This window comes from Cornus florida, unplaced genomic scaffold (assembly GCF_030987335.1).
Source record: "Cornus florida cultivar Cherokee Brave unplaced genomic scaffold, ASM3098733v1 CherokeeBrave_3.0.0_Hap2_Chr11, whole genome shotgun sequence".
NCBI classification, from domain to species: Eukaryota; Viridiplantae; Streptophyta; class Magnoliopsida; order Cornales; family Cornaceae; genus Cornus; species Cornus florida.
This window is the reverse complement of record NW_026775581.1, coordinates 74,525,378-74,597,466: the sequence shown is the minus strand read 5'-3', so window position 1 is coordinate 74,597,466 and position 72,089 is coordinate 74,525,378. Positions and strand designations below refer to the sequence as shown.

The following is a 72,089-nucleotide window of genomic DNA, read 5'->3' as shown; positions in this document are numbered from 1 at the left end:
ACCCATTCAACTTTTAATGGTCCATATTGAGCCAAAAAAGAAAAAAAGATGGGATTTAAACTAAACTGTCGAGTTGAATCTCGACATTAATTTTAAATGTTTTTCAGAGTTTAAAGTTAGTTTTATCTAGTACGTGAAAGCTAAAATAGAGTGAGGTTTTTACATAATTTGATACTATATTAGCCTTGTGCCAAGATTTGAATACAATAAAACAGGTTATTGAATTGAAATTTGTGATCACGAATTTTTTAGATCCTAAATACAATCAAGCCAATAATAGATTGAAAGTACCATGAAAGCGTACATGCAGGACAAAGCTAGCTAGCAAGCTAGCAAACACAAGGTATGTTGAATCGAAGCAATGCATGACCACTACTAGATCCCAAATACAATAAAGCAAATTTAGTTCAATTCCCCCACCCTAAATTTTTTTGGCTCCACCCCTGGTTCCGGTGGTGATACTATCAGACGGGAACTCGAACTTGAGCTAGATGAATCTGAGGCCTTTGGGAAAGGAAATGGAGGCAAGGCTGAAGAAGATTTCGAGCGACAAGCAATGGCGGATCAAGGAAGTTGTGTGAGCGGGGGAAAGTGATTTTTTTGTTTACTTTTAATTTTAGGTGTCAGTGGGGTAATTGTCCCACCGAGTATAGGGCTACAAGTTGGACAAGCCCAACCCCGTCAGGTCCCAACCCAACATTAATCCGAAATCGGGTTGGGCTGGACAAGTCTATCAAAAAATGAGTTATGTCCATAAGAGCATCTCTAATGCTAAAACCTATTTTTGCATGCCAAATTTATATTTTGACAGGTACTAGAATACCAAAATGCTACATTTTAGCAATTCTGCTCCAATGGTACATTTCACGCAAAATGCTATTTTTTAACACAACCACTATTATTTTTCAGCTACCATTCCCATCATTTATATTAATATTAGGCACATTCCAAGTCAAATTGTAGACATTAGAAGGAAACTAAAATTAAACCTAATTAAAAAGAAGTACAAATCTAAAATATCTGGTCAAAAAAGGACCAAAAAAGCAAATTTTTTATAATTTTTTTTACCACTATTTGTGAATTAATTTTTTTATATAACTTTTTTTTTCCCGAAAATTTATATATATTATACATAATATATATGTATATTATACATAATATATATGTATATTATACCTAATATACATATAGAGATACGAGTGAGTTATCAATTGGTGAGAAACGGCACCATTTTGGGAAATGAGGGACTTGTCAAAAATATTTGGCAGCTGCCATATATGAGAAGAAATTTGTGAATCTCAAATTTTGAGAGCTCAAATAAGAGCCCATTGGAGAGGCTCTTTTTTACCCAACTATCATATTTTGAATTTGAGAGACCCAAATGAGAGAGCATTGGAGTTGCTCTAACTCATACCTAAATATTTGGATGGGTCTAACGGGTTTCACGGGTCAATTTATTTTTATTTTTATTTTTTTTCATAATTGGTTTTGTATAAAAAAGAAAAAGAAATATATACAGGTGCACAGAGGGCATACCCTCAGTAAACATTACTGGAAAGAATAAAAAATAGACATGGAAGCAGTTCCCGTAAAATAAAGAAAAAAAGGAGTGGAAAATTATATAATGTCTCTAAGTGAGACATTATAAACATCAAGGACTTCTAGCAAAATTTTCGTAGCCACCTCTGAAGTAGTACTAGAGCTGTGTCCGTGTAGTCTTCGATTTCTTTCTTACCAAATGCTCCAAAAGCCTGCTACAAGTATAGTGTGTAACATTTTGCTGGTCCATGATGAGAACCAGAGCAACAAATCATCTACTGAAATAATAGAATTTAAGTCCATATTCCAACGAAGAGTATCCTTCAACCAGTTCCAGAACTTTTTAGCAAAAGGGCATTTCACAAAAACATGATCTCTGGTATCTATCTGCTGTTGACAATTAGAGCATCTAGGAGCCAACTGCACACTCCTTTTTTGCAGATTAAACATTGTAGGTAACCTATCTTGGAACAAACATACTCCAAGGAATGACCATCTAGGCCGAGCTTTCCCCCAACAAATCTTGGACCATATAGCCTCTGGGTTAGTTGTTCTACATCTCTTCCAAGCATTTTTAAAATTAAACTCACCTCCATTCCATAAAAGTCGGTCTGGTCTAGCATGAATAGAAAGTGTGTGTAAATAATCTTTAATAGGCCTGAAGATTTCATCCTGTAAAAGATTAAAATTCCATCTTCCTTCTATGATGAGACTTGACAAAGGAGTAGACCAAGAAAACCCCAGCCTTCTTACCTTTCTGTGCCCAAATTCCTGCAACAAAGTTTCCCCTTCACACCAAGGATCTGTCAATACTTTGAATATTTGCCCAGTTCCAAGAGAAAATTGAATATTTGTCAACATTATGTCCCTAACATTGACCAAGGTTTTCCACAAAATTGAATGAGAGGTCTTCGGATTTGCGTTCCAGTATGTTGAGTTAGAAGCATATTTGTTTTGGAACCAAGAAACCCAAAGTCTATCCTTACTCAATAAGAAATCCCAGGCAAGAACACAGTGAGCAGCAACCTGAACTTCCCTCAGCTTTCGAATTCCCAAACCTCCCTCAGCTTTTGTATAACACATCATATCCCAGCTCAGGAGATGTAGTTTCTTCAAATTATCCCTACTAACCCACACAAAATCTCTACACAACTTCTGAATTTGATTGATAATTGCAATAGGAAGAGGGAAAACACTACACCAATACAAACAATTTGGAGTAATTACTGTTTTTATCAATTCAACCTTTCCTGCAGTTGACAGCATCAGTGTGCTCCAATCAGTGAGCTTTTTTGAAATCTTGTCAATAAGAGCAGAGCAGTGAATCCTTTTCAAACCAGTGGAACACAGTGGAATCCCCAAGTATTTTAAAGGAAGAAATTCCTCTTTACATTGAAGTAGAGATAGAATAGCATTTTTCCTTCGGACACCTTTGGAGAATATCACACTAATCTTTTGATAACTGATATGAAGACCTGAAGCATCTCCAAAATCTTTAAAAATTTCCTGAAGAATTCTAGCATTTGAAATTAAAGCTTTACAAGAAATCAATAGATCATCTGCCAAAAACGTGTGACAGCAAGTGGAATTTGCTTTCTGGGCAGTTTTTGACAGCATTAGGTGACCTGATAAAACTTTGGAATTAAGGAGATGAGTGAATTGATCAGTAACCAATGTAAAAAGGAGTGGAGAAAGGGGACACCCTTGTCGTAAACCCTTTGAGGGCTGAATAAATCCTGTTGGGGAACCATTAATGAGAATGGAATACCTTGTGGAACTCAAAAGAGTTGAAATCCATATCACCCAATTAGAACTAAAACCAGAGACTGTAAGAATCTTCAGAAGAAAACTCCATGAAACAGAATCAAATGCCTTTGTCACATCAGCTTTCAAATATGCAAATTACATTTTCCGTTTTGTAAACATCAAAATTTTTAAGAAAATTTCATGAAGTATACCTTAGGCAATTTATAAATATATTTTTCTTTTGTTCTTTAGGCTGTCTATACTATATAGTATTACTCTTTTGTCCTTATTGCATTATAAAATTTGATTACACCATATAGAAAAGCTATTCTCATTTCACACTACTATCTTCAAATTCTTATCAACCATATGATATGATGACACAGTATTGTAGGGTCTAATCACTTACATGACTTCAAATTTAATTAGTCCAGTGATGGGATGCACATGTATAAGATTTCATTCATACACTGTGTTGTGTGTTTGGTCGAAATGAACTATTGTTTGTAGGATTGTGTTATTGTTAATTATGTGTCATTTGAATATGAAGTTAAATAAATAAATATCCTGTTAGAACATTTAAGCTACCGTAATATTTGGAAGAAATGTGAATACCAACAAAAGAAAAAAAATAATAATAACATTAAGGCTATATTTATTTCAACCTAAAAATATTTTCCTTAAATTTTTTTTTTTCAAGTAAAATATATATATATTTATTTTATTTTTTCAGTTTGGCAAATGTTTTATCAAAACCATGCTATATGGTGTGTGTGTGCGCGTGCGTGGGTGCGCGCGCATACAATTGATACTTTTTTTTAGTATATTAATATAAATAATATTAATTAAGTCTAAGCAATAAAATATATAATAACAATAAAAATGAATTACAAAATAAAATATATAATAACAAGTTAAGAAGAATTTTATAAAATCAAAATAGGATCTTAGCGTCTATTGATTTGGGCTTAGATTATTTAATTTGGAGTTTTGGGTTGGGTTCGGATTGAACCTAGCCCAATCCGAACAAGCTTGGTTTTGATAAAACCCAACCCAATTCGAGATTGATTTGTGAATTTAAAAGCCCAAGTTCTAAAATTTTTGGGCTTGGTTCGGTTTCGGATGGGCTAGCCCGCCCAAGTTGCACCCCACAACTGAGTATACACTACATCCGTCCTTGACGACGGGGGTATGCTGGCGTCGGTGAGTGGCCGATGAGTTAGACATGATTGTGTTCATAGAGGAAAATGAGCCTAAGGAGTGGGCATCATTATTTTTGGAGGCAAATGGACACGGCGTCCCATAGGGCGCCATGTCATTTTTGATCATTTTGATTACAAGATTTTATTTTATTTTATTTTCATTTTTCTTTTGTTTTTGTTTCATAACAAGGTTGTTTTAATACAACATGAATGGTATAATACGCACAATATCAATATCATCGGGGGTGTTTTATGCATTTTATCTTCTTATGATAGTAAAGTTCGTGAAAACGTATTCTAATAAGCTCCCATACATTGGGAAAAAATTTATTTTAAAGAAAGTTGGATATGCTTGTTATTGCGAAAAAAATAGCCTAATTTTGGGTTAAAAGCGATGGTAGATAAGAACAATTTCTTGTTTGGAGTTGATAGAGCCTTTTTCTTATTTATCCAGATATTTATAGCCCAAGATCATCCAGATATTTTATCCACTGGCCTATGGATAAGGTCGAGTCAGGGCCCATGTCCTTTCTACGGCTCATGATGTCCTAATCCCGCCTTTTCCGGATTTGCTGCCAGGTATAGGTACTTTCCCTTTGGATGCCTTGGGTAAAAGGTGGCTGTAAGAGTCTCTGTACTTACTCTTCTCGCTTTTTTCCAAATTGGGTCTATTGTTTACAGGACTTGAAGCTGATCCTCCATCCTCTAGTCCAAAAATCCCTTCAATATTCCCAAATGGCCTTAAAAAGTCCTACCATCACTCTTTGTTGTTTGTTGCCTTGACTGGATATGGCCTGGTCGTATCGAGGTTCAGAGCCCATCGATTAATAGTGGCTCGGTCGGATCGAGGTTCAAGGCCCATCGATCGACAATTTGTGGCTTGGTTGGATCGAGGTTCAAAGCCCATCGATTAATAGTGTCCTGGTTAGATCGAGGTTCAAAGCTCATCAATCGATAATTTGTGGCTTGGTCGGATCGAGATTCAAGGCCTATCGATCGATAATTTGTGGCTTGGTCGAATCGAGGTTCAGGGCTCATTGATTGACAATTTATGGCTTCGTCGAATTGAGATTCAAAGCTATCGATCAACAGTTTGTGACTTGGTCGGATTGAGGCTCAAGGCCCATCGATCAATTAATGTGGGCTTTTGGTCCCATGCTTTGTGGGCTCGTCGACTGGTTGCTTCCGCTGAGCTAGATGGAGCTCTAATATCGACCAAGTGTTTGCCATTCTTTTTGAAGTTGGTACTGAGGTGATGTTAGCTTGATTTGACTTTTGATGACGTGGCATAACCTACTGTTGTGGAAATTACACATAATAATAAAAATATATAAAGTACAATATTCATACACAATGATTCAATGAAATGAACAACACTACCAATGTGAAAAACTAATAACGATTCTTTCATTAAATTGAATAGTACTTCATTTGAACAATATGGATCTGAAGATGAAAAAGGATTTAACAATATAATAATTCTGCAATAGAAAATTAATATAATAATAATATAAATTTTGAAATGAAAACAATATTAAAATAGGTAAGAAAGTGTTGGCCTGATTGTTGAGACATGTGTAAATACATTGACTTAAAGCTGATAGTCTTCCCCTTCGTGCGGGTATTGGTGAAACTAGTTAGCTTCAAAATACAATTCAATCAGCTTGCAGCGGCGTCTCCTCCATGTGCATAACCACAGGAAGACTAGGTCCAAATCTATCTAAGTTTAGTTGCTCATAAACTCAATATGTAAAAGTACTCTTAAGGAAATAGGCTCACAGCCTTTTACACGAAAGTATACAATATCTTCCTCTATAGCATAGCACTGTACTCAATTACAATACACATAAGAGATATATATAGAGAATAAATATGTAACGTCTAGGTAATATAATGGTAGAAATAATGATTGAAATAATATACTCCATAAATATAATTTAACTCATGTAATAATGATTAATATATATTATGTAACTCATATAATAATATTTATTATTTATGTTTTTTTATTAAAATATCTATAATAGTCCCCACCTATTTTAATAAAAATAAGTAAAATATAAATAGTTGAGCAACTTTATACTATGCAATCGGTGTAGGTGCTTTCTGGGCTTGAACCTACACTTAGTGTAATAGTCTCCATTTAAGGAACCTGAATGAACTAAGTTTTGAATTCGGTTCCTTGAGCCAAACTTCAACATACCACACACATAGTATTGACGATAGACTTGGTTTGGCGAGTTAGCGCGATTAATGGCCATGTGCTAGTATCTTGATTCTCATGAAAGCTCTAGGGAACAGCCTAACTCCCACAGTCGCGGTCTCACGACGACTTTCACTTAGGTGAATTCTTCAAGGGTGTATGTGACTTATACCTTGCGAGAGTATGCTCGCCTTGAATTCATTTAGGGCAAAGCCCTTCCTTAACGTCACATCACTACACTGATGCCACAGGAATGAACAGGAAAGAATCTCCTCGAGAAACCTCCTAATAAAGTAGTGTTGTCAATGAGTCACGCAGTGCAGATTGTTTCTATCCATTGAACCTTTCATCATGTGATTAAATCGTCAATCAGAAGGTTGGGTTACCTCCGTAGGTGACTTCCTTGGGGCTTAGGCCAATCACTGTATCCTAATAAGACACTTGGTCTTTTTTTTTTTTTTTTCTTCTTCATAACCCAAGAGTATCATCATCTTTTTTCCTCCACAAAATAATTAATCGCTGAATAAAATACCTCATTGAAAATATTTGGAGAGAAATTGTTTTGTTTGTTGTTTCATCTGGATGAAATTGATTGTATAAGCTTTCAAATTGTTGCAATATCATTTAGGAAAAAAATTGTTGCAATATCGGAAGTGGCTTGAGAGAAGTGCAAGGTGAAAAATATCACAAACACGTGTGCACACACAAACACAAACACACACACACACCCATTGGATGAAAGAACCCGGGACAACTCCCGTGCGATCTCCCTCCACCACACAAACCTTAAATTTTATTAAATATGACTGACCATGCAAGCACACCTGCTATGGCAAAGGTCCTATACAAGATTACACAATTTTTTTTTTAAATATATATATATACATTTATATATACATATTAATTATAAATAAATATATGTCTCCCCAATTGCTCCCAAGTCCTGCCTTTCTTGAATTCTTACAAAGTGGAAGTACGACTCGTGCTTTCTGTTCGACTTTCCCTCTCTTTTGGTGAAGATTAAATTGCCAACCTTTCTATTGTTGAGGTAGCTTAATTTTCATGTTAACTTTAAACAGTTGATCATTGTTACTCGTATTTACATTTGGCAATTCCCGTTTTCGTTTACTGCACTAACTCTGCATGTTTCGCCATCCATTATATGCGCCCAAAGACAACTTCTGTGTGGATGGAAAATATCCATGAATCTAAACTCCTTGAAATATATATAGCTCTGCACCTTCCTTGATTGGAATTTCTAGCTCTATGACGTTCCCTCGTCTACATGTGCCGAAACTTTTTGCTATCTCTAGTTTCACAGATTCCAATATTCATATTATTTTTTCCCTTCAAAGTTCATTACAGAAGTAAAACTGAATTAGAAACATAATTGAGTATAATTTCCATGACGTGTGTGTGTGTATATATATATATAAATTAAATCATACTCATGAATAAATATAATAATTGATGTAATGACTCTCATTTGCATTCTACAACAGGCCCATACCATTAGTGCACTGTTATAAAATTAATATAATTGCTATTATCATTTACTCACCGTTATTATAATATATATATATACTGATGGCTTATAAATCCACTCAAAAGCTCTAAAGGCTACGTGCACATGTAAATAACAGCTTAGTATTAAAAACAGAGCATAAATGTAATTATGATTAGATAAAATATAAGCAGGTAATAGAATCAAAGAAACCGCTAGCTACAAAACAGGTTTTGTATATAGACAAATACTCCATATATAAATAAGAGAATTTGTGAAACATTAATTTATTTCAATTGTTACATACAAAGGCTCACTTCAGTTTAATATTTACATGCAAATATAGATACACTGAAGACCGTATATGCATATATATATTTATTCAGTCAATTATAGAGAACACTAATATTGAAACAGTAACCACACACTTTAATAGGATCATTCTCTCATAATTATACACATTCACTCCTATATATATATCAATGTTATATAAAGAATACCAAATTACCAAATTCTTTCATGCTAGAACTCAACACAGGAGAAGGAGAAATGCAGTCTCAGAGCTGGAAGATGAACAAGGAGGATGGAGAGATGATGAGAATGATATTCTTGCTATTGTGGAGGATCATTTTTCCAATATTTTTAGCTCTTCTAATCCTAGTGCTGCAGAGTTGAATGCTGTGGTAAATTTTTATACCCCTAAAATTTCTACAGAGGATAATAATATCCTGATGAGGCAAGGTACAGAAGAAGAGCTAAAAAGCGCACTTTTTGAAATGGGGTCGTGTAAGGCTCCTGGGCCGGATGGTTTCACTCCCATATTTTTTCAAAAGAATTGGGATATAGTGAAACATATTATTGTTGCTGCTTTTAATGATTTTCTTTCATCTGGTCATCTTTTGAAAAGTTTAAATCATACTAACCTTGTTTTGATTCCCAAGGTTAAGAATGCTACCAAAATTACTCAATTTTGGCCCATTGCCCTCAGTAATGTTGTTTATAATTTTTTTTTTCTAAAACCTTAGCAAATAGGATGAAGCCTTTGTTGGATAGTATTATTAGTACTCAACAAAGTGCTTTTATCCCGGGGAGGTTGATTCATGATAGCATTCTAGTTGAGCATGAGCTTATGCATCATTTGAAAACTAGATCATCGGGTGAGAACTATTCTATGGCTATTAAATTGGATATGTCAAAAGCGTACGACAGGGTTGAGTAGAGTTTTGTGGGGGCTGTAATGAATCGTTTGGGTTTTGATCCTAGATGGGTTGCTTTGATTCTTATTTGTATCAGCTCCGTTAGCTATTCTTTTATCCATAATGGTTCACCCTCATGATTGTTCAAACCAAGGTTGTTAAAATCGGGATTCTACGTAGAATCGTTTTGGGCTCCGTAGAATTGGAATCGTAGGATCGGATCGTGAATCGTAAGATTCTACCAAATTGTGAAAAAATAATTGAAACTAACTTCCTAAACAATAAGATATGTAAAATATAACCAAAATAAGGCCAAAACATACCATATTACATATCCATGACTTCAAATCTCAAATCCTAACAATATTCTAAAGTCCGAATATAAATAAAAGTAAAAGAAAATATTCCAAAGTCTGAATATAAATAAAAGAGGATGTAACACAAAATAAAATAGTCCATAAATCTCAAATCCTAACTCATCCCTCTCCAAAGTTAGAAACTAAAATTACATATCCATAAAGTCATCATTGAACCCTGCACCATCTTCCTCATTAGCTTCATCAATAGGATTTAATGGCTGCAAATCTTCATTATCATCAATTGCATAAATTTCCTCAACTACAAAGCATAAAGAAAGAACAAAAATTAATATAATGTAATAATTTATACAATATTATAATAAAAGTTTAAAATTTAAGTTCTTACGTGTCCTAGTCATCCTTTCTACTTCATCTTCTTCATCGGAATCATCTTCTTGAACTTTGTCATCAAGAACCCTCAACCATTTAGTTTTTGTTGGAAGAACCGGATCCTCTTTTTCGGTAATCCATTCATCATCGGAAGAGACATCTTCAAAAATAATTGGTTCTATGACAGCTTGTCTTTTCAAGTTCCTCTCCTTCAATTTTATGTTATACATAACAAATACCAAATCATTCATTTTCTTTTGTTGCAACCGGTTTTTCCTTTTTGAATGCACCTAAATATATTACCAATGAGGTTAAAACTTAAAATTAAACAACAACATTATTACAATTTTAGAACTATGCATTATTCAGTAATTTACCATCTCAAAGGCACTCCAATTCCTTTCACATCCCGAAGAGCTACATGTTAAACTCAATATTCTAATTGCAAACCGCTTCAACTCGGGGCACTCATCACCATATGAATCCCACCATTCAGCTATTATATTAAAAAAATTATAACATTAAAGTTAAAACTATTCAATTTTCAATTGACATTTGAATTACGAAATATAATAAATTATCAAATATCAATATTGCATTTTCTAACCTGGAGACTTCTTGTTCCTTGTCAATATTGCATTATCTAGGCTAAAGAGCCCTCTTGCAGCTTTGAATGTGTCCATTTGGCAATCAATTTTTACTCTCTCATTAGAATCAGGAACCATTCTTTGGAGACATTTATAAACTCCTATTTTCACATCTGCATCTAAATGGAAACTTGGACTATATTGGAATTGGGGATTCAGAAAATATGCTGCCGCATGCAAGGGTTGATGAAGTTGAGATGCCCATCTTGCATCAATGATCGTACAAATAGGTTCATACCTACAAAATCGTTAATTTAATGTAAATCTAATAATTTTCAGTTTAATTATTTACAAACAATACTATATTCTAAACAATAAAAAACTCTATTACTCTTTTAGTTTTTAAATAAATTAAAATTTTACCACTTTTTGATGCCAGTGAAGTTTTTCTTAATTTCCTCCTTGGCACGATCCATTGCTCCATAAATGAATCCCATAGCCGGTCTCTCATCAGAATCCACCAATCGGAGTACTTTAACAAGAGGTATTGCAGCTCTTAGACAATTGGCAACATTTGTCCAGAAGTTACGATTGTCTAAAGCCACGCCTTCAACTCTTTTCCCTTTACGTGTCCTTGCAAACTTACTAGACTTCCACTTAGAGGATGTAAAAAGATTCATCAATTCTCCTTTTAGTTCATTAAGACGCTGTAAAGTTAAGTAAGAAGTGGCAAATCGCGTCACTGCAGGTCTAATAAGCTCCTTGCCATTTGTGAATTCCTTCATCCAATGGTTAAGCATACACCTTGAATAAATGTATGAAACAATCATCCTTCCATCTTCAATTGTCTCACTATGCATCTCAATTTTTTTCTCAAAATCCTCCAACATCAAATCAATGCAATGAGTGGCACAAGGTGTCCAAAACAATTTTTTCCTCTTTTCCATCAACATCTCTCCAGCCAATTTGTAGTTAGAAGCATTATCAGTCACAACTTGTACAACATTTTCTTCTCCAACTTTTTCCACAATCTCATCTAACATTTCAAAAACCATTTGGCCAGTTTTTGAAATATCAGAAGTATCTCGGGATGACAAAAAGATAGTTCCCGATGGGTTATTGACAAGAAAATTACATATTGAACGTCTCCTCCTGTCAGACCACCCATCTGACATAATAGTACATCCAGTCTCCACCCATTCTCCTCTAAAATTCTCGAGTATATTCAATGCTACACTCACTTCCTTCTTCAAGAATGTCTCTCTAATTTCATGATAAGAAGGAGGATTGAGCCCCCTCCCATACTCTCCAATCCTTTTAATCATAAGAGGAAATATGGGATTGTTCACACAATTGAATGGTATAGCACTGGTATAAAAAAATCGGGCTATGATTTGACATACTGCATCTCTCTCTTCCTTTTTAAATTTCTCATTCAATGTTGTTTGCCGTGACGAATTCTTTGTTACAAATCCATCCATTGCACCACCTTGCTTCCGCTTCTTTGATTGTTCTAAGGCTATACATTCACTATCATCATCATCGATATCAACATCATATAAGTTTTGTTTCTTCTTCTTTTGACTTTCCTCTGAATGAGCTTGAAGAATTTTTTGAAATTGTGTTCTCACTTCTTCGGGCACTTGTGGACACGGCTCAACATTTAAATGAGTGCCAGCCAAGTGATGTTTATGCCGATAAATACCCCTAGAATGGGAAGTGTTGCAATACCGACACTTCACTTTTTTTGAAGTCCCATCCTCAACCCCATGTTCCCATCCCGGATCTAATCTTTGTCCCAGAGCATTTTTTCTTGTAGTTTTACCAGAACTTGCAGCTGATGACATCTATTTCAATATTCATATAATTCAAGTTATTCAACCAATCAAAAGTTTTACATTCATATAATTCATATAACTAGTTGGCAGGATTAGAAATACGGATAAGAAAGCAAATCAGGTGTATTAAGCCTTAGACCTGCTTTTCCTGCAACAAATTAATTAAATTCACTACACATATATACTTCTTAATTTGAAGCTAGAACCTACTGTTTGTGTGTGTGTGTGTGTGTATATATATATATATATTCTGTAAAATACTAAAATCATGGAGCCAACAGAAAGTTATGTATTAACTAAGATTAATCCTGAGGTACATATATATATATATTAAATATAAAAAAGGGTATATACGATTGTGTGTGTGACTATGTGCTTAGTTTAGTACCTTCTCCATAATTTCCTCTTCTGTGCACTTTTCTTCCCAACACCAAAAACAACACCTACTCAGTTCCTCACTTCGTTTTATGTTTCTACTGTAGAAAGAGCTGTATGAGCGGCTACATAGAGAAGAGGAGAGACATTAGGATTGGACAACACTTCTCATTCACATCACAACTCAATTCAACTGTGTTTGTTCTATCTATATCCCCATATTCCCTCTCTCTCTCTACCTCATATCCTCTTTCTCTCTCTAGACCGTGCTCTTAGGTTTCTACCAATGGAACTTCATTCTTTCTTAGGTTTGAGTTTTGTAATAGTATTATTGTTCCATGAATTGCTCGTTTTTTTCTCTATTTTTTTTTTCCTTAATCCATTATAAAAATATTATATTATGTACTTGTGAATCACAAGTTGTGATGGAGAGCTAGCCATTATAAAAAAACTAATTTCACTGAATAAATTATGCATATGCATAGCCTTGCTTTTAGATCTGTTCTCCTCTCCATCTCTCTTAATTTACCTCAACATTCCTCTATTTTACTGCCCTAAATCTACCTCTATTTTTTTTTTTTTAATTCAAAGCAGGTTTCCAAACACTAGAAATAAAAAATAATAATAAAAATTCATCAAACCAGTCTATTCAAAATTATATATATATTCAAAACAGGATTTGAAGTTATTTATTATATCTTTGTGTGTATATATTTCCTATTATTTTTCAATTGGTTGAATTCTCTCCTCACTGTCATGGATCCTGTTAATTAGTAGTTGGAGATTCTTGAAATTTCTTGATCAAGGAAGAAAATAAATATATAACATACCTGGCCGAACCTGTAAGCTGCTGTATGGATCCGATGATTCCGATCTGCAAGCTATGAGCCTCTGCCTTCTGCACTGCCGCCTCCTCTCAGTCCTCGACTCCTCACTCCTCTCTGAGATAGGGTTCGTAACTTCGTTTTGTATTTTATGATTTATAAAATAAATAATTAAAATATATAATTTGGTAAATAAATGTTTATACAAAATTTGGGCCAGGCTTTGGCCCAAACAACTAAAAGAATAAAGGCCCAAAGACCAAATAGTATAAAGGCCCGCCCAAAGGCCCCAAACACACATTTTTGGTAGAATCGGTAGAATCGTATAGAATCGTACGATTCTACGATTCTAACAACGATTATAACGATTCTACCTACGATTCTATCAATTAGGCGATTCTGATCCGATTTGAGTCCATTTTAAGAGCTGAGTCGTAGAATCGTGCGATTCTACGACTCAGAATCGCGATTTTAACAACCATGGTTCAAACCGGGTAGGGGCCTTCGGTAAGGGGATCCTCTATCTCCTTACTTGTTCTTACTCTGTGATGAGGGTTTGTCTTCTCTTCTTATCAATGATCTCCATGCTGGTTTGATTTCTGGCCTAAAAATTGGAAGTAGAGCTCTGGTTGTCTCTCATTTATTTTTTGCAAATGACTGTATTTTGTTTAGCAAAGCAGAAGTGGAGGAAGTGAAAAGAATTCAGCATCTACTCAATATTTATGCTCAAGCTTCTGGACAGATTATCAATTTTGATAAATCTTCTACTTTTTTCAGCAAAAATACTCCAAGTGATAAGCGAGTGGCTATTAGAGAATTGCTTGAAATTCCAAGAGAAGGTGCTTAAGAAAGGTATTTGGGCCTCCCAGCTGTTATTGGCCGATCTAAAAAAGAAGTGTTCAAATATGTGGAGCAGAAACTAATTTCAAGAATTTCTGGATGGAAAGGAAATTTTCTTTTACCAGGAGGTAGAGAGGTGTTGCTGAAATCAGTCCTCATAGCTATTTCTGCTTTTGCCATGTCCTGTTTTAAGCTCCCTAAAGGTACGTGTAATATAATACCCTAATATTTTAAAGGTATTATTTATTGGGATTAATGATTTAATTTTTATTTAAAATAATTTGTTTGATTTATTTGGGATTAATCGCTTTGTTTTTTTTTTTTTTTTTTGTAAATAATTTGTTTTAGTTAATTGAGTGTTATGATTTAATTGTCTTGTTTGTATTAATTTATATTTCGTGATTATATATGATGATTGATTGTTTGTGTGCTTAATTATTGATTTAATTGTTGACGTGTTTAATTTTGTTAGTATGATGTAAATTCTTGTCTGTTTATGTGTTTTATGTAATTAGTTATTTTAGTTTAAGTGTTTATTTAATTATTTTATTTATTTAAATTAATTGGTTTGGGCTTAAGGGAAGTTGGACCAAAGGATGTAGTCTTGGGTTTGAATGAAACCTTATTGGGTTAATTAATAAAGGCCCATGGTTATTTGATTATTTAATGATCATTTTTGTATAATTATAAATATATATATTTAATTATATATAAATATAATTAATTAATAAGTGTTACGGAAGGATATATATATAGATATATATAGGATATATGATTTAATTAACCGATGGTTAATTATGGAAGGTATATATATATATATATATATATATATATATATATATAGGTAATATAATATATGTTTATATATATTATATTATTTAAAGATTATTAATTTATTATTTTTTATTTAGTAGTCCTAGTAGGAATAGGATTTGGAATCTAATGTGTATAGATATACACATAAGACTTTAGGGTTAAAGAGTTTATACGTTAGAAAAATAAGAAAGATAGAGAGAAAAGAGGAGAAGGCTGACAAAGAGGAGGCCGGATCAGAGGAAGAGGATGTCGGGATTGGAAGAGACAATCAAAGCTTGAAGCGTCGATTTCGTTTCGAAACCTTTAGGCAAGTTCTTTTCTAACTCTCCTCTTAGAACCCATAAGTTTATCACCTTGAGTATCAATGTTAAAATTAAATTTATTTGTTTAAAAATCGTTGATAGATTGAATTAATTAAAAACATAAATTATTATAATTGATCTTTTAGAATTTTGGATTTTAAACTTATATATATTAGTTGTTATATATATATATTTTAAAATGAATGTATAGGTGGATTTGTGATCCAAAAGGATTAATTAGGGTTTTTATATTTTCTGGAATTTATTTGGAATTTTCTGGAATTTTTCTGGATTTTTAGAACTATTTTAGAGTGTGTTTTGTATTTTTTCGGAATATTTTGGAATTTAGTTTATAATTTTTTATTTATTATATATATATATATATATATATATATATATATATATATATATATGCACGGTTACGTAACTATGTTAAGCATCAACAGGGGTGTGATCCGGTGTGGTCACGTGCATGGAAAGTTAGTACAACCGCAGATCTAGGCCATACGATTAGTTTAATATAGTTGAAATAATCCGGTGTGGTAGAGACACATGGAGATTCAATGCACCACTAATCTAGGCCCTTGGAGCGATCTCATCAACAAAAAAGAGATCCGGTGCATCGCGGTGCTTGGAGCTCTATGCGTGTGTGCATCTGGACCGTTGACTTAGTCCAGTCAACATATAAGTAATCCAGTGTGATGCAGCTCAACAAAGCCTAGAGTTCTAACCAACCAGAAGCAACCACATCATCAAGAAGGAGAAGTAGCCGCGTGGCAGCGCGTGAACAGCGCGTAGGAGCGCGTGAGAGCACCTGTCAGCTTGGGGTGGCGCGTGGAAGCGCGTGAGAAATGTTTAGGCGCATTGGGAGGCGCGTGGTGATGCGTCCGGTGTTCCAGAAAGTTCCTGTGGGGTCCGGTGATGTCCCAGAATTGATTTTAAGCTTGTTAGTGTTAAAATCAACTCTTAAAGGATGTGTTATTGGTGTACAGAGACACATAGAGTATCACCACGGTATTTAGTATGCATAATTATCTAATAATTGGTGATGGGAGGAGGAATATATATAAATATATATATATATATATATAATTATATATGTGTACGTATGGATTTATTAATGTATGTTTTGTATGAAAGGAAGCATATATATATATATACACACACATATATATTCTTAAGGAAGGTGTTATACATATATATATATATATTAAATAATATATATATATATATATATTAAATAAGGTGTTGTACATATATATATATATATTAAATAATATATATATATATATAAAATAATATATGTGTATATATGTATATATACATATAAATGTATATATACATATATATATTAAATAAGGTGTTATACATATACATATATATATATATATATTAAATAATATATGTATATATATACATATCTTATCTTGATTTTGTTGATTCTGTTCTAACATTCTATTCATTGTTTCTCACTTTGTACTTTTATTTCTTTTCTTGTGAGTCCAGATCCAAACAGTAAGTCCTAGATCCAAATAGTAAGTCCTAAAGAGAGGGCCTGAGAAGTGCAGCATGAGCGGAAGAGCGCGTGGATAGGATATAGATACCACTGAGAGAGAACCATGAAAATAGTTTGTTTCAAGCAGTCAACCCATCAAGAATATTGAGAGTTAATTAACCATGAATAGGTTATTTAGATCTTCCTCTTCTGTAAGCTCTAGATCCAGAGCTAGTACTAGTCTTCCTCTAGTTCCAAATATAGTTAATGAAGAAGATTACCGAGTTGAAGATGTTAATTTAGATTTTAGTGATTGGAATATCCCTAGGATCCCAACCTGTGAAATCTACAAAACTAGTTTCCTTAAGTCAACTTTCCTTAGTGACTACGCAGTCAAAATTGTAGAGCAAATTTACTCTCTATCCAAAGAACATGAAAAATGTCAGTTATTCACAGCTCAAGCAATTAAAAGTCACAAAGATCATGGTTATAACTTCATTCACATAGGTCTTGTTCAAGTAGCAGTCAACCCATTCACCAATACTGGTCTTAATGCCTCAGTCCTCTTAGCCCTTCGTGATACTAGATTTCTAGATTATAATGATAGTCTTCTAGGAATAGTTGAAACCAGTCTTTGTAATGGTCCAGTTCATTTTAACTGCTATCCTGATCTCACCCTTAGTCTTACTGACCCTCACCTTTTAAAGGCCTTAACTTTTAATGTTAAAACTTCAGGTTATAAAATGCTTCCAGGATCACAACCTTTAGGTCTGATCTATAGAATCTATTACAAAACCAGAAAAACTAATCTTAATGTCAAAGCCCTTAAGAAAGATATCAAAGGTCATACACTACTCATTGAAAGTAGCACTCCAGATGCTAATATTCAACTACAGAAAACCATCTCCTGGAAAGACATTTCCTTACCCAATGAATGGTTTCTCCAAAATGAGAATCATCCAGTTAAAATACAAAATGATGTTGGTAATCTTGATAGAATACAGGAATTTATTGACGGAATAGTTAGAATAAGCTTTGATGAACAACGCCTTCTGTCTCACTCACGTCCTTCCACTTCTTATAGTAGATCTGATGCACATCTACTAGATAAAGAAAGTGAAATTCCTTCTCTAGAAAGAAAAAATTCTCGATTTCATCATCTCCAACCAACAGATACAAAATTAAAAAGCATTCAAATTGAAGAACAGGTTACTCGTCCTTGTTATGTTACTCCAAAAGCTAAATCTACACCTACCTCTCCTACACCTTCTGATCTCATTGCAGAATATAATGCAATAAATTCTCAGTTAACTACCATTAGTAAACCTTTTAAGTATAATTTTTCAAAACTACATGATGAATACTCATCCCCCAGTAACAAAGAAAAGCGTAGATCTTTCGCAAAACCCATACTGAAAAAGAACAAAATAAAATTCTCTGTCATTGGCAAAAGTTCATGATCGAACATCAACTGGAAACCAAATTTTTTTATTATCTAGAAAACTGTTATAGTCAAGTCAATGTCTCACCAAAGTTAATTGGAAAACTTCTGATACAACCACAGTTTCCTCTTCCCATCATCCTTTAGAAAACGTGATTCTTAATCACATGGGAACTGAAATTACTACTTCTCCCTTGAAAGCCAGTACCACAGCCGATGCTAATATTAGAAAAATAATTGAACAAAATAATTTTACTAATCAGTACCTACATACCCTTGGTACACAGTTAGACAAAATTGAGCTCTCACTGGCTCAATCTCCAAAACCTTCAGTCAAGCCTCTTATTACTCCTCCCATGGAAACACCCACCATTTCTATGCCTACACACAGAAAGAGCCTTCCCCCAGCTTTGCCAGATCCTTCTGTTATTCACCAAATTGAAGCTATTCTCAAATCCCTTGAAAAAGGCAAATCTAAAGTCAAAGACGAAAAAGACAAAAAAATCCTCACTGTCATTAATAATACTGACAGTTCTGATATTTCCTCTTCTGATAGTTTTAATTACCCTTCTGACATTCAAAACATAGACAATGCTTTCTCCAATTTGGAACTCAATCGTATTACTAACAAAAGAATCAATCCCACTAGCCTCACCAAAAATTAGTATCCCAGACCAACACCTCCAGATCTCCAATTTGAGGAAAAGAATATTCAAAATCAATTATCTGTTTCTTCAGATAAACTCTATGAATGGAATATAGATGGCTTATCTGAACAAGAGATTCTTAATAAACTTAGTCATATATCTATGGTAGCCAATAATTATGTCACTACCTATAACCTAAGTCAACCAGAAATTGTTGATTTACTTACTTCGGGATTCTCAGGAATGTTAAAATCCTGGTGGGAAAAACATCTCACTGAAGATTCTCGCACCTAGATAAGAAATGCTGTTCAACAAGATGATAATGGTCTTCTCATCTTCGATGAAGCTATAGGTCGTGGTATCCCTGATGGAGTTAACACATTACTGTATACCATAGTTGACCATTTCATAGGTACTCCAAGTAACATCACCTCCAGAATACATGACCAACTTACCAATCTCACTTGTCCAACTATGAGTGACTTTAGGTGGTATAAAGATGTATTTTTGTCCAGAATTATGCTTAGAGATGATTGCAATAAACCATTTTGGAAAGAAAAATTCATTAATGGTTTACTCAATCTCTTTGCCCACAAAATTAGAGACATTCTTAGTAAAGCCACAGGTAATATTGATTATGATAACCTCACTTTTGGTAATATCATCAGCTTAATCCAAAAGGATGGCTTAAGGATGTGTATTGACATGAAAATAAGTAACCAGTTACAAGATGATAGGAAAAGAGCTAAATATGAAATGGGAACCTTTTGTGAACAATATGGTCTTCCCCCTATAGCTCCCTTCAGACAAAACCCCAAACCTCATAGGAAAAGCTACAAAGGTTATCGTAGACATTACAAAAATAGAAAACCAGTATTCCCCAAAAATGAATATTATTCTCAAAAGTCTAAACCTAAGAAGAAATTTAGCAGTAAAAAGATTTCTAAGAAAAAGGATAACACCAATACCATAGATGTTAGCAAAATTAAATGTTACAAATGTGGTCGATTAGGTCACTTTGCAAAAGATTGTTATGCAAAAAAGAAGATAAATCAGTTACAAATCTCTGATGAAATTAAAAACTCTATTTATCACATACTCTAGTTAAGAGATACCGAGGATAGTAGTAGTGACCCTGAAGTTAGTTCTTTCTCCCAGTCATCTGATGCTTCCCCCAGCTCTCCTAATATTACAATAGGATGTAAAGATAGTTGCTGTAATCCTATTAAGTCACTTAATGTTCTCATAAAAAATGATGAACAAGAACATCTACTTATTGATTAGTAAAGTTGATGACCCTGAGTTAAAAACCTTGTATCTTAAAAAACTTAAGGTATTATTAGGTAACTCAGAACCTGGACCCCCAACCGTTAGTAAACCCAATTTTAGTCTATATAAAACTTTAGAAAGATTTAATAATAAGCCTAAAGAAGTCACTATTCAAGATCTCCAAACAGAGATTAACATAATAAAAACTGAAATTAAAAACCTTAAGTTAGAAAACCAAGTTATGAAAAATGATATTCAGGAATTAAACACAAATCTTGCCTTTTCCTTCAAAGGAAAAGAATCATTTGATGAAGAAGCCTCTGAATATTCCGACAATTCAGAATCTTCTAAAAAACTTCAGACTTTAAATCATATATCATTTCAGAAATGGTATGCTACAGTTACCCTTATCATCAACAAAGATTTCAAGCTTGAAGTCGTTGCTTTGATCGATACAGGAGCTAATCTTAATTGCATTCAAGAAGGTCTCATACCCACTAAATACTATAAGAAAACCTCTGAAAGGCTAAGTTCAGCTAATGGAAGTAAAATGGACATAAAATACAAGTTATCTAAAGCCCATATTTGCCAAAATAACGTATGTTTTAAGACATCCTTTGTCTTGGTCAAAAATATGACTGATAAGTTAATCTTAGGAGTTCCATTTATTTACCTCCTTTATCCCTTTACAACTAATAATGAAAGCTTAGTCACTCGACCCTTCGGTCAAGAGGTTCAATTTAAATTCCTAAGTCCTCCTTCTCGAAAAGAATTAAAATCAGTTATTGATTCTTTAGTAACAAAGTCAATAAATTTATTACAGAGCAAGACTCAATAATTGAATTTCTTAAAAGAAAAAGTCAATTATAAACGTATTGATGATCAGTTAGCAGATCCAGTGCTCCAACAAAAAATTCAAGATTTCGAACAACAAATACAAAATCAGGTTTGCTCTGATCTACCAACTGCCTTTTGGCATAGAAAAAAACATTCAGTTAAGTTACCTTACATCAAAGGCTTTAGGAGAAGACACATTTCAACTAAAGCAAGACCAATTCAGATGAGTCCAGAAGTAATGGAATTTTGTAAAAAAGAAATTAATGATCTTTTACATAAAAAGATTATTAGAAAAAGTAAGTCACCCTGGTCCTGCCCAGCTTTCTATGTTCTGAAAAACTCTGAAATAGAAAGAGGAGTTCCTCGTTTAGTCATAAACTACAAACCACTCAATAAGGTTTTAGAATGGATCAGGTACCCTATCCCTAATAACAAAGACCTTATTAGCTGCCTTAGCCAAGCAGTCATCTTTTCCAACTTTGATATGAAATCAGGATTTTGGCAAATCCGTTTAAGAAAAAAAGATAGGTATAAGACTGCCTTTACCACCCCCTTTGGTCATTATGAGTGGAAAGTTATGCCCTTTGGATTGAAAAATGCCCCCAGTGAATTCTAGAATATTATGAATGACATCTTCAATCCTTACAGTCATTTCTCTATTATCTATATTGATGATATCCTTCTATTTTTAAAGTCACTTGATGAGCATTGGAAACATTTAAAAACATTTCTTGCTGTCATCTAGAAAAATGGTCTTGTAGTTTCTGCTTCTAAAATTAAGTTATTTCAAACAAAAATCCGTTTTCTTAGTTATCATATTCACCAAGGACAAATTCGTCCTATTGATCGCTCAATTTAATTTGCTGATAAATTTACAGATGAAATCCTTAATAAGTCATAACTCCATAGGTTCTTAGGATCCCTCAATTACATTGCTGTTTTTTACAAAGATCTTCGCAAGCAATGTAAACCACTATTTGAGCGCCTTCAAAGTAATCATCCTCTATGGACTTCTGTTCATACTCATGTAGTCAAATTTATCAAACAATATGTTAAGACATTGCCTTGTCTTGGCATTCCCATTACTGATTCTTTTAAAATCATTGAAACCGATGCCTCTGACATTGGTTATGGTGGCATCCTCAAACAACGAGTCAGTCCAAATGCACCTGAACAATTAGTTCGATTCTATTATGGTGTTTGGACGAATGCACAGAGTAATTATAGTACTATTAAAAAAGAAATTTTATCTATTGTTTTGTGTATTAGTAAGTTTTAAGATGATATCTTAAATCAAAAGTTTTTAGCAAAATATGTTTTAGAAAAAGATGTTCAAAATATTGCTTCCAAACAAATTTTTGCCCAGTGACAAGCTATATTAAGTATATTTGATTTTGATATAGAATATATCAAAGGGAGTAACAATTCCATTCCAGATTTTCTTACAAGGGAATTCTTGCAGAAATCTGATGGTAGACCGGCAGCCTCCCCTGAGGCCCCAACTAGTTAAACCTTTTGATATTTGCTCAGGTAAAGCTCTAATTACCAGATCCCAGTCACAATCCTCTTTAGCATTATTAGTTACCAACTGATTCCAACCTCTTGCTTCCCCATCAACTTTCAAGTCAGCCCTAGTTAATCTGACACCAGATCCTTTCCAAGTCCAACCCCAAATTCACACCCAGTCCCAAATCCAACAATTCACTGCTAAAAAACTACCAAGTCCATATATTGAAAAACCCCATACTTCCTTGTTTTTCATTGAGCCACACCTTAGTCACATTAAAGACCCACTTGAATTGGCCCGCTCCTATTTTCCAAGTAACCTTCACTATGCGCCAGGCCATCCTTTTAAAACTCTTAGGTTTTAGAGAAATATCCTATATTATACTGACTCTATCACAGTCAAGACAACTTATGATAAAAATGATTCTTCCAAAGTTATTTACCATTCCCTGTACATTCAAAGGATAATCTCCATGAATGAATGGGGCAGTTACCCTTATTTACCCCAACCATTACCTAATCATAATATACAGTTTACGTATTATGATTATATGACAGCCTGGTCATCCGTTCTCTTATACCAAAATGAGTCATTCACTCATTCATGGTTTATCAACTTTGATAGTCATTTCAAAAGTCAAATCCCTACTTGGTTTCTGAGATGGTGGACTCTTCATGGTGCTATTCCAGAAATCCTTCCCCTCTCCCTTGCAGATCAAGTCAAATACTTTCATACTGTTCACAAAGTTAATAAACATAGTTCCCAATTTCCAGTCCTCTTGTTATTTTGTAGTAAATACAAACTCCCATGGATATTTAAATGGCAATATGATATCCAAGACAACATAGTCATCCGTCGCCATTGTGTTAAATGGTGGGATGCTTTCAAATTTGACAAGATTATTGGGTATGTTGAAGATGATTATCCCAAACAATCCTCAAACCAAGTTACTTCACAGACATAGGTCACTCCTCCAACACAGCAAGTCATTCAATAGAAGCAGCTTTCCCCTACTGGTTCTGCTGTTTCCACCAAGTCACGGAAACATGCCCCCAAGTCAGAAATCGAAGAACTTAAGAAAATGGCAGCCTCACTGACTGATCGCATCCAAAAGCTGTCTAAAGATGAAGAAGAAGCAGCTGATGCTTCCTCTGCTATTGAATCAAGTCACCCAGTAGTCAATTTGTATAATGATTCTGTGTTCCAAGATAGCCAGAATCCATACCAAGATCCATTTAATTGAAAATTGATATGGAAGAAAAAGTCACTATTTGGTCAAAGTTACTATTTGTTCAAAGTTACTATTTGCTACAGTAAAATTCAAGAATACTACGTAACCAGTCAAAGTCACTATTTCTACTGTAACTGTCGACAGAATCACTGTTTCTATAGTATCTTGACAAGATACTATTCATCCACAGTAAAAGTTACTATTCATCTACAGTAAAAGTTGTCAAAAGCAAAAGTCGCTTTTCAAAAAGCCAAGATTCGCACTGAAGCATCCTCCGAGCCCAGTTATAAAAGCAGTGCTCAGTCCTATTGCATAGCAAGCTTCATTCGAGAGATTTCAGGCTTCATAACATTTTCTCAGTTTCAAATTGTAATCTTCAGTTCAGTTTTATTTATCTTTTCTGAGTGTAATTCTATACCAGTATGCTGTATTTGTCAGACTACTATCAGTAATTTGTAAGTTACTTTCAGTCATTCTCAGTTGTATTAATATAAACTTGATTCCAGTTACATTTACTTTCGTTTATTATATCTTGGTCGGTTATACACCGCCTTATTTATTTTAATAGCTTTATTTGTTTTAAGTCGCCTTATTTATTTTAATAGCTTTATCTGTTTTAAGTTAATGTGTGCTTCCCCCTTTAAGTTAATATATATATATATATTATTTAAGATACTTAATATTAGTTATTCTTATTTAATCAGTATATCTGGATAGGTTGATTTTTAAATTAATATTATGCGTTTGATATGCATGGGATGTATATGTGTGATTTAGTTCATCGTTAAGTTTAAAATCGGTACATGATTAAATTGTAGGTATGGATGAGTTGCTAAAGGCTTAAATATAATGCCTAAGTATTGGTATGAATAAAATACATGCATAGGAGGCATGGTTGGGTTGCCAATATATAAATAAATATATTTAAGGAGGCATGATTGAGTTGCCAATATATAAACAAATATATTCATAATAGAATGGTTGAATTGCTAAAGCATAATTAAATTGCTATGTGTATTAGATGACTAAAATTCATCTATGCATACTGTATGTATAAGTTGGATTAGGATTAGATATTCTTAAATTAGAATAATCTAGTAGTGACATGTTAGTGTATTATTTTATATATATTAATAAAATAATATTGGCAGAGACATGGATGATTTGTCAAAGCCTAGGTATTGGTTATAAGGTTTAAATAATTAAATTCATTATTGGCTTTTGGATTAAATATAATTTTTTTGAATTATATTTTATTATTTAAATGATTAAATAATTATTTAAAATGGAGTTAAGGTTAAAGGGGTTTCTCTTTAAAAGAGAAGGAGTTTTGAATTGGTTTATGTATGATTATGTTTTAATCATGGTTTAATGATTTTGAAAATTAATGAAACTATTAAGGGATGTGAATGTTATACTGTATATAACTATTTATACATATGCGTATCATTGTTTATTAAATTTAAAATTTTATTAGGTTTGGTTTTGATCAGAGATGATCTACTTATTGGTTTTCAGAGGTCTGGTGAAGAGAACTTACTCGTAGGGTTTAACCCACGATTTTTTTTTTTCCAGGTTATTAGAGGTTCCAGTCTCGAGGTTGAGGATTTGCAGCTGGGAGACTGTCATTCATCTATTCATCTTGTGTACTTTTAAGTAGTATTGGATTATTGGATAATATTTTAAGGGGTCCTTGAGTTATGAGATTCCCGAGTTGTAATTGTTAGAGAATCATTAATTAATATTTATTTATTAATTTTCTTCAGCGGTTTATTTATTACTTATTATTCATTTTTGTATTCTGTGCTTGTTTAAATACTTTAATTGTTTTGATATTCCCCTAATTTTGTGCGTGGACTTGATCAACCCGTGTTTTGAAATTATGGGGTATAACAGTTGGTATTAGAGCACTCCAGGTTCAAGTGTCCCCATGGTGTCTTTCGTTGTGTGACTTCCGCGTTATGTACTCTTTTACTTAGAGCTTAAGTTTAGGATTCATTGTATTCTGTATTTGATCCGTTAGTGTGTCCTAAAGTTAAATCGTTTAGTTTTATCAGCAAATGGTCGGACACCAATTTGGAAGTTATTGGAGGATGCAAGAGTATAAGTGCCAGGATCGTATGCTAAATCTGTCTATAAGGAGACAATATTTATTGTGGAAACTAATTAAATGGCATAGACTACGACGGTCGATAGTTTACGTTCACACAGTAAACGTAAGTGCGAGATAGAGTACATAACTGAATTGTGAGAAGATATTACTTTCTACACTCAGTATTGTTCAGGGAGGATAAGAGTAGTTGTAGATATTCTCACACGTCAACACGATACAAAATGGTTAGTCTATTGAGAAGATATCTGGTTTAGGTATAGTAGGAAAGTTGGCACACCTGCAATTACTCACAAGAAAACTATGGGTCAACTTAGAAATAGGGAGTTTATTTTTGGAGAATTTTATTTTTACTTAGTGGAATCCGACAGGGTATGGGTTATAGGAATTGACTAATAGGTCTTCGTGATAACTTTTAAGGAACGTGATGATGACTAAGGAACTTAATTCTCAGTTCTCGATAATTCAGGAGGGCAGGAGAAAATCATGGAGTTAATGTAACCACTTCATATACTAAAGTGGATATAAGAGGGTACTTTCATGCAATAGAGTATGGGAGTACCGACGTTGTGATAAGATTTTTTTTTTATTTTCATATGGGTCATAAATGATAGTTTCACCAAGATTAGTGGAGAGCTTTAAATAAAGCTTTCGGCGTTGCCTATTGGTATGACTTTGCTTAAGGATTTGTATGGACAATCTTTTAAGATTTTTCATTCGTGTATCGTTGTTTAAAAGGAGTTGACTTATGAGTCCTAAATTAATTAAGGACATATTTATGGAACTTCCTCTTATTAGAGATCTTTTGTGCGCTGACAGAATGGACAGAATAGTTAGGTTATCATAAACTCGTATATTAGAGTTAGAAAATAAGAAGCGAGTTATTATCTCAGGCCTTTTTTGTGATTGGTCTAACGTGGTTTAGCAATAAAGAGGAGGTTATTAACTTATTATGTGGATTACTCATATTTTGTTTGATTAGGCAAAAATCTGTTGTCGGCGATGTTACTTATTTCGCGTCATGTGTGTAACGTGGTTTATTTGTTTCGCTGCAAGAGAAATGTAGCAAGGGGGATATGTCCTAGCGTATATAAGTTGGTGAGGTTAGGTTGTAAATAAATGCAACAAGTATGGATTAGCTTAGCATAGTCTTAATAAATTAAGAGATATGTCTACTAATTATGAGTAGGTGTGGATGGGTTATTTCCACACGGATAAAGGAAGAATGAAAATTTGGATTAAATAACCAGAGTTTCATATCATGGATTCGTGAATTCCGAGGACGGAATTCCTTTTGTTAGGGGGGAAGAATGTAATACCCCAATATTTTAAAGGTATTATTTATTGGGATTAATGATTTAATTTTTATTTAAAATAATTTGTTTGATTTATTTGGGATTAATCGCTTTGTTTTTTATTTTTAAATGATTTGTTTTAGTTAATTGAGTGTTATGATTTAAGTGTCTTGTTTGTATTAATTTATATTTCGTGATTATATATAATGATTGATTGTTTGTGTGCTTAATTATTGATTTAATTGTTGACGTGTTTAATTTTATTAGTATGATGTAAATTCTTGTTTGTTTATGTGTTTCATGTAATTAGTTATTTTAGTTTAAATGTTTATTTAATTATTTTATTTATTTAAATTAATTAGTTTGGGCTTAAGGGAAGTTGAACCAAAGGATGTGGTCTTGGGCTTGAATGAAACCTTATTGGGTTAATTAATAAAGGCCCCTGGTTATTTGATTATTTAAATGATTATTTTTGTATAATTATAAATATATATATTTAATTATATATAAATATAATTAATTAATAAGTGTTATGGAAGGATATATATATATAGATATATATTTATGGATATATATAGGATATATAATTAAATTAACCAATGGTTAATTATGGAAGGTATATATATATATATATATATATAGGTAATATAATATATGTTTTTATATATTATATTATTTAAAGATTATTAGTTTATTATTTTTTATTTAGTAGTTTTTGTAGGAATATGATTTGGATTCTAATATGTATAAATATACACATAAGACTTTAGGGTTAAAGAGTTTACACGTTAGAAAAATAAGAAAGATAGATAGAGAAGAGGAGAAGGCTGACAAAGAGTAGGCCGGATCGGAGGAAGAGGATGTCGGGATTGGAAGAGACAATCAAAGCTTGAAGCGTCGGTTTCGTTTCGAAACCTTCAGGCAAGTTCTTTTCTAACTGTTCTCTTAGAACCCATAAGTTTATCACCTTGAGTATCAATGTTAAAATTAAATTTATTTGTTTAAAAATCGTTGATAGATTGGATTAATTAAAAGCATAAATTATTATAATTGATCTTTTAGAATTTTGGATTTTTAACTGATATATTTTAGGTGTTATATATATATATATATATATATATATATATATATATATTAAAATGAATGTATAGGTGGATTTGTGATCCAAAAGGATTAATTATGGTTTTTATATTTTCTGGAATTTAATTGGAATTTTTTGGAATTTTTCTGGATTTTTAGAATTATTTTAGAGTGTGTTTTGTATTTTTTTCGGAATATTCTGGAATTTATTTTATAAATTTATTTTATTATATATTTTTATGCACGGTTACGTAACTATGTTAAGCATCAACTGGGGTGTGATCCGGTGTGGTTACGTGTATGGAAAGTTAGTACAACCACAGATCTAGGCCATACGATTAGTTTAATATAGTTAAAATAATCCGGTGTGGTAGAGACACATGGAGATTCAATGCACCACTAATCTAGGCCCTTGGAGCAATCTCATCAACAAAGAAGAGATCCGGTGCATCGCGGTGCATGGAGCTCTATGCGTGTGTGTATCTGGGCCGTTGACTTGGTCCAATCAACATACAAGTAATCTAGTGTGACGCAGCTCACCAAAGCCCAAAGTTCTAGCCAACCAGAAGCAGCCACATCATCAAGAAGGAGAAGCAGCTGTGTGGCAGCGCGTGAGAGCACCTGTCAGCATGAGGTGGCGCGTGGAAGCACGTGAGAAATGTTCAGGTGCATTAGGAGGCGCGTGGGGGCTCGTGGAGATGCGTACGATGTTCCAGAAAGTTCCTGTGGGGTCTAGTGATGTCCCAGAATTGTTTTTAAACACGTTAGTGTTAAAATCAACTCTTAAAGGATGTGTTATTGGTGTACAGAGACACATAGAGTATCACCATGGCATTTAGTATGCATAATTATCTAATAATTGGTGATGGGAGGAGGAATATATATAAATATATATGTGTACGTATGGATTTATTAATGTATGTTTTGTATGGAAGGAAACATATATATATATATACACACACACACACACACACACACACACACACACACACATATATATTCTTAAGGAAGGTGATATATATATATATATATATATATATATTAAATAATATATGCGTATATATGTATATATTATTTAAGATACTTAATATTAGTTATTCTTATTTAATCGGTATATCTGGATAGGTTGATTTTTAAATTAATATTATGCGTATGATATGCATGGGATGTCTATGTGTGATTTACTTCATCATTAAGTTTAAAATCGGTACATGGTTAAATTGTAGGCATGGATGAGTTGCCAAAGGCTTAAATATAATGCCTAAGTATTGGTATGAATAAAATACATACATAGGAGGCATGGTTGAGTTGCCAATATATAAATAAATATATTTATAATGGCATGGTTGATTTGCCAAAAGTATACATAAATATACTTAAGGAGGCATGGTTGAGTTGCCAATATATAAACAAATATATTCATAATGACATGGTTGAATTGGTAAAGCATAATTAAATTGCTATGTGTATTAGATGACTAAAATTCATCTATGGATAATGTATGTATAAGTTGGATTAGGATTAGATATTCTTAAATTAGAATAATCTAGTAGTGACTTGTTAGTGTATTATTTTATATATATTAATAAAATAAAATTGGTAGAGACATGGAAGATTTGTCAAAGCCTAGGTATTGGCTATATGGTTTAAATAATTAAATTCATTATTGGCTTTTGGATTAAATATAATTTTTCTTGAATTATATTTTATTATTTAAATGATTAAATAATTATTTAAAATGGAGTTAAGGTTAAAGGGGTTTCTCTTTAAAAGAGAAGGAGTTTTGAATTGGATTATGTATGATTATGTTTTAATCATGGTTTAATGGTTTTAAAAATTAATGAAACTATTAAGGGATGTGAAGGGTATACTGTATATAACTATTTATACATATGCGTATCATTGTTTATTAAACTTAAAACTTTATTAGGTTTGGTTTTGATTAGAGATGATCTACTTATTGGTTTTCAGAGGTCTGGTAGAGAAAACTTGCTCATAGGGTTTAACCCACGATTTTTTTTTCTAGGTTATTAGAGGTTCCAGTCTCGAGGTTGAGGATCCGCAACTGAGAGACTATCACTCATCTATTCATCTTGTGTACTTTTAAGTAGTATTGGATTATTGGATAATGTTTTAAGGGGTCCTTGAGTTATGGGATTCCCGAGTTGTAATTGTTGGAGAATCATTAATTAATATTTATTTACTAGTTTTCTTCAGCATTTATTTATTCCTTATTATTCATCTTTGTATTCTGTGCTTGTTTAAATACTTTAATTGTTTTGATATTCCCCTGATTTTGTGCGCGGACTTGATCAATCCGTGTTCCGAAATTATGCGGTATAACATGTAATTCACTGAATAAGTATATGGCTGATTATTGGTGGTTTGGGTTAGATGATTTGCATAAGATTCACTGGATTGCTTGGGACAAGTTAGTGGAGTCAAAAAAAAAAAAAAAAAATGGCGGTTTGGTGTTTAGGGATTTAGAGGCTTTTTAATTTAGCTTTGCTAGCTAAATTAGGTTGGCGATTGCAAGAGGAGAGACATGGTTTATTTTATGAGTTATTTAAAGGAAAATATTTCCCTTTTTTTGATTTAATGCATGCGGGGAAAGCTTATAACCAATCATGGGTGTGGAGTTGTATGCTTGCAAGAAGAAGTGTTTGAGACAAAGGGCTGCTGTGGAAGATTGGTAATGGCCGGTGTATAAATGTGTGGAAAGATAATTGGATTCCAAGTTCTGTCTCTTTCAAGCCCATTTCTTCGCCTCATTTGACCTCTTTTGTCTGGGCTTCGCAATTTTTGGAGCCTAATCCAATGAGATGGAATGAAGCTTTAGTTTATCAGTGCTTCTCGAAGGAGGATAGTGCCAAGATTTTGCAAATCCAGTTGAACCAGACAGATTAAGATGATAGACTGATTTAGGGTTTTTCGGTTGGTGGGATTTTTTCTGTTAAATCAGCTTACTATGCAGCTTTACAGTTGAAAAGGGGTTGCTTGGTCCCAGTGGTTAATCAGGAAGAAAGCAGTTCTGTAAGCGCTAGGTAGTTTTTTGGTCTCGAATTTGGAAAATGATGGTTAAGCCCAAAATTAAACATTTTATTTGGAGATGTTTTCATGATCGAGTTACCGTTTCAGATTAATTGATTAGGAAAGGTATATCCATGGATGGTTTTTGTAAAGTTTGTGGTTTGGAGATAGAGACTTTAAAACACCTACTGTGCGATTGTCAATCATCAAATTTAGTTTGGAAGGGTTCCCCACTACGACTTGATGTATCTTTAGTTGGGGATAGTACATGGGGAGAATGGTGGATGAACTTAATCCCTTCGTGGGACGGATTGAAAGACAATAATATTTTAATTAGAATTGCTGCAAACTTATGTTGGTATTTATGGAAGTCTCGCAATGATTCTGTGTTTGGTAGAGCTTGTTGGTCTGGCGAGAAGATCATTGAAGTTGTTGTTGGGCAGTTTTGGGAGTTTTATGGGGTTCATTCATAAAATACTCATGATTCCTATCAGTCTATTCCTATTTCCTCTCCTTTGCCAGTGCGTTGGTTGCCGCCGAATGTGGGACATTTAAAGGCTAACGTTGATGCAGCAGTTAACACCTTCTCTGATGAAGTTGCTGGTGGTTTGGTGATAAGAGACCACAAAGGGTTGATGATTTTTGCTGCTATATTCTACTCGAAGTTTTTATCTGATGCCAGAGTTGGGGAAGCATTTGTGTTGAGGCAGGCAATGCTCAAAGTAAGAGAGCGATTGTTGTCACATGTTATTTTTAGTCTGATGCTAAATAGGTGGTGGACATAGTTAATGGGACTCAGGTATGTCCAATAGCTTTGATGCAGTTGATTGAGGATGTCCTGATGTGGCTGAAGCATTCAAATGGGTTTGCTGTTAAATTTGTTCCCAGGGATGCCAACACTGCCGGCTATAATCTAGCAAAGTATGCTATGTCTAGGAAGGTTGATGCTGAATTTTTTGATTTTTTTCCTCGTGTTTTGATGGATGCTGTAGAGCAGCAGTGTATTTGACTTGCCTATTAATATATTTTCTTGCCTTGAAAAAAAAAAAAATGTTATATAAAGAATAATTAATATCAATTCATGTGCTGTCATTACCTTATACAATGTATTGGTGTGTGAAGTGCACTAGTGCAGTAGCCATGATTTCCATGTAACAAACAACACTGCAACATAAACCTATAGGGATCTCAACTTGGATAATCAGGTGTGAAATCATTAAACTATATTTTCACTATCAATTTATTTTAGTCCAAAAACTAACTTTTCTATTTGTGCGGTAGAGATGTATTTATTTATTTATTTTCAATTATAAACAGATTCCTTTTTAGTAAAAAATAGAACTTCTATAAATATATAGGAGATATCAACTTTAGACTGTTGTGAAAATTCCACATAATTATAAAAATATATAGAGTACAATATTCACACACAATGATTCAATGAAATGAACAACACCACCAATGTGAAAAACTAATAACTATTCTTTCATCAAACTAAATAGTACATCATTTGAATAATATGGATATAAAGATGAATAAAGATTTAACAATATAATAATTCTGCAATAGAAAATTAATATAATAATAGTAGAAATTATGAAATGAAAACAATATTAAAATAGGTAAGAAAGTGCTGGCCTGATTGTTGAGGCATGTGTAAACACATTGACCTAAAGTTGATAGTCCTCCCTTCATGCGGGAATTGGTGAAACTAGTCAGCTCCAAGATACAACCCAATCAGCTCGTAGTGGCGTCTCCTCCATGTGCACGACCACAAAAAGACTAGGTCCAAGTCTAGTTGCTTATAAACTCAATACGTAAAATTACTCTCAAGGAAATAGGCTCACAGCCTTATACACAAAAATATACATCTCCCTCTACAACACATCACTCTACCGTAGATCACTCTACTCAATTACCATACACATAAGAGATATATATAGAGAATAAATATGTAACGTCTAGGTAATATAATGGTAGAAATAATGATTGAAATCATATACAACCCCATAAATATAATTTAACTCATGTAATAATGATTAATTAATATATATATATATATATATTAATTAATCATTATTACATGAGTTAAATTATATTTATGGGGTTGTATATGATTTCAATCATTATTTCTACCATTATATTACCTAGACGTTACATATTTATTATATATATATATATAATATTTATAATTTATGTTTTTTATTAATTAATCATTATTACATGAGTTAAATTATATTTATGGGGTTGTATATGATTTCAATCATTATTTCTACCATTATATTACCTAGACGTTACATATTTATTATATATATATATATAATATTTATTATTTATGTTTTTTATTAAAATATCTATAACACCTAAGTCCACCGTGCTCAACAGAAGCAAGTATGGAGATTTGAGTTTAGAGAGAATTCAGGAAGAGTTGGCAATGGTTAAGGCGATAAAGAAGTCAATAAAGCTAAGTTGGAGGTGTTGTATAAAGAGACTCTTGGAATATAACCTGCAAGTGTCCAAAAAAGAAAGCAGAAAATGTTCTCAATGGGTCCAAGTTTGGGACAATTTCAAGCTGAAGATGTTTTGCAAATTTATGAACTTTAATTAGATTGATCTTGTTCCCTCTTTAAATGTTATGAACTTCGTGCCATATATGCTCTTTTGAATACGCATAAATACGAATGGCCAAACTCAAATTCGCATGAACACTTGGATTGAAACTACAACTTCAAAACAATACCACCATTTTTGGTAGGTTGCTAATGAAAAGGTCGGTGACTGAACTAGAAAATTATTTTATGGGGGTGGCCTTGAACTAAAATAAAATATAATATTTCAAACTAACAGTATAAATGGGCTTTACTAAAATTCAGTGGGGGCATTACTAGAATTTTAGCTAAATTCTAGCCTTCTAGGTATATTTAATATAAATAATAATAATAAAAATAAAAAAATCACCCATGTAGCTCCGTCTCCGTGCATGGGAATGGCTATTCTTCATTCTTGATTCTTTTTATTCTGCTAAATTTTCTAATAAGTTATTGTTTCTTTTTCTAGCTCTATTATTTTAATAGGTGGTCTATGAGATTATTTCTTTGGCGAGTAATACATTTTTGTTTTAAGTTAGATTATCAATGTGTATGGGGTGACTATATCCATCTTTTTTCTGTAATAATATATATCTAATTTCACTATTCATATGCAAATTGTAGTTTTTATTGGGAAAATTACTAGCATATCCAATATCTCTCGACAACAAAGCTCCAAATTTTTTTTAAGACTAGTAAGTCGTACTTATGAGTTTCTTTTCCATTTAAGTCCTACATCACTACATCTTAAATTATCACCCTTACTAAACAAAATTAAATTTTGTAATTATAAATATATTCAAGAATTGATATTTAATCTATTTTTATATATATATATATTTTGTATTATGAGTTTAAGTAATATGTAACATAATGTTAATTCAATTCAATTCAATTAAAAAAACTCGTGTAAAATACACAATTTTAGTACAAAATAATCAACTATTCTATATAAAAAAAATGTATTCTTTTTATTCTTTCATGTCTAATTTTATAAGGATAAATATGAAAGTTTGAGTCCAAATTATATATTTAATGTAGCAAGAGTATATATAAATTAGTAAGAGTATAAATGGAAACAAATATCAAAGTTGGACTCATTGATCCTGAATAATTTTTTTTTTTTAGGAGTTCCTTGTCATTCAATGAGAAAAGTAGGACTTGTTGATAATTTTTCCTATTTTGATTCCTTAAGCTCTGACGCCATTTGAGAGTCTCGAATCATTTTGGTAAAATTTTCGTAAATCTTAATAGGTATAGTTTTGTTCCCAATATCTATTCCTAAAAGGCTAAAAGCTTGGGAAAATGAACAAAACTTGTCTCAAGTAGAGTCTATATATATATATTTTTTGGTTGGGGATTTAAATATATTTATTTATAAGTCTACTCACGTAATATAGTTTAGGCATAACACGGATTTGAATTTTGAATTTAGACAAACCACGATAGAAAAGGTATAAATAAAATATTATAATAAAATAATAAGACTAGTAGTAAATTATATAAAATCATTCACACCTATTGGACCGTTAAAGAAGTTTTAAAAAGTTTTTTTTTGTAAAAATTTAACAATTTTTTCTCCTAAAATTTAAAGAAAACTGCACTCACATTATTGTTTCTAATAGAATTTAAACCGCTCAACCCCCAGTATCTTAACCTATCAGTTTGACCCAAATAAAAATGAATTAATTGTTTTAAAACTTATTTTAAAATATCAAAAAACTGTAAAAATTAAAGAGATTCCACCTTAAGTTAAATAAACAAGTATTGTTGTTAAAGGAGAAAAAATAAAAAAATAAAAAGTTTGTTTCTTGTTCAAAAGCATGCGTAACCAGTTACAAGGGATATATACCTGCCTTGCATCATGTCTTTTCTTCGCACAAGACCGCTCCCTTTTCTTGGTAAAGTAGGATTCCTACAATATTTAATGCAGTCTTACTCCTCGCTTTCAGTGTCAATGAGCTTATCACATTCGAAACATTCAAGTTTGTCCAGGATAATTGGCGTGTGGTACTATGTCACTATAATCCGAGTAATTAAGTTTTTCTCCACCAAGTGTCCCTTACAAAACAGAGAGGTACTTTTCTCACATTTCTCTATCTCTATGTTATTACTTTAACTTATACATCGATCTCTTCTTCACAACAATCATTTCCTTGCCCAAAAAAAGATTTGATTGACAAATAAACATATCTGTTAGATGACTAAGGGCATATATTTATGAATAATGCCACACGGGTAAAGGATTTTAATCGAAATCTTTAATTAAATACTATTTATTTGTTAGATTTAATAAAATACATATCTCATTTTTTAAAATTTTGCATATACGATAAATCTAACAATCTTCCGCTTAGCATTTAAGTTAAAGTTCTCAGCTTTAAAAGCATTTTCTTATATTTATATCTTGTACTTGTATGTTTTGAATAAGAACTGCTTTGCCTCGACATTTTTCCACCTCTTTACACATTATATACATGTTTATAGGCTTAATTGCACTTAACCCCCAAATCATCATTTTATGGCATGTAATATTATAAGCTATGTATTTTGCAGATAGTTCCTAAACTATCAAACAAAAAAAAGATTAATTTGCACCTTATCTCCTAGCCGTTAATTTTCTATTAAATAAAGAGGTAAAATGATGTAATTACTCATTTTTAGAACATATATGTTACAGTATTGAGTAGAAAATATGCCAAAATGGGCATTAAAAATTAAAATTACTTTACAAGTGGGTCAATTACAAATGTAACGACCCACTCCACGGGTCTGGGCCCGCATGATTTTGTTCTTGGGCTTTATCTCAAAAGGCCTCATACCAATTGGATTGTAGCTCGTCAGTGTGGTAGCTTGACAGTATCTCGCACCCGCCCATGGCACACCCGCCCACAGGGTCATCACAATCCACCCCCTTGGAGGCCCGATGTCCCCGTCGGCACACTTCTGGCTGGGTTAAGCTTTGATACCATTTGTAATGACCCACTCCACCACATGGTATGATATTGTCCGCTTTGGGCTTGAACCCGCACGGTTTTGCTCTTAAGCTTTACCCCAAAAGGCCTCAAGCCAATTGGAGTGACACACCTACATATAAGCACTTCACCTTTCTCTTACCCAGGCGATGTGGGATTGTGCACCCGTAATTCGCCAGTGTGGTAACCTAACAGTGTTTCGCACTTGCCCACTGCACACCCGCCTATAGGGTCATCATAACAAATTTCACTTACACCTCAAATTTTTGGTGGGATGGGAATATTTTGAGGTGTTAAATGACTATATTACCCTTTTAACATGCCATTGACTTGAAAAAAATGGTGTTTGAATATTTTTGTGACAAAACTATCGCAACATACATCACCACCCCGAAAACAAACCTTGATCGCTCTTGGCCCTCCTCGCTAATGGCAGACTCAGCATAAAGGGGAAGCTATAGGGGCGCAAATCCTCTGATGTGATTATCCCTGCAGTCCCCAGTTGTCCACTGATTTGAGGCCTTAGTTTGGCCACGTTTTACTTCAATTAATAGACACTAAGACTGTGTTTGACAATTATACCACCATTTATAAGTAACATTTCACCACCATTTATGAGTTTAAAAAGTAATATCAGATGAGTCTAAAAAGTAACATTACCATTTAAAAAGTAAAGGTTGTTGATCGCTAAATAGGGCTGCAACTCGGGCGGGTTGGAGACTTAATTCGGACTCAACCCATGTACAAAATCTTTTGCCCAAGCCCAGCCCGAGTCCACCTAAAGCCCAATCCTAGCCACCCAAGCCTAGCCCATAATTAACTTCTTTTGCCCAAGCCTGCCCATGAGCCCACGCCTCTGTATTCAGAATGTAAAAAATAAGAAATTTGTGCAGCTACAAGGACTCGAACAGCATTCCTCCAAAAAAAATCCCAAACACACTACCAACTAAGATATTATACACTTGTGAAATAACATAATTTTAAAATAAATATACCCTTTTCGGGCTCGGGCTGGGCTTCGGGCTTTATATAATATCAACCCAAGCTCAGCCCGAATTTAATTCGGGCTCAAAATATCTAGCCCAAACCCAGACCTAGAACAGAAAAACACTACCCAAGCCTTGAAAATTTCGGGCTGGGCTCGGGTAAATTCAAGCTGGCCCAGCCCGAGTTGCAGCCCTATCGCTAAATACCTCATAATCTCCTTCAAAATCCTCTTTAAATTAATACGTGACTATTTTTTTGGATATTCTATTTTTTATGATAAAATATAACTTAAAATATATATAAATAATATGTTGAATTGAGTTAGATTTATGTGTAACTATTAGTTTTTCAGCACTATGTGAATACTTTTTTTTTTTTATGGTGAAGGTGGTTAGTGTGGCAATTAATATTAAACTTTGCCAATTTTTTTCTTTTGATGGTAAAAATGGTGAGTGTGGCAATTAATATTAAACTTTGCCTATTTTTTTTCAAAGATATATTAAATAATTTAGTTTTTTTTTTTTTAATATTTGGAAGCAAAAAAAAAAAAAAAAAATGTGACTCTTTTCATTATTTTTGGAAATAACAAATGTTTTGTTTGTTGCCTAAAGTTAATTGATTTTAATTTTAGTTTAAATTCTTTAAATTAACATGTTAAAATGTTTTTAAAATACTTTAATTTTAAATTATAACATAAATGATATGTTGAATTGAGTTACGTTTGTATGTAACATTACTTAGTCTGCATTATGTGCATACCTTATTTTGAGGGTAAAAGTACTTATAAAAAGTGATGAAATATTATTTATAAATAGTGGTGTAATTGTCAAACACAATCTTAATATTTATTAATTGAAGAAAAACATGGCCAAATATAGACCAATTAACACTCACTGCATGAGACAACACGGGAATCACACTACAGAGGATTTGTACCCGAGCTACAGTCTTCACTCTCGTTCGGAAAGAGTTAGGGAAGGAAATAACCCCACCCAAAACCTCCATCACCACCGCCTCACCCAACACCTCTATCACCACCCCCTCCCAAAACCCCATCCCCATGCCAAATTGTTGAAGGCTCTTCTAAATCAAACCCAAATTGTCACAAACCCAAATCAACACCTCTAAATTACAGTTGAAGGCTTTTATAAATCAAACCCAAATTTTTGCGCCAATAACTTACCGATTGTACTACTTTAATTCACGAGAACTCACCAAATCTTCGGACCGTTGTGATTTGAGTCTGGCGGGTTTGGATTTGGTGTTTCGGTTGCAACTTGATGGGTGCAAGTGGCATGAAGGTGGGTGATGAAAGGTCGGATTTGAAGATGTGGTGGTTCCGTTTATCTCGACTGGTCCTGTTGGCGCATGCGGTAAGTTTGGCGTCTTTGTTCGATGAGGTTCGACATGGCTACCGTTGCAAATCCATCTTTTTTGGCGACCACAAACACAAAACCCATCAAACCGCCATTTTTCCGGATCCTACGAAAAAAAAAAAAAAAAAAAGCGCAATAATATTATAAATTTAATTGAAGAAACACAACACTTGTTTGTGAAATTGAGGGTTTCGATTCTCTTGGTGGGTCTTGCTTTTAGACTCCTCTCTCTTAATCCAATGGGTTTTTCGAATGTTGCAGAAACCTCTTTTCTCGCGAAAAACGTGAACACACAACCACCACCAGCGAAAAATTCCATGGCTTTGATGCTGTGTGGGTCTGTTAAGTTCTTGTTGATGCCTTGGGTTCTCGGATTATTAATTCCACCGTGTATATATAGATATGGATATATAGTGTATATATGTGTGTGATTATATTAATTTTGTGTATAAATTAGGGTTTGGTGAGGGAGGGGAAAGGACTGTATATGTGTGCGAGTGTGTATATATGTATGTGACTGGTTTTGGAGGTGGCGGTCATGGGTCTGTAACGGTCTTGATTGGTTTTGGAGGTCGCGATCCCAATCATTGCGTTGACGCTTTGGATCGGGGAGGAAATATGCGATTCCCTAAGAGGGCTTGCTGTTGGGCACGCCAGCGACGACGATGGTGACAAGGTCGGTGGTGGAAAGGGTTGCAGTTGCCACTGCAATCGCCATGATTGGTGATGGTTGGGGCCTTTGGGCCAGTACAAACTGTGCCTGAATATATATATATGGGCCTTTTTTGTCATTTATGATTACATATATTATGTGCAGAGTATTAAAAAATGGAGGGTAAAATGGTCAATTCACATGTGTAAGTGAAAGTTAAAACCAAAATATTTATTTACGTGAAATATGACCTAAACTCAAGGTATGCCTGTGTAATTTATCCAAAAGTGTACATGTATTAAAGTAAAGGATCTTTTTGGCTTTTTAGTTATTGTCTCCTCTTATTCAAGATATGAATCACAGCAGTCCTTTTTTTTAAAAGTTAAATAAAAATTATTAGATGGCTGGAGTCATTTGACATTTGATGGACTAATCTAATAGAACTTAAGGTTGAGATTATTTTTATAATACGTCGTTTACTCTTGTGAAGGAGGTTATTTGACAAAAAAAAAAAGTTTAGGGATTATGCGCCACAAAATAATTGTACACAAATAGATTAAGTGAGCAAACCTATGTTTATGTATTAATTATTAGGGATGAACAAAAAATCGGTGGAACCGTTAGGAATCGGTGCTTCGGTTCCGATTCCTAACGGTTCCTGTTTCGGTTCCGATTCTAATTTTTTAGGAATGGTTGGGAACGGTTCTGGTTCCAAACTCTGAAACTGGAATCGAAATCGAAACCATAGAATAATATTATATATTATGTTTTTTTTATATTATATATTTACTTATATATATGTCTATTGATGCCTACAAAGAGAGAGAGATATATATATATATATATATATAATGTATGTCCTCATGTACAATATTATATATCAAAATGTACTACGATTGAGTTTAGAGTTATTAATTTATTAATTTTTTTTTTTTTTTTAATATATATATCTGTTTTTGGCTCCCCTGGACCAAAGACTTCCCAGGGGGTCACACGAACTCCTCTGACTCTTATCGCCACCGAGGCAGTGGTGGCGAAGCATAGTAATCCGATTTGCCTCCTACATGGGAGCTGTGGTAGCGTGAGTGGGTTTGTTTTGTGCGTACTAGGAAAGTGATGGTGGTGGTGGCTCATTTTAGGTGCAATAGTGTAACGACCAGAACCCGTGGGTCCGAATCAATATTCGGGGTCTAACCCGACCCAGAAACACCTGAGGAAAAATAGTCATTATACACCTTATTAAGTTTTAGTGGTCATAAAGGAACCATACTAATCGTTTCTGTATTAACATTGGTTCACAAAAAAAGGATAACTCCAACTTTAGGCTCACTCCGGACCCCTAGGGTTTACAAGGGAAAAATAATCATTTAGAGTCATAACTATGAAATGAGACCGATATTAATGGAAAGAGAGCTCAAAATACTTCAATTTGAACTCAAGAATGACCTCATTTGGATTTAAAATGAAGAAGTTATGTCTATTATAAGATCGAAAAAAAAAATCTATAAATTAAAAAAATGGGTTAAAAAGTTGCTAGGCTTTTGTCATTATTCACCTACTTTATACATGTATTGGTTTATACACTATTCATTTGATGTATGGATTATGATATCGTGCTTTGTTTGTCATGAGAAATTATTACATACTATCAATTAAGAATTGACAAGGGTTTAATTCATTTACACTTCTTGTATTTAGTCAATATTTCAAGAAATCCCCTTCATATTTGTAAATATTCAGTCACACTTATTCCTATAACGATCAAAGCTGGTCAAATATACTTTTCAATGATATCAACAAAAAAAATTATAAATTATAATCAAACGAATTTTAAAAAACGGTGGTGTTATAATCTTCTTCCCCAACAATGAAAATCCACAACCCTCTGTTCATGACCAGCCTATTCCACCATGATTTCCGGCCAAATAACACCATTAAGTTTTCCAAATCTTTCCATTAATCAATTCTACATACTCCCCTTTTTTTCTTTCTCTTCTTTCTCTCTCTAGAATTTCATCTTCTTTATGATCTCCTCATTACACACCTTCTCACCAGCATTAGAGAGACCGGCTATTTCTGTACACCTCATCGCCATGCAAACTCATCACTGCCGGAATCCCGAACCTTTTCTCTTCACCACGTCGCCAACATGGAGTAGTCACTACCGTCGCCAAGCTCGTTGGTCAATCCGAGCACTTTTTTGCTGCTTGCCGTTACCGTTCATTATCGCTAAGGAAGTCAGAGTCACTTCACCACCGTTTCATTCCTCTACCCTTGCCCGTAAGCTCAATCCTTGTATCGTCGAAAAGTGTTGTATCGCCAGTTCGTTTAGTGTTCACCGATCTAATCCAAATCCCGTCGTTCGGTAGCCATCGAGAACAAAACCACTTCTCGTTGGAAAGTGTTATACCACCAGTTCCACTTCTCGCCGGAAAGTGTTGTATCACCAATTCGTTTAGTGCTCACCGGTTCAGTCCGAATCTCATTGTTCAGTCCCGCCGTTTGGTAGCCATCATTTCCATGACGATGAGAACAAAACCCACTTATCGCCGAAATCGCGACCTATCACAATGGCTAATGGCCATCGATTTCCTTGATCAAGGTTCAGTTCGCGTGCTCACAGGTGGGTGCGCAGTCTTACCAGTTGTAGATACCTGTTTCTCGTGGGTCCTGGAAAAGTCAAAGAGGTCTGGGAATATACCACTAAACAATATTAGGAATGCAGAAGGGTGAAAGAAGGGAGAGAAAATCAGTCCAGTGAGAGAATTTGAGCAATGGTAAGGAAGAAGCTGCCGTCAGTTCTCTTAACCTTTGCCCCTTTTGTCCGTGTCTCCTTTTATAGCCTTAGGTCATTCAGGTGGTACATTGTTGGGCCTCCAGTCTGAGAATGGGTCAGGGTCTTGTTTCCCTCGGGTCATGTTGCCTTAATCCTTATATTTCTGGATATGTTGCCAAGTGTACCTTTCCTGTTGAATGATCCAAAAATGGCAAGCTGTAAAGGCAATTGTACTATTCCAGCTGTCTTTTGCTCTTATTCTCAAACTGGGCCTTGCCATAGTGAGTAAGACATTACTAATTTTCCATCCTCCATTCCAAAATCCCTTCTACATCCCAATGTCACCTGAAGAGTCCTACCATAACTCTTCATTGCTTTAGCCAAAGGTTCTGTCGCTCATGACCCTTTAAGTCTTTCAATCGGTAACTTTGGATTACATTAGATCAAGATTCAGGGCTTGTCGATCGAGAGTTTTATAGAGAAGTCGGATCGAGGTTCAAGATATGTCGATCAATAGTTTTATGGAAAGGTTGGTTTAAGATCTGTCGATTGACAGTTTGTGGTTAGGTCGGATCGAGATTTGAGGCCCATCGATTGATAGTTTGTGGCGAGGTTGGATCGAGGTTCCAGGCCGGTTGATCGATAGTTTGTGGCTGGGTCGGATCGAGGTTCAAGGCCCATCGATCTATAGTTTGTAACGGGGTTGGATCGAGGTTCAAGGTTTGTCGATCGACAGTTTATGGCGGGGTCGGATCGAGGTTCAATGCCCATCGATCGACAGTTTATGGCAAGATCGGATCGAGGTTCAAAGCCCATCGATCGACAGTTTATCGCGGGGTCGGATCAAGGTTCAAGGCCCATCAATCGACAGTTTGTGACGGGGTCGGATCGAGGTTCAAGGCCCGTCGATCAATAGTCTGTGGCGAGGTCGGATCAAGGTTCAAGGCCTGTCAATCGATAGTTTATGGCGTGGTCGGATCGAGGTTCAAGGCCCATCGATTGACAGTTTATGGCTTGGTCGGATCGAGGTTCAAGGCCCGTCAATCGACAGTTTGTGGCAGGGTTAGATCGAGGTTCAAGGCTCGTCGATCGACAGTTTGTAACGAGGTCGAATCGAGGTTCAAGTCCCATCGATCGACAGTTTGTGACGGGGTCGGATCGAGGTTCAAGGCCCGTCGATCGACAGTTTGTGGCGAGGTCGGATGGAGGTTCAAGGCCCGTCGATTAACAGTTTATGGAGTAGTTGGATTGAGGTTCAAGGCCCGTCGATCGACGGTTTGTGGTGGGGTCGGATCGAGGTTCAAGGCCCATCGATTGACAGTTCGTGACTAGGTTCGGACCGAGGTTCAAGGCCCATCGACCGACTGTTGAGTTGGGCTAAGGTTCGAAGTCCAGTGGTCGACTATTACTTGCTTTGCTAATGTGGCTTTTGTCTAAGTTTTGACCGTTTGTCTTCTTGCTCGAAGATAGTATTATAGTGGGGTCGTCTTGACCTAGCCCTTGGTGACGTGGCTGAACCACATCCACACCAGTTTAGTCGGCTGCCCACCGCTTCATCGCCGCCGCTCCTTACATATCGTCGACATTACTTCCTACTTTCTCTCTGGTGGTGTGGGTTTGGATCATAATGAGACAAATATACATATTTTAAAGTGAAAAAAACCCCTTGAAGTATTGGCCATCTGCAATTAACCCCCTCAACTATAATTTGCCCCCTTCAACTATTGAATTTTTGCAATTAATCCCCGATGTAACATCTCCGGCCAATTGGTTATAACGGAAATAGTGAAAGATAATTTTACCCCTTATATAAAACTATGTTGTTTCACTAAAAATTTCAGTAACCACAAATTTTTTATTTATATTTTTTATTTTTTTCGGAAGGTAACTGTACAAGAGCCTTAACCCCAAAATCGAGTCCAAGTCCGAACCTAGGGAAAACAACCCAAACCCAAATAGGGCCAATTAAGCCACATGACCTAAATACAGCCACTCAAACATATGACTTAAATCCTAATTAAGGCCATTCATTCTGCTAAACAAAGACCATCGAGCTCTCCGTCGATGTCAAAGCCAAGCTCCATCACGGCTGAGTTCACTCCACCATACTCTCCACTACTGGCCGCCATTATTCGAAGCCAAGCTCGCAGCCGTTCAGTCCTGCCGGCCGCTATCAAACCCAATCATGGCCGAGCTTCTTCATAACAACCTATCACCAGAATCACGACTTCTTTAGTCGCTAATTCGTTGTCATCCCGAAACAGCCGTCTCCACCGGCCGAGCACACTGTCGTTCGTGTTCCGAGCACCGCCGCAAGCTCAGTGCCGAGCTTCGTTTCATCTGCTGACCTCCCCGTTCTGAGCTCACCGCCGCCTCCATCACAGTCGACACCATTAAAGCTGACCTAGCAGTTGCGAGTTCACCATTCACAACCCGCTGCTCACCGCCCCAAGCTCTGCACGGTTTAGCTAATAACCAAGCTCTCCACAGTTGGCCGATTCTTGCCCGCCATCCATCTCCACCAACAGCCAAGGAATTCTGGGGCATAATGATTCAGAAATTTTCAATTTTATTTATATTTTATACAATTGACAGTGTTTTATGTTTTCATGTGTCCATGGATTGAATTTTTTTGGGATTTTCTCAATTTAGGTTCTAAAAAATTAGGAATTTTTAGGTGTATATAAGAGCTTATAAATTTGATTCGTCTTCAAGAATTCCCTTCAAATCAGAAGCTGTTCAGTCAAGGATGCATTGACCCAACTTCTGATTTATTATAATAATTATTATTATTATTATTGTTATTATTATTATTTTTTTTGGAGAAATTAAAGATCATGAAATAGCAACAGTAGATTCATTTGGGGTCAAGTTTAACTGTCCTTGCGGTTTGGGTTGAAGATGACGATGGGGGTGGTGGTTGACGATGAGGGTTTGTGTGTGTGTGTGTGTGTGTGTGTATGTATATATATATATATGTGTGTGTGTGTGTGTATGTATGTAGTCATGATGGATATAATATAGAAAGAGAAAGAATCAGAAACTTTCAAGGGCACCGGAGTTGCTGATGTAGGTGGTTGATGATAGGGGTGTGTATATATACGTATATATGGCTGGATATAATATAGAGAGAAGTAGAATCTTGATGATAGGGATGAAGAATGAGGAATTTAGGGGTTCTGACCTATTTAGGATTTAATGGTAATAGAAGGGGCATTGTGGTCTTTTAGCTTCATAAAGGGTTGTATGGTCATTTAGAGAAATTTGGGTTGTCACATGACTCGTCATGTGCTTCTTCACGGTTAAATTTAACCGGCTGATCACCGGACTGGGTTAATTGCAACAAAATGGTTAGTTCAGGGGGTTATATGCCAAATTATTAGATTAGAGAGGTTTTTTGCTAAATAACTAATAGTTCAAGGGGGTTTTTTACACTTACCATATATATATATATATTTACTAGCAGGCCTGTGGCCTAGTGGTACCAAGTCCCTACTTCCCAAAGGGAGGTTAGGGGTTCGAACCTCCACGGAGGCATGGGTCTGTAGCGAGACAGAGTGTAGGAAGAGAAAGAGAGGAGACAGTGCAAAGGTGGCCATGGAAACCATATATATATATATATATATATATATATATATATATATATGTATATATATATTATTTTATTGAGGGCAGTGTTTGGTTAGATAGATTTCAAAACAACTCATTTGGCATTGACAGATATAGGGTCTGATTGAAGATTTATAAATATGAGAGGTCTCCTTGAATTATTGACAAAACACAAGAGATGTAAATGAATTAAATCCTAAAATAAATGAATAATTTTTATATTATTTTTAATTAATTTTTTTTATGTGCTATTTCGTAATAATAATAATAATAATTTATTTTTTATTTATTTTTTTATTTTTTATTTCGCATGCATTGTGTTGCATATAAATTTAAATCATAGAATCTTTGTTTTTGTTTTTTCAACGGTGAATAAATATAAGGCTTCGTTTAGTTAGATGGAAATAAGTAAGAAAAGAAAAGAATTGAAAAATGAAAGAAAAGTGAAGTGAATGAAAATAAAAATTATTTTCTAGCATGCATTTAGTATGAAAATTTATTCAAGAAAATTATAAGAAAATATTAATTTGTTATTTTGGATAGTATGAAAGTGAAAAGAAAGTGATTGAACATACCAAAATTACATTTATGATTTCAAATACTTTAAAATAAATGAGTTTGTATTTGATGATGTCTATTTTTAGTAAAGAAATAGTAAAATGATGGATTATTAAATTTAATAATATAATTATTTATATTTTATTTTTATTTAAAATAAGAATTCATAATATTTTCTTAGGTAGAAGTAGAACTAATTATTAATTTAAGAGAAACAAAAAGAAAAAGAAAAAGAAAAAAAAGAGGATACTAAATTATAAGAGGGATTTGATTGCATGTTGTTGTTGCCAATTATATATGAACTTATGAGAAAACAAAGAAATAGTTGTTTTGCATAGAATTTGCCTCTTTGAAATTAGTAAAAAAAATAAAGAAAGACTTTGTTTTGCGTGATTAAGTTAATGGGTAAAATATGAATGTCAAATAAAAAGACACAGAAAATATTATTTCCCTGTGTTTTAAGGGAGGAAAAGTTTTGAGAGAAAATAAGTACAGAAACAAAAATTTTCATTAAGCTTCTTTTTCCAATTATCCAAAGTTTCCAAACTTCAAAAAAATTAAATTTTTTTTTTTTAGTTGATTCAACCTAACCAGCTAAGCTTAAAGAAAAGCTGTACAAGAGAAGCTGATGATTGTCCCGACACCAGCTGATAAAGACAGTCCAAAGACAAAGGGCAGCCTAAAGTAGCATTGGATGCCCCAGCTAGAAACCAGTTGAGGATGAGTGAGTTCGAGGAGACAGGAGCAAAGGGGATTGCTGAAGCTAAGGTAAGTGAGGCCTTTCAAAAATTTTGTTAGTGTTTGACGTGTTTTATTTTCTCTTTCCTTTTTTTTTTTTTCTTTTTTACCGATAAAGGCAAAAACTTGCTTTTTTTTTCAAACGTTGAAGCAAATATATAGATAAAATATAGGTTACAATTGGGCCCAAAGAGGGCCCTGATCATGAAAGGAAGAGAACATTTATAGTAGTAGAAAGAAACAAGAAGCCGAAAGAGGCTCAACAAGAGCTAAAGAAGCCCAAACTTAGACAAAAATTACTTCCTTTCTGTCACAACTTTTACCCATGACAAAAAGTTCGTGGCTAAAAACACAAGGGTGTTGTAGTTACATCAATTCGTGTCGTTATTATGCCTTATATTCCTTTTGGTAGGAAAGCAAAAAGTTAAATGGAAGGGAGATGAGAAGGAATGGATGAGATTTTTTTTTTAAATGGATGAGATTATGTATTTTTTTATTTTTGTTCGATTATAATTAGTGCACTTTTGCAATTTCCTCGATAACCTAGTGAATTAGTGTCTCTCATGAAAATTGGAGTGGGAGACTTCCACCCTCTACATCTCCTAATATAACATCTAACCCTTCTTACCTTTGAAAAAAAAAAAAATAGTGCACTTTGTTTAATCAAGTTAATGTCAAACAGAACCTACCGAAAAAGAAAAAAAAAAAAGTTAATGTCAAAGATATATTTTAGAATATAATAAAAAAATAGTACATCTATTTTTGGAATGAAATATGTATTTTGAGATATTTCAAAATAGAAAGATGGATAAATTTTTTGAGATGGAGTGAGTAAATTATTTCGGGAGAGCTTTTCTAGCTGTCACAAAACATTTGTTTATATGATGAAGTCTACTTTTATTACTTTCAAGCAAAAAGAAAAAAAAAAGTATACATTTGTTGCAAATATGGAAAGTGTTTGCAATGGAACTTTCATCTGTAAATATTTCAACTTTGATGATAAAGTTATTAATTCGTTGGAACTAATTTTGTCCTTTGGTGACAAAATTTGATGTCGCCGCAAACAGTCAATACGAAAAATTCAGTTTTAGGGGGAAAAAAAAATTATTCTAGTAACTTGAAATCATTTTTTATTTGGCCAATGATTGAACTTTTTTTTGAAAGTTAAAACAACTGATATATATGGGATGGGGACTTAAATCTGGGTCATTGGACCACAAACACCAACACCCTACCAACTGGGCTATCACACCACACCAGTCAATGATTAAGTTTCCATCTTGATGATGTGTATACAACTTTAAGAATTGTGAACAACTGAAAGTGTTGGCTCTGGCTTCAATTTAAAAGAAAAATAATACTCCGTATGTAAATTAAAAAGAATCTCACTTGGTTCTGGCATATTTTGTTCCCCTGATTTGCATCCAAAATATATACACAGACGTGTGTGAAAATAGTTTGTTTACATGCATTTTCCTGGTGTTTGCAAGACTCATATATGAATTATAATTTGTTGGTGATACAGGGTACGAGAGTGATGGATTATAATGAAGTTGATCCAGATTTGACGGATCATAAATTTGATTCGAGTAGAAATCTTTCAAAATCTTCTAGTGTTTCAAGTGAAATTAAGGAAACAGCGGAATGTATACAGATCCGGATTCGTGAATTGCGGCCACCACTCCCTGAACCTGCTGCTTGTATATTCAAAGTGCACCAGGGACTACGCAGCGTCAATGAAAAAGCGTACACGCCCACACTGGTATCCATAGGTCCTTACCACCATGAAAACCCCAACTTTAGTGCAATGAAAGAACATAAGTTGCGTTATTTGCGTTCCTATCTTCAACGCATCAATGACAATATTGATATTGGCACCATCAATGTGGAGCCTTACCTCCTGCGAATGGAGAAATTGGCGGATAAGGCTCAAGTCTGTTACGCAGACCCCATATGTCTCGACAGAAAGAAATTTGTGGAAATGTTACTCCTTGATGCTTGCTTTGTTATCGAGTTTCTTTGCAAATCTCATTTACAAGAGGATGACCCTATTCTCAGATCAACTTGGATGAAATTACAAATCGGCCGAGACCTCATGTTGCTTGAGAACCAGATTCCCCTCTTCGTTCTCTCTGAATTGTTTGACCTTATCCGAGCTCGTTACAGACCTGTGACCCTCATCAAGATGGCAGCTTTGTTTCCCGTCAGTATGATGTTACCCAAACAATATTCCGAAACCAAAACCAAGGAACTAATTGAGAAAACATCTGCTGCTGGTGAAAGCAAGCACTTTCTTGACTTGGTGCATAGGCTTTATCTTCCCTCGTCTAGAAAGGATAAATATTGTGTGGGAATGTCTTGTGTGACAGAGCTTCAAGAGGCTGGTATTAGCTTCGAAGTAAATGAAAGTGATGATGTTGGCATTTTTGATATACGCTTCGAGAACGGTCGCATGAAAATTCCTAAATTTAAGGTGAATGATGTAACAGAGACATTCTTGCGTAACATTGTTGCCTACGAGCAGCATTCCTCTCTTGACGACCACAAATATTTCACAGATTATATATCCATTATGGATTTTCTTATCCATACGGGAAACGATGCGAATGCGCTTCGTCTCTGCGGAATTATAGAGAACATGTTGGGTGATGATAAGGAGGTGGCTCTTATGTTTAATAAACTGGGTGATGGAGTAGTAATTCCACCAAATTTCTATTACTCAAATGTATGCAAAAATGTGAACCACCATTGTGAAAAACCTTGGAATGAAGCCATGGCGAAGTTAAGGCGCAACTATTTCAACAACCCATGGGCAGGTATTTCTACCGTTGCAGCTGTTGTGCTCCTTTTACTCACTCTAATACAGACTGCGGCAACCCTCATTCCTCTGTTTTGATTAGTTCAACAGGTGATTTTTTTTTAATGTTATTTCTATTAAACATTCATTGGTGTGGTTAATTTACTTAAAACTACTAGGTACTCTAGAGTCTAAATGTATGGAGAGTTTCAATTGGAGTTCTGTATACATCATACTTATAATCAATTTACGTTTTTCAAAAAATTTGGACCATTAATTTTTAACATAACTCTATTTAGCCCTCAACTCCTTCCACACAAAATTCACTGAGAACCCCTTCAATTTAAAGCCCATGTGGCTCCAAACATAATGGCACTTACCTCACCTTATTTTTGGGACAGGACTTTAGCTCTCTTTATCCTTGTTTTGGGTCATCCAAGTTGGTCAATGGTGTTTTCTTGGGTTTTTGGACTTTGCTCCTTTTTTTTTTTTTTTTTTTTTTTGTGCGTACACGCACCTATATATATATATATATATAATGCAACTTAATTCTTATTACCTTACAGGGAAAAAAATACATTGCAGCAGCAAGATTATGTTTCCAGCTTCCACCAGTTTCCTTAGCAGTTTACTCTCTTTTGATATCAAGCAATAATTGGTTGGTTTTCTCTTTGGTCTCTACCCCTTCGCGCACAATGGGGGATTTGTCTATTTTAATGATACAATCTTGTTCAATTACTTTTTTTTTAGTGTTGTTCTGTTTTTTTATTCAATCAGATAATAAGAAGCTTACAATTTACTATGCTTTTTTTTTTTTTTTTTAATACCATTTCATATATGAGATTTTAGTTTCTTTCTTTGAGAATTTTTTCATTTGTTTTCTTGGAAGCATTAGTTCTTTCACAGTGGAAGACAAATGAACTGAAATTGTGCACAGTGGGGATGAAAAGTAGGCAGAGGCTATTTTGGTCCAGGCATTTACGGAGTCTATGTGTTAAGTGCATGGGCCCATCTTAATATATTACTCTTTGGGAATTAAGTTGCTCTTGCGTCTGCTAAGAACATGATGCTTTGAACCAAATGCTTAATTGAATGGAAAAACTTCGTCCCCAGCTCTATCCATGGTCGTTATGGTTACAGATTTAGCCCTAATCAACTCAGTCTTAAGTGCTTGAGACCATGATTTTTTAGCCCTAATCATTTCAGATCGTGATTTTTTAGCCCCAGCTATTTCTGTGAGAGAGAAATGAGGATCGGGTAAGAAAGTGAACAATTATTGTTATGGCTTCAAATTTGTGCAAGAAAAATGGGAATTGAGTGAGAGAATAATAAATTCACATAGTTGAAATTAAATTCTCACTCTATTTATTAAAGTGCTTAGTCCCATTTCAATTATTAGACGGTTGCAACTCGGGTGGGTTGAGCGAGTTTGATGTATAATTTGAATCCAACTCATCATATGAAATGTTAAACCCAAGTCCAATCATAACCCTATATTCAACTTTAACTGCTCAACCCGAGCCCAACCCATCTTTCTACTTATAAATTCGGATTTGTAACTTGGACTTTGATTTCTGGTTAATTCGAGTTACACATATGGTTAATCTTCAGACCAAAAATTTAATATGATTTTGAATTAGTTTTATATTAAATTACTCTTAAACAAAAAAATGTTTAAAATACTTTTTGTACATTTTTAATAAATTATAAACAAATTCTTATAAAATTAATTCTCCTAAATGCTAACATACAATAAGTTCAAATTTAACCAAGGAAGTTGTAAAGAAAAAGGTAATCATAGTTTAAATATTATATATAATGTATTTAAAATAAAAATATATATGAAATTAATATTAGAATTTGGGTTTGGGTTCTAGTTGGCTTGGGTTGCAAACACCTCAACCCAAGTCCGACTCTAATTAAATTCGGGTTAAGATTTTTCAACACAGACCCAACTATAATTGTAAAAATAATTGCCTAAGCCCTCAAAAAAATGGGCTCGGATTGAGATCGGGTTACCCAAGTTGCATACCTACTAAACATTCATCATGAACCAAATAGCCCTAAACTCCTTCCACACAAAATTCACTGAGAACCCCATTAATTTAAAGCCCATGTGGTTCCAAACATAATGGCAGTTACCTCATCTTATTTTTTGGGCCATGACTTTGAGCTCTCTTTATCCTTGTTTGGTTGTTTTGGGTCATCCAAGTTGGTCAATGGTGTTTTCTTGGGTTTTTGGACTTTGCTCCTTTTTTTTCTTTTTTTTTTTTATATATGTACACCCATTTATATATATATATACACACACACACATATTTCATTAATGCAACTTAGGCTATCTGCACCAACCTCTCCGGATTTTGGCTCTCTAAAAACGCCATATTAGCTTTTTCAAGAGCCACATAAACAATTCTAAGAGCCATGTCAGCAGTTTTCGCGCTTAAGAAACATGCATTCCATCAGGCTCTCCGAATTTTCGATCTAAAATAATAATAATAAAAAATTCAATTTTTATTTTTATTTTTATTTTTATTATTATTATTTTAACTTTTCCTAAACTACTATATTTGTAACGGCTATATTTTTAATGGCTATATTTGTAACGGTTATATTTTTTATCTTATATAATGAAACTCATTTGCTCATCTAAAAATCATCACTATATTCATATCTCTCCATTGTAGCAAAATATCATCATCTATCTTTTTCAATTTTGAAATTCGAATGGTTTCATCATCATAAGCTTTTCATTTAGCTTACTCTAATTCTTCATCTTCCTCGTCATCCTCTTCGGAAGATGATCCTTTTGGGGTGTTGATTCAACAAGATCAAGACGAATTCTATGAGATTATGAATTCAGTGAGGCCAGAAATAGTTGAGCAAGTATTTCCAGTCCGTAAAAAGAAGCGATACATTCATCGTGACCGAGAGGGAAGCCACTATCAGTTAATGAAAGACTACTTCAACGACAATTGCACATATCCACCGGAGTACTTTCACAGGCGATTCAGGATGCGAAGAGAACTTTTTCTTCGTATCCTTAATGATGTCAAAGCTTATGATGACTACTTTGTCCAAAAAAAGGATGCGACTGGTCGTCTGGGGTTGTCTTCTATACAGAAGATGACAATTGCTATTCGTATACTCGCATATGGTTGTGCAGCCGATCACTATGATGAGTATATTAAAATCGGCGAGAGCACTGCCATTAAATGCTTGAAGGCATTTTGTAATGCTATTGTTGCTGTGTATGCAGAGGAGTATATGCGCCCACCCAACGAAGCTGACATAGCACGGCTGCTTGAAGAAGAGGAGCAGAGAGGATTTCTAGGTTTGCTTGGCTCTATCGACTGTATACACTAGGAGTAGAAGAATTGCCCAGTGGAGTGGCAAGGCACACATAAGGGACGATCTGGTAAGAAAACTCTTATATTGGAAGCAGTTGCCTCACAAGATTTATGGATCTAGTATGCATTCTCCGGAATGCCGGGTTCAGACAATAATATAAATGTGTTGGATCATTCCTCGGTATTCAACGGTATCGTCAATTGTAATACCCCTAATTTTAAAAGGACAGTCATGACATTTAATTTATTTATTTAAGTGCGTTTTTACTAAATTATTTGTTTAATTGTTTATTTTTCATTGAATTGTGTGTTTTATTTATTTGTTTTATTTTATTTTATTTAACTGGCATTTTGTTTAATTAATTTGTGACTGGTTTAAGTATCTGCTTATGTGACTATATAAATAAATTATTTTTTAAATTAACTGTTGTCCGTGTTTTGGTTGCTATGTATATTAGATGTAGGGTTTTATTTGAGTTTTAATTAATCATACGAGGGATTTAGCCGACTTAGGGTTGGTTTTGTATTAGAATTAGGGTTGTGCTAAAATCTATAAATACAGTATTATACGTTGGTTTAGGGTAACACACAAAACCATATTCACTACGGTGAGACGGAGAGAACTTTGAGAGATTTCTAGAGAGGTTCAAGGATAACTGGATGGAGTGCTTCTGGGTTGAACCAAGAGCATCGGAGTTGTAGAACAGGAGTCTCGAACGTGGACGGAAGCTTCAGAGACGGTGGTTTAGAGTTTCAAAACTGAAACTCAAGGCAAGTCACTATTCTATTCCTTCCCTTTAATTCGTGTTCTGTGCATGCCTAGTTAGACTCCAGGGATTAATCAAGTATTAAAACAGATTAAATTGAAGTTAATATTAATCTTGTAAGCATGTTTGAAACAAATTTTAAATCATTGCATAAATCTGTTTGCATTAGTTTTAATCTTGCTTAACTTTGGTATATTTGGGATTGGATGCATGCCTATAATTAATTCTAGGACATCAATTGAATCCTAAAATAAGTTATAAAAATTGTACAGTGGCTCTGAATTTTGCCTGAGGCGAAAAAGACGAACAGGTTAGGGGATACGGCTCTCAAAGGAGGAGAACCGGCTCACCAAAAGAGGGAGCCGACTCTAGGGCTTGTAGAGCAGGCTTTACAAGGGGTAGAGCCGGCTCCACATAAGGTAGAGGTGGCTCCACCAAGGGGAGAGCGGGCTCCTTTGTTTTAGGAGGCGGCTCAACCCTTTTTTCTTTGGTTTTTCGTGTTCTGGGTTTGGTTTGGACAGTTGGGGTTGTTTCTAAATGCTTCCAGTTGCTATGAATGAAGATTATTACCTGTTATAGACTTGTAAATACTCTTGGGAATCATGTGGATGTTAATATGTTGACGCAGGAAGTAATATAAGGTTAAACAATAAACCTATATGTGGGAAGTTGGATTATACATTGAAACTGCTTACTGTTTTTCTAAAGCAATTTGATTTCTGTCACATAATTTAAAATTGTTAATCATGTCTCAGCTGTGTTATAAGTATATAGTTATTTATCTGGAAAAATAAATATGCTTGGATGGAATTAATTGATGTTTAAATCTACTGTTTAAATGCATTAGTTATGGTATTGTTTGGAGGTGTTAAATGTGTAGTCTTACTTTGTAAATTTGAAAGACTGGAATATGATTTCTAAATCTTATATTGGATGCATAATTTGTCATATACATGTTAGACTATATTTATGCTAATTCTGGAGTATGGTTGATAAATATCTATTACTGTTTTGTTAACTTTGTTAACTGGAGAATTGTATGTACCTGTATGGGGACGGTGATATACTAGGTATGAACTAGTTCAAACACTAAGTCTTACCTAATTTGGATTAAGATACAGATTAACAATATCGGTTAAGTCCATCACCTATTTGTGTCATGTCGACAAAATAGTTGAATGACTTAATGTGGTTTTAGGACGGATGATTATACATATATTAGACCACTACACAGATGGATGGTATTTTGTATTAGGAGAAGTACTGTAATAACCCTAGTTTTCAAAAGGATAAGATTGGAGTTTAAATTTTGTTCTATGTGCAATTTTCTTTTGATTTTGTGGCAAGGTGCTTATGTGTCAAATTGTTTATGTGTTTGATTTTATTTTAAATTAAGTGTTTGTTTTATTTTGTGGATTTAAATAGATTATTTTCTTTACTTGTATTTTTAATTGATTTAATTGATAAATTGTTATTTAATTGACTTGTTTGATTATTTCTTTGTATTTTTATTTTCTTTAATTAAATTAAATAGTTTTTAGTCGTGTAAATGTTTTATTGGTTTTTGAATGGAATTAATTGGATTAATGGAATATTCCTAGTTGTAATGAAAAAATAGGGTTTAGTCTCTTATTATCTCACGCCGACTAAACTGGGCCTCAATTAGGTTTTCTATGGTGGATTAAGATTAGGCTTAGGGTTTTGATTAGTGCCTATATATATACTGTAGTATGTCTTCAAAAAGGGTTGAGAACCTTATATACGTACAGTGTTGATAGAGAGAAAAACAGAGAGAGTAACAGAGAGTTACAGGGAGAATTACAGAGAGAGATAAAGGGAGAAAGTCTAGGGTTTTGCCTTAGGCTAGGGCTGAACCAAGGAGGAGGAGGAGCAGAGGTTGGCTTGTGAGTAAAACCAAGAGCAACAGAGGTGGAACGGTCGTCGGAGATTTCATTGGAAAATTCAGAGACGGTTAAGGCAAGTTCTATTCTGTCTCTTTCCCCTTGGCCTGTGTTCTGTGCACTCTTAGATGGTCTCTAGGATGTTAATTAAATATTAATTGAGCTTTTGCATGCCTATTATATGCCAAATTAATCATCTGTATATGTTTACAATATGTCTGAAGTTTTCCTTGCACCTCTGTTTTCCGTTGTTAGTTTTATAGCATGAAACTGTTTTTATTTTAATCATTGTTGTGGTACTTACTGTTGTAAACTAAGTACTGGGACGTCTTTGTATAAATATTAGACTGTTAAAATTGTCTTAAAGAAGAACAGAAGGGTAGGAGGAGGCCGGAGATGAAGCAGATGATTCAAAACGAAGCAGGAAGCGGAACAGTAGGCTCAAAGGAGGAGAGAGCCGGCTCCAGGAAGTTGGAGCCGGCTCCCCCCTTCATAGAGGCAGCTCCAAGGGATAAAGGAGCCGGCTCTAAAGTGTTTTGAGCCTGCTCCAAGATTTTAGAGCAGGCTCCTTTGGTTGTGTGGTGTTTGGACGTGTTTGGGGCACTGTATGGACACTGTTTGGGCGTTGTTTGGAATTTTACATGGTTTCAGGGACTGGAATGAAGATTCTAAAAGTACTTTTAATGGATTTTAATCCTTCTAATTGTATAATTTGGTCCATAGGGCAAATAGAATAAACCGTGTAAAAATAAGTAAATTAGTACACTGCTAACGGATAGGAAAGACTAAATTGCTAAATCTTGTTTTAAAAACGGATTGTAACATGGACTCTAAGCATGATATTAGGCTATACTAGAGCCACATTAAATAAATTAATGATTTGGTACTCTTGGATTTAATCATAGGAAAGTATACAGCGGTGCCGGCTGTTAATGGATGGAAGGGGTTTAATGGCCTAATTTAATTTTAGCAATTTAACGGATTATCACAAATCTTATTTTGGTTGCATGCGGGGTCATTTATATATCATGTTTGATCTATGCATACCTTAGATGTTAATTGTTGAAAATATTAATTCTGTACTGCGATACATGGAATTAAGCTTGGGATTGTAACTGCTGTAATATTAAGCACTACACAACAATTATTGGGATTAGGGTTTGGACTTAAATTGCTGAATTAGTATTTAGGTTTCGTTAACCTAACTGGAGGTTGGCCTGGAATTAATTGAAGAATTAATTATGTATATTTTTTTCAATTACTTGGATGGATGCTGGATAATGAACTTGATGAATTATTAAATCTTGTTTTGTTAGTTACATGGATGGATTCTGGATTATAAATGATGAACTATTTAAATTCTGTTTATTATCTATTTGGATTATATGGATGTGTTTGATGTACTATATAAAATGTTACATCATTTACGGATCATATGCATGGTATGTACCGGTATGGGACGGTGACATACGGAGGGACGGATTAGATCAAAACACTAATTCCAACCCATTCATACATACGGAATGGATTAACTAAAATAGTTAAATTGTAATACCCCCAGATTTTCAAATGCGGGTTGGCCAGGCCCACGCCCGAATACCCGAGGATATCAAAACAAATTGATAATAAACGAACACAGAGTACAAAAGAATAAAGAAGAATAAATAAAATGCTGACAAGAAACTAAAATGATAATCTAATAATGAACCTCATAATATATTTCCATTAATTAATAAACTCTTCTGATACAACTGATCCTCCAAAATACAACTCGGGAATCCATACTGTGTGGACCCCTAGAAAATCCAAACTAAACAAATGACAGTAATCTAAAACAGGAAACTGAATTATAAAGGAACTCCTATGTAGCATCAGAAGAATGAAGTAGACTGATCCCCGCTCAGCACGAACAACCTCTACTCGTGACGAGCACCTGAAAAATAATGGTGGGTCAGGCCTACAAACAAGTTCTACTCTACTACAGTCCAAGCAGAGATCCGATACACGTATACATCCTAGTCAATCCAACAGTAACTAGTAATCCGTATATATATATGTATACACACTAAAGGAACCTCACTAGACTATAGGGTTGTCTCAACCTGAACAGTAGGCAACATACAAAACGCACATATAGTGAGCATGAGTACCTAGACCTACCAGGGTACACAACTACACTATATCTAGCTACACATCCCTGGCGATATACGCGCCCTAACCATTGATCCTGAGACTCAAGCTCATATCATGGCACCATACTTATATATATAAAATCTAGTAACCATCCTATCCAGTATAAATTAATCCTCCATAAGTCATTCAACTTGTTCAGCTGACCTGACTTGAATATAAGTAGGACTTAACATTTTAGTTAATCCATTCCCTTATATAATAAATTAATCCTCCATAAGTCATTCAACTTGTTCAGCTGACCTGACTTAAATATAAGTAGGACTTAACATTTTTGTTAATCCATTCCCTTATATAAAATAGGTAGGACTTAACTGATAAGTTAATCGATCCCTAGAATGCCACCGTCCCATACCGGTGCATTAAACCACACAATCCAACAATTGATGTAACAATTAAGGAAATACATCAAACATTCCATAAATAACTATGATAAATATGATATCAAGTTATCACATAATATGAATGACTTATTATTTCTTTAAACTTCCTATATCATATGTCATACACAAACTGAATCTTATACATGACGATATTTTATTATACTGTTAAATAAGGATTCTCTATATCCAATTCATCCTACACATTTAATCTCAATTGCTAAAATATTTTAAAAGATTAAATCCATTCGTTTGTTTAAAACATTCAAATAGCAAGCATCATTATGATTGAGTCTATTTAAATTTATTAAAACCCAAACCTAGTCCCTATTTAATGTTCAGGAATCCTAGGCATGTTTCTACGTTCCATCATTCCACAGATATGAAAAAAATACATAATTTAAACATGTAAAAATTCACATAAGAAATCAAATCAAATCATGCATATTATCAATTCATAACGCAAGAACAGATATGAACCAATTTCATAAAACCTATGTTCTAACCCAATTAAACATGCATAATTATTTAATTTTATGTGTTTAATAAATCCTGGAATTTCCTAGGCATGTACAGAAACACGAATCAAAGGGAAAGAGATAGAAGAAGAACTTGCCTTAAACTTTCAGATTGAAAGTTAAACTTCTTCTTCCTTGATCTTCTCTCTAAAGGGTTTTCTCCTCATTCCTTCCTCTTTCTCCTTCTCTCTCTAACTCTCTCTCTCTAGAATATATTACGTAATATATTTTCACTCCTTTTTCAACCTATAGTTGTGTATTTATAGGCTAAATAATAACCCTATTCCTTTTTCCAATCCAAGTCAGCTTAATAAAGAAAAATAAAAAAATAAAAATATTAAAAAGGTAACTTAAAATAGGTTAAATATATAATCTATATATATCCTTATTAATTAAATAAATTATATACATTAGATTATTTATTAATACTAAAGTTACCATAATATTAAAAGGTAACTTAAAACATGTTACGTATATAATCTATCTATATCCTCATTAAATAAATAAAATATATACATCATATTATTTATTTATACTAAAGTTACCATAATATTAAAAAGTAACTTAAAACATGTTACGTATGTAATCTATCTGTATCCTCATTAAATAAATAAAATATATACATCAGATTATTTATTTATACTAAAGTTACCATAATATTAAAAAGGTAACTTAAAACATGTTACGTATAAAATATATGTATATCCTTATTATATAAATATATGAAATATATACATCAGATTATTTATTAATACTAAAGTTACTATAATATTAATAAATTACTTTCCTTTTTATATATATGTATATACATATATATCTATATATATACATATACAACTATCCATGGGTAATTATCCATACCCATCCAACCACCTATCCAAGTAGTTCATGGGACCCAATTAGTTAGCCCATTACCACTAACCATAACCATAAAATAAAATAAAATAAAACATTTAATCATTTAATTTATAATTAATTACAATTAATCAAATACATCATTTAAGCACACAATCTAATTAAACAAATAATACAAATAACACCTAGACAAAATACAAATAACACATAGATAAGTAGCCAATTAATCAAGTAACACTTAATTCAATTAAACACATAAACAATTAGTCAAATAATCAATTAAACAATTAAAAAAATACAATAAAAATAAATAAATAAATACCGAGACTATCCTTTTAAAATTAGGGGTATTACATCCTACATGATTTCATATCCTGTCAATTAAAACAGTTGAATGACATACTGGATGGTTGTTTATATTTCTGCGTTAGGATGGATAGGGTTTTAACTAAAACGTTTAAATCTTGATTATATGTTGTGTCTTGACCAATGAACTATTGACCGGCACAACATTGTATTTGGAAGAAACTTATATATATAATTGGAGTAGGGATTTAATTAAAACATTTAAATTCTAATTTTATGTCGTGTCATGGCAACGAATTAGTTGAGCGGCACTACATTGGTTTGGATGGGAATTTATATATATAAATTATGGTACCGCGATTTGAGCTTGAGTCTCATAGTCGACGGTTAGGGTGCGTATATGCAGTAGGATGCGTAGCTAGCTATATTGGTTGAGGTATACCCTGTTAGGCTTAGACAGTCATGCCCACTCAGGTGCGTATTACATGTTACCTTCTATTCAGGTTGAGACCCTCAGCATAGTTAGTGAGAGTCCTGTAATGTGGATATATATTTATCTATTACGGACTATATAGATATGTTTGAGACGTCTAGGATGTATCTGCGTATCGGGTCTCTGTTTGGATTGTAGTTAGGATAGAACTTGTTCGTGGGCCTGACCCACTATTATTTTTCAGGTAACGGACGGTTCCAAGTCTTAGAGCTTGTTCGTGCTGAGCAGAGACGTCTTCTCATTCTTCTGACGACGTAGGCGTTTCCTGTATGGTTTAGCATTGGATTCTTTTTCGGTGGTTCATTTCTCAGTGATGATTTTTATTAGGGGTCCACCAGAGGGATTCCCGAGTTGTATTAGAAATGGAGAATTTGGTTGTATCAGAATAATTCTTTATTAATTTAATTTTATTCTGAGGTTTCAGTATTTGGTTTATCATTCTAGTTTCTTTTCAGCAAATTTTTATTTATTCCTGTTTCCGTAATTGTATTCTGTGTTCGATTATTGCTAATTGATTTGATATCCTCGGGTAATCGGGCGTGGGCCTAGCCAACCCGCATCCAGAAATCCGGGGGTATCACAAGTACGGACTTTATATATTTATTATATGGTGCGCCATGGTATAAGCTTGAGTCTCAGGACCATGGTTAGGGCACGTGTATCGCCTATGATGGATAGCTGGATATAGGTGTTGTTCCCTGGTAGGTTTAGGTACACATGACCACTTTATGTGCGATTTGTATGGTATCTCTACTCAGGCTGAGACAGACCTACTGGACTAGCGAGCGTCCTATAGTGTGTACTATATATACCTATGGACTACTCTAGATATTGTTGGGCTCTCTAGGATGTATCTGCGTATCGGATTACTGTATGGATTGTAATAGAATAAGACTTGCATGTGGGCCTGACCCACTCTTTTATATTTTAGGTGTTCGTCAATTCCACAGTTAGAGCTTGGACGTGCAGTGCAGATACAGACATTCATTCCTCCGATTACGTAGGAATCCTTTCTATGTTTAGCTTTAGATTCTGTTTTTGATGTTTTAGTTTCTATTGGGATTTTTAATAAGGGGTCCACTGGATGGATTCCCGAGTTGTTAAACTTATGGAGTTTTAGAGTATTGAATTTTAATAATTATATTTTGAGGATTTTAAATTAGCATTCCTTCAGTTTATTATTTTTATTTCTTATTTCACTTTGTCTTCTGTGTTCGGTTACATATTGATTGTTTGATATTTCTTCGGGTTTGGGTCTGGGCCTGATCAACTCGTGTCTCGGATCCGAGGGGTATCACATCAATGGCCAATTACCTCTGGTTAATTATGTAGTGAATGGACATCATTATAGAATGGTATTACCTGTCTGATGGTATATACCCTAAGTGGGCAACTTTAATGCAGACCATCCCGCATCCAACCACTACAAAAGAAAAATTATTTGCTCAGCGACAAGAGGCAGCAAGGAAAGATGTGGAATGGACTTTTGGAGTATTGCAGATCAAGTGGGCAATAACGCAAGGACAAGTGCATTACTGGGAGAAAGATGACTTGCGCCTCATAATGAAAACGTGCATCATCCTTCACAATATGATCATTGAAGATGAGCGTCACGCAAATGTTGGAAGATGGACTCTGCCACCGGAGGATACAATCCCGATTCCCACTTTAAGTTGATGCCCATCGGTTTTAGCGGTACACATATCCTCTCGCCAACTTCAGATTCGTAACAGAGAGACAAATACGCGGTTGATGAATGATTTGATGAAAAATTTGTAGAACCGCTATGCTAATGAAGATGTTTAATTTATGTTGCATTTTGTTTTATATTAAGATGTTATGACATTTCGTGTACTATTATTTTTATTATGTAATAGTTTTTTAAGATTGGAATAAGAAAATAAGTATTTTAATTTAATTTTTTTTTTTTTGAATAAAGTTAAAAATTTTGAATTTTTTAACTTTTTTTTTATTTAAATTATAGCCGTTAAGGCACTATAAACAGTGCCTTAACGGCCAACTACACTATTTGGCCTACACATTTAAAATTTAAAGCAAAATTTTTTTTAAAAAAAAAAACAAATTTTAAGGAAAAAAACAAAAAAAAAGGTAAAATTTGAATTTTTAAATTTTTTTTTTTAAAACTATAGCCGTTAAGGTTTGGTACTGTAGAAACAGTGCCTTAACGGCCAAATACACTATTTGGCCTACACATTTAAAATTTAAAGCAAAAAATAAAAAATAAAGAAAACCAAATTTTAAGGGCAAAAAAAAAAAAAAAGGTAAAATTTGAATTTTTAAATTTTTTTTTTAAAATTATAGCCGTTAAGGCACTGTTTGGTACTGTAGAAAAAGTGCCTTAACGGCCAAATACACTATTTGGCTTCCACATTTTAAAGCAAAAAAAAAAAAAAACTAAATTTTAAAGGAAAAAACGAAAAAAAAAAAAGGTTTTTAATATATTCTTGGCCTAAAATTTTTTTTTTTTTTTTGGACAAACAATGCCTAAACAATATATATTTTATTTAATGAAAATTTTTTTTTTTTTCCAAAAAAAAAAGCTCTAAATAACCTATTTTTAGGTTTTTTTTTAAAAAAAAAAAAATCTGCCAAACAGTGCCTTAAGGCACTGTTGGCGCACGGTTACAGTAGCAGGAGAAAAAAACAAAACATGTTTGTTGCAAACGGCACTGTTTTGACGCAAAAAAAAAAAAACAAAAAAAAAAAATTTCCACGATCGCGGGCCGGCTCGCTAAATACCGCAAGCAAGCCGTGAGCAAAATTGGGCCCCACCAATTTAGCCATACCGCTGCACGCCCAAAGGCCATTCACACTCACGGAAAATGGGCTTTGGCTATAGCGCTGCAGATGGCCTTACTTCTTATTACCTTACAGGGAAAAAAATAAATTGCAGCAGCAAGATTATGTTTCCAGCTTTCACCAGTTTCCTTTTGCAGTTTACTCTCGTTTGATATCAAGCAATAATTGGTTGGTTTTCTCTTTGGTCTCTACCCCTTCGTGCACAATGGGGGATTTGTCTATTTTAAAGACTGCAGCCGTCCTCATTACTCTGTTTGCTTAGTTCAATAGGTGATATGTTATGTTATTACTTTTGAGTGTTGTGTTTAATTTGCTTCAACTAGTTTGAATGGGAATTTCAATAAGATTTATCTATCTATTAATTACTATGTATGTATAAACAATTTTCAAGTTGTTCAAAGGTGTTTTCTCCTTCCCGATTTCAATTAATTTCAGCACTTGATGTTATGTTTCCATCTTCCACCAGTTCTCTTTGAAGTTTGCACTCTCTGGATCTCTGGCAATATATTTGGTTCTCTTGGTATGTGCTTCTTTGGTTTCTACCGATCCTTCCAAGTTCTAACACAATGTGTATATAGCTATTTTGTAAGCCACAATCTTTTTCACTCGGTGTCTCCGTTTGTTTTTTCTCTCTCAAAAGAAGTTCAAATCGCAAAGAGGCAAAATGACTGTGTTTGAATTTTTTGCCAAAATAATAATAATAATAATAATCTCACACAGCAATAATAATAATAAATATCATGATTCTTAAATATAAAAAATAAAAAATTGACTTCGATTTTGACACTAGGAAAATAGTAAAAAGATGTTACATATCATAAATATTGACTAACATGTATCTTGACTAACATGGCTACTCCCCACTTCAGTCAAGATAATAACAATATATTAATTTTTTATTCATCCTTTGGAAGAAAAATGCTATATATATATATATATATATATATATATATATATATATATATATATATATCTTTCAATGAGAACAACTAGTGTTTGATCGAACACTCAACAAAAACTGGTCTTTACACAACAGAATAACAGAGATTATTGAGAAAGATTCCAAGTGGAAGGAACAATTTTTAGAGGCGGAAGGATGTATTAACAAATACTAATTAAGAAGATTAAAACAAACTAGTAAATCTTTATTGATCCAATTTTGGTTTAGAGTAGTTTGTAATTGAAAGCTTGATACTTAAGTCTAGATCTTCATGTCTTAAGAGAAATTATTACATGATTTTAGGGCCATCGGTGACGGACAATCATTATTTGACACCTAAATAAATGTGTCTGTGTACTTTATTCAATATTTTACTTAAGTATCAAAGGTTCCGAAATCATATAATAATTTCTTGGGTTAAGTGCAAAAACCCCCCCTGATATATAGACTTTGTGCAGAACAAGTCTCTACTTTTTGAAAAAGTGCATGCAAGTCTTTAAAATTCAAAAAAGGTGCATAACCGGTCCCTCTGATAACTTTTTACAAAAAAGTAAAACTTAAAACCCCATTTTACCCTTTTGTTTCCCATTTTGCCCCTCACCATTTGTGCATAAAAGTCCCTCAGCGTTGTGCATAAAAGGCCCCCCCATACTGTGGTCAGCAGCCAATATTTTGATATAGATATAGAAAAAATATTAACAGAAAAAAAAGAACATTAACAAAAATAAATAAATTAAATTTCACTCTATCATCACTAGTAAAATATACCTTTTTTATTTTTTTTTATTTTTTATTTTTATCAATAGGCAACTTTTATCTATTAATGAAAAAAAGGGAAAAAAAAGAAAAGAAAAGAAAAAAGACTGTGGGTACGTTTGGTTATGGAATTAAATTACAATTCTAGTTCAATTTATTATTTTTTAATTATATTAGAATTCTAATTCTGTTTGATTCACCTTTAGAATTTGTATGGATATATGGAGTAATATTTATTTATTTTTTAACAAAAATATAATATTTATCTTATACTTATTAAATTATTATATATTGTAGCAAAACAATATTAGCACCAATTTTGATTAAAAATGGCAAACATGCATATATAGAATATATATATATATATATATATATACAAACCCAAAGAACCCAACAACCGGAGAGATGTAATATTTATTTATTTTGTAACAGAAATATAATATTTATCCTATATGTATTTATTAAATTATTATATAAGCAAAACAATATTAGCACCAATTTTAATTAAAAAAGCAAACGTGTGTATACAGAATGTACATACACGCATATATACATACAACCCCAAAGAATTTGAGGTTTAGGTTTTGGTTTTAAATTTAATTATATTTAGGTTTAGGTTATTCCAATTTTATACAATTTGAGGTTTATATTATCCTTCTTCCAAACAAACCCCATTTTATACAAATTTGGACAAAAGGGTCATTTTACATGCTTGTATTTATAATTATTAATTTATTCAACTGAAGTGAGGGTATTATCATCATTTTACACCACTAGGGACCCAATTGCACCAAATTAATAGTATAGGGGGGTTTTTTTACTACACAGGGACTGATATGCACTTTATCGATAGTAAAGGAGGATTTTTTACACTTAATCCTAATTTCTTTGGATAAGATATGAGAAGTCCACTCAACAAAGGGCTAAAAAATCGTATAATTTTAAATGATAGACTTTACTTTGAATTGAACAATGAGTACCCACAATTTTTAAAAGTATTAAAAATTCTTAATTTAAAATTCAAGCACTTAAAATTAGGTTTTTATAATATATTTGAATACACAATAAGGATTTAAAAAATAATAAAAATTTAAGTGCTTTCATTGAACAATGAAAACCTAAAAATTTAAAAAATAATAAAATTCTTAACTTATAATATTTGAAATTAGCACCTAAAATTAGTTTTTAAAATTTTGGGTGGTTCAAACAATACTTGAAGGTGTTAGTTTAGACTTTAGAGTTCCACAAAGTTGAGGAAATATCAGAGAAGAAGACTCAGAAGTATCCTAGAGGCTGACTTTTCTTCCGTGACCAGAAAGGCCATCCTTTCGACTGCTCGCTAGTTGGGTGACAAAATTTTAAATCCACTTTGAAGAAGAAAAAAAAGAAAAAAAATTTCGACGGCTAGCTAGTTGGGACTTACATTTTTTTTTTTTAACTTTTTGATGCAACAGAAGTTACGAAACATTCACGAGAGACAATCGTACTTTTAAATCAACCAACGGGCAAGTAGTCCAGCGGTACCAGACCACTACTTCTCAAAGGAAGGTCAAAGGTTCGAGTCTTAGTAGAGGCATGGGTGTGTGCCTACCAACTAAATAGATAAAAAAAAAATAATAATAAAAAAATAAAATAAAAAACAAGGGTAATTTTAAATCCACTTTGAAGAAAATTTGCAGATAATTCTAATATATTATTAATAATTGAATTAATGATCAACTCTACAGCATATGTATATATGATAAGAACCCTAAAAACATAAATAAACTAGCAGTTTTTTTGCAAATTTTGTAAATAACAAGGCATGGGTGTTTCTAGCAAGATTATGTTTCCAGCTTCCACTAGTTTCCTTTGCAGTTTACTCTCTTTTGATATCAAGCAATAATTGGTTGGTTTTCTCTTTGGTCTCTACCCCTTCGTGCACAATGGGGGATTTGTCTACTTTAAAGATACAATCTTGTTCAACTACTTTTTATTAGTGTTGTTCTTTTTTTATTTATTTATTATTTTTTTTTTATTCAATCAGATAATAATAAGCTTACAATTTACTGTGCTTTTTTTTACCATTTCATATATGAGATTTAGTTTCTTTCTTTGGGAATTTTTTCATTTGTTTTCTTGGAAGCATTAGTTCTTCCACAGTGGAAGGCAAATTAACTGAAATTGTGCAGAGTGGGGATGAAAAGTAGGCAGAGGCTATTTTGGTCCAGTCATTTACGGAGCCTATGTGTTGCTCTATGTGTTAAGTGCATGGGCCCATCTTAATATATTACTCTTTGGGAATTAAGTTGCTCTTTCGTCTGCTAAGAACATGATGCTTTGAACCAAATGCTTAATTGAATGGAAAAACTTCGTCCCCATCTCAATCCATGGTGGTTATGGCTACAGATTTAGCCCTGATCAACTCAGTCTTAAGTGTTTGAGACCATGATTTTTTAGCCCTAATCATTTCAGATCGTGATTTTTTAGCCCTAGCTATTTCTGTGGGAGAGAAATGAGGATGAGTAAGAAAGTGAACAATTATTGTTATGGCTTCAAATTTGTGGAAGAAAAATGGGAATTGAGTGAGAGAATAATAAATTCACATACTTGAAATTAAATTCTCACTCTATTAATTAAAGTGGTCAGACCCATTTTAATTATTATACGATTGCAACTCGGGCGGGTTGGGTGAATCCAACTCATCATATGAAATACTAAACCCAAGTCCAACCATAACCCTATATTCAACTCTAACTGCTCAACCCGAGCACAACTCATCCTTCTATTTTTAAATTCGGACTTATAACTCGAACTTTGATTTCGGGTTAATTCGAGTTACTCATATGGTTAATCTTTAGATAAAAAATATTTAATATGATTTTGAATTAGTTTAATATTAAATTACTCTTAACAAAAAAATGCTTAAAATACTTTTTGTAAAATTTTAATAAATTATAAACAAATTCTTAGAAAATTAATTCTCCTAGATGCTAACATACAATAAGTTCAAATTTAACCAAGGAAGTTGTAAATAAAAAGGTAATCATAGTTTTAATATTATATATAATGTATTTAAAATAAAAATATATATGAAATTAATATTAGAATTTGGATTTGGGTTCTGGTTGGCTTGGGTTGCTAACACCTCAACCCAAGTCCAACTCTAATTAAATTAGGGTTGAAATTTTTCAACACAGACCCAACCATAATTGTAAAAATAATTGCCTAAGCCCTCAAAAAAATCGACTCGAATTGAGATCGGGTTAGCCAAGTTGCACACCTACTAAATATTCATCATGAACCATATAGCAGTCCACGGTCCAACTAATTAGTCCATCATTTATTGAATTGAAATTTAACTGAACATTCCAAAACTCAAAGTAAAATAAATAAATAGTAATGAAGATATTAAACTCAATACTCCACAATCTCAATAAAATAAATAAGGTTTTTAAATTATCTGATATTTGGCCTCGTCACTATGTTTAATTATAAAAAAATAATAATCATTGACAAGAAATCCACATCCATCACTCACACACCCATTTTGCTTCTTTGAATGTTGGAACTCTCCCTATCCACTTTGAGACAAGGCCTTGGTAACAATTTTCATATACGATGACACAATATTTTGAGGATGTTAACTCCTCTCTTTATTTCTTGTTTAATTGGTAAATGAAAAGTTATTTACGGAAAGGATAACAAGATCTACAAGAATGGGCTAGAAAGTCCACAAGTCCAATATCAAGGCCCAATAACCCCAAGGCAAGGCAAATACATTCGCATATAGAGCGATACAACCAAACAAGCCTCCTCCACGGCCCGAAACTCATTTGGGATTCCATGGAACTCATACTTAATTTGTGAAGTATATTTAAAATAAAATTTTAAATTATAAGGATTTTTATTTTTATAAATTCTGAATTAAAAATAATAAATAATAATCTAGTTTTTAGAGTTGCAATAAGAAATATATATTGATTTAATAGACAAAAAGAGAGTGAAAATACGTATTATACATTGTTCATATTTAAAGGATAAAAAGCATATTACATCCCTGCCTCTCCAAAAAATTATAAACAACAATTAAAATTTCCATTTTTGTTTGAAAACGTAATTACTGAAGTGCACGTATTTATGGCCAAGAAAAAGAAAAAGAGAATCTAAGCACTGTAGTAATTAGGAGCCTTAATTACCTCGTGAACAAAATAAATGCCTAGTTAGGGACTATTAAATAGAGTGTATTAGAATCTCCCATCCTAATTAAGGTAGACTTCCATACCATGTGCCAAAGAGTATAAGAATCTTCTGTGGTAGTAATTAGCTATAGCTTAGAATTCTCACAACATTAGACGACTTAAAGGGTCATATTTGATTTGTAGCTCTAAAAATAATTTTTAAGAACTCAGACAATATAAAACTGTTATTAAAAAATAATCTTTTATAGTTCTTTAAAAATAGAAATTTTTATAATTGAGTTCTTAAAAAACAGTAACCAAACAGAATTTTTTTATACAATTTTCTATTTTCAATTTTATGAGAAGATAAAACTGTTTCTATAATTACAAACAAACAAATTCTTAATTACCTCGTAAAAAATCAAAGTATAAAATATACTCATACGATGATAAACGTTGTTAAACTGACTATATAAACATTTATTTTATAAAACAATATTATAATGAGAGTCCTCTCATAATGAGTTTTCCTATCCAACCAATAAAGTGAAATTAAATGACTCATTTAACTTTGAACACATTTCAAAAAAAATAAATCTCAATCCTATTATTAAATATAGAAAGCTCATGGCTCTTGTCATGAGAAGACTTTCATAATAGCATTACTCTATTTTCTATAACAGAAGAACAAAACAATTGGAATAAATTTTTTCAAAATCACTCAGTCTATTTGATTGTGATTTCCACCGGAAGAAAGACATGATTATGTCTTTAACATATATTGAGTTATTTCTGTACTCAATTTTTAACTTAACTTTTATAAATTGTTTAATACAAAATTATAAATTCCTTTATTACAAAATTCTTTCTTCTATTATTGTTATTTTTTTTAACATTTTTGTTTTTCCTTCCACTAATTTTTCTAATAATTTACTATTTCTATTTACTAACTTAGATCCCTTGCCTTAATAAGACGGTCTGTTAGATAACTCGTTTGACCAATAATACAATTTTGTTTTAACAAAGGATATCATTTTGTAAATTAAATTTTATTAGGGAAGAAAAGAATGTATATGGGAGGACTAGGGTGGCAATTTCCTCCACCCAACTGGATTTCGCCTCACCCATTCCTAATGGAACGAGTTTTCCTTGACAAAATAAGAAAGGAGAACTCGAATACAGACATACTAGTTCAGGGAGGCCGATAAATAAAGTAATGATGAATATGGTAATAAAATTTAAAACCGGTCTTTGATTCAAGTCAGGATAGAGTTTGTGTTTAACCCGCCTGAAATCTGATTATATATATGTATATATTCTTAAAAAATAGAGAGTTGATATTCAACAGTCCAATTTTAAAGAAAATGACGTTTTAAATCTTAACTTTATAGGTAAATAATTTTTCTTTTCTCATATCCTTCTTTTTGTATTACCGCTTCTCCAATCTTTAATGCACTAATTCTTAACCCTCTCTAAATTCTTTTCCTCTCTTTCAATGACTCATTTTCCGTTAGTAATTGACATATACATGTATTATATGATTACAAACTATAATCTTTCGGTATTTATTTATTTTTTTACAAGGGAAGAATATTATACATGGAATTCAAATTATACAATAGTATTACTTTCTCTATTTTAAAATAGCGGTCCATCTTGAAAACTGCGACTTACTAGGGATAGTAATGGGGGCGAGGATCTCATTCCACATCCTCATCCCGGCTTAATTTTTTCACCCCCATAACTCGCAAGATTTTTCAAAGTAACCCTCATCTCTATCCCCATTTACATAATCGGTTCTCCAAAATCGTCCCAAATAGGGCGGCCCCCGCCGGGTGGAAAATTTTATCATCCCTAATATATATACTTAAATTATTTTAGTAATATATCAGTAAAAGTAATTTAATAAATTTTTAGTATATTTAAGGCGGAACGGGGTGGGGCAACCATCCCCCGAAACTTCCCCGAAACCCGTCTGATTTTTCGAAGCAGCC

At 33.5% G+C, this 72,089-nt stretch overlaps 4 protein-coding genes across 5 annotated transcripts; 2 read left to right on the top strand and 2 right to left on the bottom strand.

Moving 5' to 3' along the window:
- Positions 1 to 9,656: 9,656 nt before the first annotated feature.
- LOC132284985 (uncharacterized) lies at positions 9,657 to 10,360 on the bottom strand. The gene is made up of 2 exons (XM_059787134.1): positions 10,096 to 10,360; positions 9,657 to 10,008 (listed from the first exon to the last, which is right to left on the bottom strand). Exons 1-2 carry the CDS (start codon positions 10,328 to 10,330, stop codon positions 9,896 to 9,898), a joined length of 348 nt encoding a protein of 115 aa, XP_059643117.1. The 5' UTR covers positions 10,331 to 10,360; the 3' UTR covers positions 9,657 to 9,895.
- Positions 10,361 to 11,085: 725 nt separating this feature from the next.
- LOC132281308 (uncharacterized) lies at positions 11,086 to 12,513 on the bottom strand. Its single transcript, XM_059783023.1, has one exon. The coding sequence runs from the start codon at positions 12,511 to 12,513 to the stop codon at positions 11,086 to 11,088; it is 1,428 nt and encodes a 475-aa protein (XP_059639006.1).
- A 23,645-nt stretch (positions 12,514 to 36,158) lies between these two features.
- LOC132286545 (UPF0481 protein At3g47200-like) lies at positions 36,159 to 64,469 on the top strand. Of its 2 annotated transcripts, none has more exons than XM_059788895.1 (4): positions 36,159 to 36,268; positions 47,701 to 47,892; positions 49,388 to 50,770; positions 64,315 to 64,469. In XM_059788895.1, the coding sequence occupies exons 2-3, from the start codon at positions 47,845 to 47,847 to the stop codon at positions 50,756 to 50,758; spliced, it is 1,419 nt and encodes a 472-aa protein (XP_059644878.1). In that variant the 5' UTR covers positions 36,159 to 36,268; positions 47,701 to 47,844; the 3' UTR covers positions 50,759 to 50,770; positions 64,315 to 64,469. The 2 variants fall into 2 exon arrangements, with proteins under 2 accessions (XP_059644878.1, XP_059644877.1); XM_059788894.1 differs by lacking the exon at positions 64,315 to 64,469 and adding an exon at positions 51,226 to 51,685.
- On the top strand, positions 53,513 to 63,096 carry LOC132281307 (uncharacterized). Its single transcript, XM_059783022.1, has 2 exons — positions 53,513 to 53,993; positions 62,771 to 63,096. Exons 1-2 carry the CDS (start codon positions 53,513 to 53,515, stop codon positions 63,094 to 63,096), a joined length of 807 nt encoding a protein of 268 aa, XP_059639005.1.
- Positions 64,470 to 72,089: the final 7,620 nt, after the last annotated feature.

What these genes read in the sequence shown, in the direction of transcription:
- LOC132284985 (XM_059787134.1), bottom strand. Translation starts at nt 10,330, where the DNA reads ATGAATGATTTGGTATTTGTTATGTATAACATAAAATTGAAGGAGAGG. An exon ending in AGAAAGGATGACTAGGACAC is followed by an intron (nt 10,009 to 10,095) that starts GTAAGAACTTAA and finishes TATGCTTTGTAG; the next exon opens with TTGAGGAAATTTATGCAATT.
- LOC132281308 (XM_059783023.1), bottom strand. Translation starts at nt 12,513, where the DNA reads ATGTCATCAGCTGCAAGTTCTGGTAAAACTACAAGAAAAAATGCTCTG.
- LOC132286545 (XM_059788895.1), top strand. Translation starts at nt 47,845, where the DNA reads ATGAGTGAGTTCGAGGAGACAGGAGCAAAGGGGATTGCTGAAGCTAAG. An exon ending in AGGGGATTGCTGAAGCTAAG is followed by an intron (nt 47,893 to 49,387) that starts GTAAGTGAGGCC and finishes TTGGTGATACAG; the next exon opens with GGTACGAGAGTGATGGATTA.
- LOC132281307 (XM_059783022.1), top strand. Translation starts at nt 53,513, where the DNA reads ATGAATTCAGTGAGGCCAGAAATAGTTGAGCAAGTATTTCCAGTCCGT. An exon ending in GGAGCAGAGAGGATTTCTAG is followed by an intron (nt 53,994 to 62,770) that starts GTTTGCTTGGCT and finishes ACATCATTATAG; the next exon opens with AATGGTATTACCTGTCTGAT.